The 72,089-nt window shown below is 32.0% G+C and overlaps 4 protein-coding genes across 8 annotated transcripts; all 4 read right to left on the reverse strand.

Moving 5' to 3' along the window:
- Positions 1-17,012: 17,012 nt before the first annotated feature.
- LOC124922568 (protein IQ-DOMAIN 11) lies at positions 17,013-19,241 on the reverse strand. Its single transcript, XM_047463291.1, has 5 exons — positions 19,011-19,241; positions 18,628-18,930; positions 18,186-18,383; positions 17,970-18,101; positions 17,013-17,730 (listed from the first exon to the last, which is right to left on the reverse strand). The coding sequence occupies exons 1-5, from the start codon at positions 19,062-19,064 to the stop codon at positions 17,206-17,208; spliced, it is 1,212 nt and encodes a 403-aa protein (XP_047319247.1). The 5' UTR covers positions 19,065-19,241; the 3' UTR covers positions 17,013-17,205.
- Positions 19,242-37,270: 18,029 nt separating this feature from the next.
- LOC124919420 lies at positions 37,271-42,573 on the reverse strand. 5 transcript variants are annotated; one of them, XM_047459654.1, is made up of 6 exons: positions 42,128-42,569; positions 40,587-40,741; positions 40,410-40,476; positions 37,582-37,633; positions 37,395-37,495; positions 37,271-37,289 (listed from the first exon to the last, which is right to left on the reverse strand). In XM_047459654.1, exons 1-5 carry the CDS (start codon positions 42,492-42,494, stop codon positions 37,423-37,425), a joined length of 714 nt encoding a protein of 237 aa, XP_047315610.1. In that variant the 5' UTR covers positions 42,495-42,569; the 3' UTR covers positions 37,271-37,289; positions 37,395-37,422. The 5 variants fall into 5 exon arrangements, 4 of the variants coding, with proteins under 4 accessions (XP_047315610.1, XP_047315609.1, XP_047315611.1 ...); XM_047459653.1 differs by lacking the exon at positions 37,271-37,289 and having other exon boundaries at positions 37,314-37,495; XM_047459655.1 differs by lacking the exons at positions 37,271-37,289; positions 37,395-37,495; positions 37,582-37,633 and adding exons at positions 37,947-38,238; positions 39,833-39,984 and having other exon boundaries at positions 42,128-42,573.
- A 3,387-nt stretch (positions 42,574-45,960) lies between these two features.
- LOC124919421 (50S ribosomal protein L5, chloroplastic) lies at positions 45,961-48,142 on the reverse strand. The gene is made up of 3 exons (XM_047459657.1): positions 47,834-48,142; positions 47,348-47,548; positions 45,961-46,454 (listed from the first exon to the last, which is right to left on the reverse strand). The coding sequence occupies exons 1-3, from the start codon at positions 48,077-48,079 to the stop codon at positions 46,107-46,109; spliced, it is 795 nt and encodes a 264-aa protein (XP_047315613.1). The 5' UTR covers positions 48,080-48,142; the 3' UTR covers positions 45,961-46,106.
- Positions 48,143-56,546: 8,404 nt separating this feature from the next.
- On the reverse strand, positions 56,547-60,390 carry LOC124919422 (protein REVEILLE 6-like). The gene is made up of 8 exons (XM_047459658.1): positions 60,082-60,390; positions 59,921-59,978; positions 58,584-58,707; positions 58,335-58,469; positions 58,126-58,242; positions 57,484-57,596; positions 57,338-57,397; positions 56,547-56,993 (listed from the first exon to the last, which is right to left on the reverse strand). Exons 1-8 carry the CDS (start codon positions 60,279-60,281, stop codon positions 56,886-56,888), a joined length of 915 nt encoding a protein of 304 aa, XP_047315614.1. The 5' UTR covers positions 60,282-60,390; the 3' UTR covers positions 56,547-56,885.
- Between the last annotated feature and the right edge of the window lie 11,699 nt (positions 60,391-72,089).

Here is a 72,089-nt window from a genome sequence, read left to right on the forward strand (position 1 = left end):
GAAGCAGTCCGAGTTGGTCCCATCAAGTCACTATAAACTCGATCCAAAGGACCCTTGCTTCTCGATACAGAGTTATCGAATGGAAGTCGATGAGAATTCCTATATTGACATCCTTCACACACACTTCCCTCCTCGATCCTTAAATCTTCAGGTAGACTGTTAGATAAAATTAGACCGGTTCACATAAACCTAACTTAAATAAATCTTCCATGCAGGAACAAGGAACCGGACCGGACAAACAAAAGAACCGGCTAAAGAAAACTAGCCGGTCAAGTCATTAAACCGACCAGGAACACTTGGAATATAACCGCACAAAGAAAGGATCGGCCAAAGCTTAAAACCGGAAACATCAGACAGCTGACCAGCCACAAGGCAAAGGAATAACCGGAAGAAGTCCGGTTACATCACTCGTACTGGAAGCCATCCGGTTAAGTCGAATGACCGACCAGTACAAGAAGACAATTCGGGTATCTGTTGAGAATGATACCAAAGGAACAGACTGAACACTTCCATATCCATACAAGTCTGAGGAAAGTCTGCAGGCTGCAGAAGACAGTCCTACAAAATCTTTCCACTTCGGGATAAATCAGAAAGGAGATCTTCCAAGTACAGACAACTGTCTAACAAACAATGTCTACATTGAGTAAAAGACAAACCTAGCAGGTTTGTCTTACACACCGGAAGAACAGACTGCTAGGTCTGAGGTTGACCGTCAGGTCTGAAAAGATGACTGCAGGCTCTGAATCACTGAATCTCTGCACCCCTGCTCAGCCAATCAGATTCAAGGTAGTGAAATATGACCGTTGGCATATTTCACCTATAAAAGGGGAAGTTGAAGAAGAGTAAATGAGACACAGTGGGACAAGTGAGAAATTCTAAGAGCATTTAATCTATAAGTGAAAACAATGCGTTCTATCTTTAGAGAAAGCCTGAGTGCTAGTGTGTGTAGTTTACAATTTCGGTATAAATTGTAAGAGTGTTATCGAGCAGGAAATAAGTCTCGATCGGATTGTATTTGTATTCCTTAGTGAATATCCTTCTCGCGGTTTCGAGAGGAAGGGGTGACGTAGGAGTTTTATCTCCGAACATCCATAAAACCTGTCTTGTCATTTACTTTCTGTCGGCTCCATTATCTAACATATCCGTACCGTTCCAACCCACTTAACTTTATCTAAGCCGAATCACCAGGTTACCGAAACCGACCCACCATTCTCTTTAACTTTCATCATTCGAAGCCGGTTCTACCTATCATACAAGTGTGCTGCTTCAACCTGAAAGCAAACCTCTTCCGCACTTGAACCTAGTTCAAGGGTTTGTGACAGGCTGTGTAGTATTGAAACCCCGGTGTTAATCTCTAACCGGATTAACCACCACCCTTCGAGTGAGAACCGCTAACCGGTCCAACCCCGGTCCTCCAGCGGCTACCTAGATCTTAACAATTGGTATCAGAGCCAGGTAGTTTCAATACTCAAGCAAGCATGTTTCAGGATAGGCCTCCAATGCTAGAAGGTGATGACTTTGCCAATTGGAAGGCACGCATGCACCTACACCTAATCACTTTGGATGATGAGATGGAGTCCATTCTGGCTGAAGGACCGATAATCATTGATAAGGACAGAAAGGAATGGACAGCTGAAGATAGAAGGAGAAACAACCTGGATAATCATGCTAGAAACCGGATCTCCAACAGTGTGGACAGAAACACATACTACAAGATCAGAGATTGCAAAACCGCAAAGGAGACATGGGACACGGTCATCCAGATCTTTGAGGGAAATGAAAGAACAAAGGAGAACAAGGTAATGGTGGCTACACAGAAGTTTGAAAGCATCAAAATGAAACTGGGAGAAACAATGAAGGAGTACGGTGACCGGTTCACTGGTGTGTTAGATGAGCTAGCAACACTTGGAAAGAGGTATGACAACAAGGAAGTCATCATGAAAGCACTAAGATCTCTTCCAAGTGCGTGGGACATAAAGACAATGGTAATGAGGGAATCAAACTGCCTAAACAAGATGAAGTTGCATGATGTATTCGAAGATCTTAAGGCATATGAGTTTGAAATGAGATCTAGAACTGAAGAAGAGGTTTCGGCCTCAACCTCAACCAGAGCATTGATCACACCCATAGAACCGGTTGCTCCTGCACCAGCACCGATCAGAACCGCCGAACAGTTCACCGAGGATGCCATGGCAATGCTTGCACAGAAGTTTGGGAGGTTCATGAAAAGGAGCCAACCGACAAACAACTATTATGGTGATAAATCCAATATAAGGTGCTATAACTGCAACTGTTTGGGACACTTCAAGTGGGAATGCAGGAAACCAAGGAGGGATACCCGGAAACCGGATAACCAAGATAACTGAAACAATTATCAACAAACCGGTGAAGGAAGTGAGGTACCGAAAGCACTGATAGCCGATGATGGAGGAAGCTTATGGGCTCACAGTGACAGTGATGATGAACTCACATGCCTCATGGCAAATGAGGAACAGGTATTTGACTCTCCTTATGATGAATTTACTAAAGATGAACTATACGATGCATTGAATGATATGGTAGAAGAATATAGGAACTTACTAGCCATGCTGCCTAAGCACCTCAACATTAGAACCGATCCTATAATACTCATTCCGACAGAACCAGAGGTACCCATTATAACCGAACCGGAGGTCGTAAAACCTGATGATACCCATATTTTAGAAACCGAGTTAGATCCTAAGACCGAACAATCCAGTGAACCGGCTAGAGAACTAACCGAGGAAGAAAATGCCCGACTCCAATATAAGATGGCTACATATAAGAGATCTAGTGATATAGTAAAGAAAATGTGTAGTCATTACAGACATCCCCGTTGCAAGTTCGGCCTAGGATACACAGAAGATAGCTCCAAAGACCAAAAACCCGTAGAGAAAGTAAGGTTTACAAGAAGTAACCTCCCCCTTATAAGATTCCTTAAAAGCTCCTAGACCGCTGAAGAAGAGTTGACCGCATACTATAGGGAAGAAAAGCTAAAATACGACTATGTTGGTCCAACCGACTCTGAAAAGTGGCTTGATCCCGTAAAAAGAAAAGCCGAAATTCTCAAATATATGAAAGCCTATCCTGAACCGCATAAGTCAAACCAAAGATCACCAAACCGAAGATCACCACCATTTAAGACCTATGTAGAAAAATCGAGATACACGAGACCGAGTGCCAAAAGGACGGTTAAAACCCTGGCAAAGAAGACTGTCCGGTTTGTCAAGGTTTGGATACCCAAGGGACTAATCGCATGTAGACCCAAGTAAATGTGGGTACCAAATAGTTGTAAATATGTACATTTTGCAGGATCCAAAGAAACGGCTAGGAAACTCTGAATGGTTCTTGGATAGCGGCTGCTCCAGGCACATGACCGGAAACAACAATCTGCTAACCGACATCAGAATAGAAACCGGTGCTTTAATCACCTTCGGTGATAACTCAAAAGGTAGAACTGTGGGCAAGGGTAAGATTGTCCATGGTAACCTAACTATTGATAATGTACTTTTAGTTGAAAACCTACGCTTTAACCTGCTCAGCATAAGTCAAATGTGTGATACTAGATATACTGTAGAATTTCTTAAACATGCATGCTTAGTTAAGAACTCTCAAGGCATTGTAGTGTTAACCGGAAATAGGATAGGTAATATTTACAAGGTAGACTGGAAAACTAAGGTGGAATACCCGGTATGCATTATAGCTAAGACTGATCAAACCTGGTTATGGCATAAAAGACTAAACCACCTAAACATGAAAACCTTAAACTACATTCGCGGTAAAAAGCTAGTAGAAGGTATTCCTGACATAGTATTTAACAAGGATAAGGTGTGTTCAGCATGTCAAATGAGTAAACAAACTAAGTCAACCTTTAAGAGTAAAGGAAATATTCAATCTAGCCGATGCTTAGATCTTCTACACATGGATTTATTTGGACCAATTCAGGTCGTTAGCCTAGGAGGTATGCTGTACACCATGGTAGTTATTGATGATTATTCTAGATTTACATGGGTAATATTTCTACCATCTAAACGTGAAACCGCATCAAACCTGATTACACTTCTTAAACGCTTGCAAAATGAAAAATCAACTCGCATTAATAGCATTCGAAGTGATCGAGGTACCGAATTTACCAATAGTACATTAATCGCATATCTTGATGAATCCGGCATTCGACACGAGTTGTCTAGTGCTAGGACTCCTCAACAAAATGGCCTGGCCGAGAGAAGAAACCGGACTCTCAAGGAAGCCGCACGGTCCATGATAGCCAATTCCGGCATTGCTCAGAAATTTTGGGCTGAGGCTATCAATACTGCATGTTATACACAAAACCGGTCTCTGATAAACAAGTTTCACAACAAAACACCGTATGAGGTTTATTTTAACAGAGTTCCCAAACTTAAGTACCTCAGGATTTTCGGTTGTAAATGCTACATTCATATAAATGGTAAAACATATCTTTTTGCTTTTGATGCAAAAATCGATACTGAAATCATACTAGGGTACTCGGCAGTGAGTAAAGCATATAGAGTGTATAACAATAGAACTTTAACCATGGAGGAAACACTTCACGTTGTTTTCGATGAATCGGTTGAAAGTAATATTGCATCATGCTTTGATCTACACAACAGATTAGAAAATAACAATATTCATTCTGATAGTGAAGATGAGACTCCGGTCTTCAGGCGGTTTGTCCATGACCAAATGGGTAACATTGAAACCCAGCCGGATCAAGCTGTCCCACAAGAGGAAGCTGACACTTCGGTCCAATCCGAGGAAGTCGGTCGGTCTGACAATCCTGTTCATCCTACCGATATGTCTAGCCTTGATCAAGTAAACGGTAATTTGGTAGACATCCCTGAACTAAACCTTAGAAGAAACATTAAACATCCTCCTGAACAAATTATAGGTGACCCTTCAAAACCTGTTCAAACTAGGCGTCAACTTCTGGAGGAATACTTCAATTTCGCGTTTATATCCCAGATTGAGCCGAAAAAAATCGATGAAGCATTGTCAGATCCGGATTGGATCTTGGGAATGCAAGAAGAGCTAAACCAGTTCGAGAGTAGTAAAGTCTGGTACCTAGTCCCTAGACCGAAAGTTCAATCGGTCGTAGGAATAAGATGGGTATTTAGAAACAAACTCAATGAGGACGGTTTGGTCACAAGGAACAAAGCCAGATTAGTGGCTCAAGGTTACAAACAGGAAGAAGGCATTGATTTTGAAGAATCATTTGCCCCTGTGGTTAGGATTGAAGTCATTAGAATTTTTCTAGCCTTTGTTGCTTTCAAAAACTTTAAGGTTTTTCAAATGGATGTTAAGAGTGCATTTTTAAATGGTGAATTACGTGAAGAGGTGTATGTTGAACAACCACCCGGTTTCAAAAGCGCTGCATTTCCAAACCATGTATACCGGTTAAATAAAGCTTTATACGGTCTAAAGCAAGCACCTAGAGCCTGGTATGATACACTAACCGCATTTCTGTTACAACATGATTTCACCATCGGTTCGGTGGATAAAACGTTGTTTAAATTTGAAAAGAAGGAACATATCCTACTTGTTCAAATATATGTAGATGATATTATTTTTGGTTCTACCGATCCTAAGCTATGTGATAAATTCTCAAAAATGATGACCGACAAGTTTGAGATGAGTATGATGGGAGAATTAAGTTTCTTCCTAGGTCTTCAGGTTAAACAACTCAAGGAAGAAACTTTCATAAGCCAACCTAAGTACACCAAGGAACTTCTAAAGAAGTTTGGAATGGACACATGCTCCTCAGCGGCTACTCCAATGAGCTCATCGATTAAATTGGACAGGGATGATGAGGGTCAATCGGTAGACCAGATCGCATACCGGGGCATCATCGGTTCTCTCCTATACTTGACAGCGAGTAGACCGGACATTCTGTTTGCAGTCGGTGTGTGTGGGAGATTCCAAGCAAATCCAAAACAATCCCACTACACAGCCGCAAAGAGGATATTGAAGTATCTAAAGGGCACACCTGATGTCGGTCTGTGGTATCCAAATGACTCGTCCTTTAATCTAACGAGTTACTCAGATGCAGACTATGCAGGTTGTAAGATTGACAGAAAAAGCACCAGCGGAACATGTCAGTTCCTAGGTGACCGGCTTGTTTCATGGCATAGCAAGAAACAGACATCGGTGGCCACATCCACTGCAGAAGCTGAATACCTGGCGGCAGGAAGCTGTTGTTCACAACTCCTTTGGATACAACAACAGCTGAAGGACTTCGGTGTCACAGCCGAAGAGTCCCCGATCTTCTGTGACAACACGAGTGCCATAGCAATAACTTATAATCCGGTTCTCCACTCTAGGACCAAGCATATTGACACACGGCACCACTTCATCCGGGAACATGTCACGCTGAAGCATATCCGGCTGGAATACGTACCGACTGATCAACAAGTAGCCGATATCTTCACGAAGCCTCTATAGGAAGCTAAGTTTTCTCAATTCAGACTTATTCTCGGTTTAACCGACATTAGTCAGATCCTTCCTAAGGATGCTTAAAGGGAAAACGGTCGGACAGATAAAACCGGTAGTTCCTCCTAAACTGTTGGACTTCAGATTTTCAAGATACCTATGGAAGAACCACCCAGTTCATCAGATAGAGTAAATCGACCGGCTACTTGGTGCATGCACCAAATAACCGCATCGGGATGAATAACTGATAACTGACCGGTTTGGAAGCAGGTTATCCTAGAATATTTGAATTTCAAACAGAAGTGGAATAACTATCAGTGTTTAAAGATATCTGCTCTGAAACATTGCCTTTTCAAAGTAAACTGGTCGCACCTAAAAAGACGTGAAGATCTGATGATATCTTTCACAGTCCAGGTCTATGACCAACACCCTATACTGCAAACATACCTATTTCATGCAATACCTCTTATCCTGCAGTTAATAGATATCATCTCATAAAATACCTGGACAATAGGATATTCCCCAAACTAGTATTTAAGTGAAGCAAACATTCACCAAAACACTCACAAGACAAAAGATCATTCTCTCACTAAGGCAAAAATGTCTCAGTTCTCTAACATCCTTCAGGTTGATTTTCAATCCTGTTCAAGCACAGAGCACTATGAGGTGTATAAGATGATCAAATCCCTGGAAGATACCGGTCTTCGGTACTTCCTGGACGACAAGCACACCATATATCCTGAATCAATACTAGAATTTTACTATCATGCAAGGGTATTCAGGGGGACCCCCCACTTTGAAACTCACATCCAATCTAAGGTGGGAGGCATCATCTTTGACTTCACGGAGAAAGACTTTGCACGGTGCTTTAGCCTGCCAAAGCAAGGGTTGACAGATCTCGATGTTCCGGCCAACATAAAGGTCGAGATCTCCCTCACCCTCGCACGGTCTGACGAACCGGTTGAGGATCACGGTACAAAATCACACTTGAGAGCTGAATATCAGCTTCTCAATGATGTGATCGGTAGGAGCATCTTCGGGAGAGATGTCACAAATACCTATTGTACCTCGACCTTCAACATGATGGCGGCTATAATCACCGGCACACCGGTGAACTGGTCCAGGGTGCTGTTTGACGTCCTCATCTGGATGGTTGGCATCCGATTAGTCGGCTTCATCCCCCAACTAAGCTGCCTTCTTGTGGAGCTTGGTGTTCCGACCTGTCCCGGAGAAGGTCTGAACCAATCCCAAGTGCTGACCAAAGAGATAATCGACTCCTTCTATGAGCGGTTTGAGAGGGCCTGGAGAAGGAGGAACCGCCGTAACAACCCTACCGGTGTCGTCAACTCCCACGCACACTAAATCACTCTATCCTGCACCCGGTCATTTTGCTGCACGTACCGGGTGTATCTTTATCCAACATCATTATGATTACTTCCATTTTTATCATGTTTCTCTTCGGTGTTATCTTTGTTCTCTTCGGTTCTATATGTGCCTTCTTCGGCCTTATCTATGTTGCTCTCGGTCTCCTTTGATTAATCTCTTTTGTGTTGGTGCATTAATTGAAAAGTAATATTTAATTAATGGAGTAACCTCCAACCACCTGAATAATTACTATCCAACTAACTTGGTTACTTCTCAACTAATACCTACCTCGGGCTCCGCAATCAGCCTCTTCCCAATAAACCTTGGAAACATAAAGATTCCCTTTTCTAATAAAACAAAACTGATAATCAATGCTCACATCTTCCCTCCAAGACCGACTCTATATAAAGAGCCATCTTGTACTGAACTCATCACACAAAACACTCTTGAAACTTCTTGAACTCTATCTCTCTCTGCAAAACTGTAATCATGCCGAGCCGAACTTTGGGAAACTTCTTGAGCGTTGATTTCAACTCATGTTTGGAAGAGTGGGACGGAAATCATGGAAAGGAGTTCATGTTTCACTCACTCACTACAACCGGTCTTCGACCCTTTCTCGAAGAAGCCGGTCCCATTCTCTTAGAGGATGTCAAGACCTTCTTTCGAAGTGCTTGCATCAGGGGAAATTACATCGTCTCTACTGTAAGAGACCACACCTTCTGGCTGGATGAAGCCGAATTTGCTTCCCTATTCAACTTGCCCACGGAAGGGTTTTCTGACTTTCTAACCATAGAGGGACTTGCGGAATTTGAACACGCACTATACCTCTCTGCCACCATTGATCCGGTGGAACACTATGGGTTAAAAACCCGACTCGCTAGTCACGGTCAACTTCTTCTTGAGATTGTGACTCGGTCTATCCTATGTCAGTCACCGAATCAACGGTACTCTAGAAATACTTACAACATAATGACTCACATTGTTGGCAAGACGGCCATCAACTGGTCAACGGTCATATTCCAAAACCTGAAGAACATGGTGCTGACCAAGAAAGGTCTCGGTTATGCACCACACATAAGTAAGTTGATTCTCAAGTACCGGCCAGAGTTTGGACCGGGTACACCGGCATCCCCTTTGAACATCCTTGATGTGGATGCGGTGGAAGAGAAGTTCTCCAAAATGGTTTTTACATAAGTTGTACTTCTCCATCTTATGAATGTTTGTTTTCGCACCGAACTATCTTTCGGTTTCCTTTCTGTATTGTTTCTTGAATACAAGTCCATTTTAGTTTAAATGACCGGGTCTTCTAAATACCTTGAATTTCTATCTAAGTAACCGATCAACATTATAACCGCGCCCTTATCCGGTCACAAAGAAAATCGCTTAAAATCAAAAGATTGCAAAACTCTGCTTACTCAAAATAACCAGTTAACTTTAGAAAATCGGTGCATCAATCGGTCTCAAAAAGAAGATTGTGTCATCAATGACAAAAGCAAAATTTTTGAGGGAAATCTCCCGCCTAAATCTCCCGCCCACGGATTGGCGCATATTCGTTTACCGCCGTTGGTTTCCCGCCCATAGTTTGCCGCCCTTTCAGCTTGGAGGGAAAACTCCCGCCCATTGTTGATGGGACGGTTGGGTTTCCAAACCGCATCTATAAAAAGGGGTCTCGGTCATTCCCTTTTATTCTCACGCGAAACAGCTTTCTCTCTCTAAGCTCTCAAATTCTCTCAAAGCGGTTATCTGCCCTCACACTTTTCAAACTCTCTCAACTCTCTAAGATGGGGCGCGACTCGGTCTTGTTTAAACACTTGACTCAAGTGGATTTCGAGGAAATCCGACAGAGAGGTACGTCTGCGGAAAAAGAGGTTATTGACCGGGTAGCCGAAGCCGGTCTGGAGTACTTTCTCGGCGGTCCTCATGTTCTATATAAAGATGCGGTTAAAGAATTTTTCAACACCGCAACTATCTCTGACGATAAGATCACCGCAACTGTATGCGGTACTGAATTGGAGCTAACTGAGGAATCGGTGGCAAAAAGTCTGCGCCTTCCAACAGCCGGCCAAGATGCAACGGCGGACATAGAGATCAAAACATTTGAGGCAGCTTGTCAGATACTCTCGGCGACTAAGGAGCCGATAAAAGTATCCGGTAGCAAATCGACGTTGAAACCGGAGTATATACCGATTTGTGATATCTTCGCAAAGGCGGTTCAAGAGAGAGGAGGAAACTACAGTAGCCTAACCAAAGACAAAATAAGGATGTTAGTCGGCCTGATAGAAGGGACAAAGGTTAACTGGGCAAAGGAAGTGTTCCACAATTTGATGGATATGGTGAAACCGGATTCGGTCCGGTCATGGGGATATGTTGTTCCTCTCGGTAAGATCTTCCTTCTCCATAACCTCAAAATCGGACCCGGCGTCACCATCCCATCTAGAAGCCTCATCAGAGCCAAACAATTCCTAGAAAGGAAGAAACCGGCCCCCGGTTCCACAGGTGGCCGAAAGAAGACATCCGACAAGAAATCGGCAGCGGCGAAAGAAAAGGCCGAGAGCAAAGGGAAAGAGAAAATAATCTTCTCGGAACCGCCACAGCCAACGGAGGAGGAAGAGTCGGCCTCCACATCTGAACGAACCGGATCTGAAAAGACCGATGATGAAGAGCAGTCGGGCCAAAGTCCCGACAACGCCAGTACGGGTGCAAATTTTGAGACCACCGAAGGCGATGAAGAAGGCGGTGCAGAAGGCGGTAAAGAAAGCAGTGACGAAGAGGAGGAGGAGGACGAACAGGCAGAGGCCGATAGGATAGCGCTCAAACTCCTAAAGGGCAACGAACAGCGAGCCGATAATATTGGCGAAATATACCGGGAATGGCACGAGCACCGGTTCGGCAAACGGTATAGGCACATCCTACCGGGCTACACCGACGAGGAATGCTTCCAAAGACTGAAGGAAGTGGAGGACGTGGTCATGGATCTCACAAAATCCGATACCATTGAAGAGGCCCTAAACCGAACCTACCTTTTAAGACCGCGAGCACAGCTACGGAAGCTAACCATACGGATCCGGAAGATTACGGCAAGGTTCGAAGAGGTAGCATCGGAGGACACCTTAACACCGTTGGTGTTGGAAAGGCTTGAAAAAGCAAAAGGAGAACTCATCCAAGAAATTGACCGGCTGGAGGCGATGTACGGACAAAGGGAAATACCGCACTATACAGCTCCCCGGATCGATACGAGTCCAGCTCACTGTCCGACACCTCCAAGGGCGAATCCGGTAATAGAGGAATCCGATGAAAGGACGGACCCTCCTCTCACCGGGCAATCTCCACTTAAACAACCGGAAGTCTCCGAACCGGGCGTCACAAAAGAATGGGTTGAGAGTCGTTTTCAAGAGTTTGAAGACTCCGAGGTTTACCCTTTGAAGGAGAAATTCAGGAGAACCGTTAGCTCGGCACTCCGGTTCGCCAACACCACAAGGCAACTTTTGGAAAGAACAGAAGACCGGTTCTCAAAAATTGACGATGATCAATAGAAAAAAGCGGTTCTGCACAGCAAACACCTTAGGCGAACCATGATTTTGGAAGATACGACTTCCGAGATAAAAGAGAACTTTGACCGGCTTGAAAGAGAGACCGATCAACGATTGACGGAGGTTGCTGGGGACCTGGTCGGCACAACACTCGGACGGGTCTTCGAACTTAAGAAGAAAAATGAGGGTCTCGAGGCCGAACTCAAGGCGCTTTCCGCACAAGTTGCCGAACTGCTCAATGCTAAGATAAATGCGGATGTCGCGGCTGTAGAGGCCAATGCTCGAGCGGCTCAGGAAGTCCAGGATGCGCTGGACAACGAGGCAAGAAAAGCGAAGGATCCGCCGCTACTCACCGAAGAGGAAGTAGCCGAACGCGAACGAAGAGCAATGACTAAGTTTCTGGGCCTTGCAGAAAAGGTAGCCGCCAAGCAACGGGAGGATAAAGAGCGGATAGAGAATGAAAGACGGAGGCTTGAAGGCTTTGCAGACGATAACAAAAAGAAAAAGGCGGCCTCTTCTGTTTCAGTTCCGACAAAGCGAAAGAGGGAACCTTCAAAGAAAGTTCAAATAGCCGACCTGCTGAATGAGGTCACTGACACGGTCATTGAGAGTATACCGCAGCAGGCTACTCAAGTCGAAGAAGAGGATGAAGTACATCTACACCGGCGGCCCACTAAACAACGAGTCACCGAATCGGCCAGTCGACCGCAACCGGTGAAGAAAAAGCGGAACAAGAAGTTGATGACCAACTATGACTTCTCGGACTCGGAATAGGGGCTCCCTTTTCTCTTACCTATGCTTGTCTTAGTATTTCTATTATCTAATTTCGGTTATCCATTGTATATATATATATATATAAAGTTATTTTTGAAACCGGCCATCTTTTGCATCTCTACTTGATTTTGATAATTTTAAATAAAATAATCAAAAAGGGAGAAATTGATAAGATAAAAAGATAAGACTTTTCCAAAAATTCCAAAATACTTCTCAAAATTTTTTCCAAATTTTTCGAAATATTCTCCCAAGTTAGTTTCAAAAATCCGGACAAACAAAACAACCGGCCTACGTTTGCAAACTTACATGATTTTGATAATTTTAAATAAAATAATCAAAAAGGGAGAAATTGTTAGATAAAATTAGACCGGTTCACATAAACCTAACTTAAATAAATCTTCCATGTAGGAACAAGGAACCGGACCGGACAAACAAAAGAACCGGCTAAAGAAAACTAGTCGGTCAAGTCATTAAACCGACCAGGAACACTTGGAATATAACCGCACAAAGAAAGGATCGGCCAAAGCTTAAAACCGAAAACATCAGACAGCCGACCAGCCACAAGGCAAAGGAATAACCGGAAGAAGTCCGGTTACATCACTCATACCGGAAGCCATCCGGTTAAGTCGAATGACCGACCAGTACAAGAAGACAATTCGGGTATCTGTTGAGAATGATACCAAAGGAACAGACTGAACACTTCCATATCCATACAAGTCTGAGGAAAGTCTGCAGGCTGCAGAAGACAGTCCTACAGAATCTTTCCACTTCGGGATAAGTCAGAAAGGAGATCTTCTAAGTACAGACAACTGTCTAACAGACAATGTCTACATTGAGTAAAAGACAAACCTAGCAGGTTTGTCTTACACACCGGAAGAACAGACTGTCAAGTCTGAGGTTGACCGTCAGGTCTGAAAAGATGACTGCAGGCTCTAAATCACTGAATCACTGAACCTCTACACCCCTGCTCAGCCAATCAGATTCAAGGTAGTGAAATATGACCGTTGGTATATTTCACCTATAAAAGGGGCAGTTGAAGAAGAGTAAATGAGACACAGTGGGATAAGTGAGAAATTCTAAGAGCATTTAATCTACAAGTGAAAACAGTGTGTTCTATCTTTAGAGAAAGCCTGAGTGCTAGTGTGTGTAGTTTACAATTCCGGTATAAATTGTAAGAGTGTTATCGAGCAGGAAATAAGTCTCGATCGGATTGTATTTGTATTCCTTAGTGAATATCCTTCTCGCGGTTTCGAGAGGAAGGGGTGACGTAGGAGTTTCATCTCCGAACATCCATAAAACCTGTCTTGTCATTTACTTTATGTCGGCTCCATTATCTAACCTATCTGTACCGTTCCAACCCACTTAACTTTATCTAAGCCGCATCACCAGGTTACCGAAACCGACCCACCATTCTCTTTAACTTTCATCATTCGAAGCCGGTTCTGCCTATCATACAAGTGTGCTTCTTCAACCTGAAAGCAAACATCTTCCGCACTTGAACCTAGTTCAAGGGTTTGTGACAGGCTGTGTAGTATTGAAACCCCGGTGTTAATCTCTAACCGGATTAACCACCACCCTTCGAGTGAGAACCGCTAACCGGTCCAACCCCGGTCCTCCAGCGGCTACCTAGATCCTAACATAGACCTTCGACAAGTTTCTTTCGAGACATAATATTAAGTTTAGTCATATTGAGTTGCTTAAGCTTTGTGTGCCATAGAAATGAGGTGCTTTTGTTGTTCACCTTTTCGATGTATGAATTTAATACTCAAAGAACAAAGAGATCATTTACCCGAGTTCTAGTGTGAACCACATCTGCCTTGATTTCTTTCACGTTTCTTAAAAACCTCACATCATGTGAACCGAACAACACAAAATTTCCAGTGTCTACATAATTAGCTATCGAGAAGAGGTTTTCCCTAATTCCTTGAACATGTAGACATTCTTCAGAGTAATAGTTTCTCTCATGTCGCTATTAATGACAACCGATCCTTCTTTTTAACTTTATGAACTGTGTTATCTATCGCGATAATGTCATCGCCCCCATTATGAATTTGACTTGCTGAGAACGCAGATACATCTCTAGTAACATGATGTTCGCACCCTGAATCAATGATCCACCTTTGATCGATCTCATGTTTACCATGAGACGCCTCTATTTGTTTTTTCTTCGAAATTAACATATCGACATGAAAAACCTTGTCCCGGTCCTCCTCAACACGCTGGTCAGAATTTTCTCTGAGATTTGAACTAACAAAAATTTTCATCCAAATTTACTCGACAATTTCTCTAGTGTCCAATCTTTCCGCACCTGAAACACTTAAGGGGCTTTTTAGGAATATTTGAATAATCATGACTTTTTCTTCATTCTTTTCCCTTTTCCAGCTTGATTTTTTCACGAACAACGTAGTGTTCGACACCTCATTTATACTCGTTCCAGTCATTTGTGCGGCCAACGACTTTTGAGATGACAAGAGATTTTCGAACTCCTCGAGTGAAGGTTGTTGAGCCCAACCTTGAATCGAGGTGGTGAATGGCTTATAGTCGAAGCCCTTGAATAATATGCCTCTTAGTTCAAGCCTCTGAAATTTTCTCATATGGGTTTAGTAAAGAAATTTTTGAGTATATGTTCTTTACCTTAAGAAAGAACTCCGAGACAATTCCGATTTTCTTTGCAGCTGCTAACTCATTTTCAAGCATCTGGAGACGAGCCTCATTCTTCTTGTTGAAAAGACGATCAAACATTTCCCAGATCTCACGAGTATATCCACAGTCGATGATGTGCTCGAACAGATTATGGAAGATTGACCTCTTCAACACAAATTCTGCCTTCGCATTGAGTTTCTTCCACTTCTTCGATGCTTTTGCATTTTTAGCGACATCCTTAGAAGCTACATCATCGTCGTCTATATTTTGACAAGTCTTCCTTGACTAGGTACGATTCCATACAGGTTTCTATATTCAGTAGTTTGATTGGTTTAACAACTCCAAACCGAGTCAAGCTACACGACCACCACTTTCCATATCGAATAACTACAATATCTTCTTCATGAATGTAACCAAAGCTCTGATACCATGTAACGGAGTCACAATCAGAACTTCGATGATCCAAACGTGAAGAAGCTTACGAAAAAAGTGATTATAGACTTTAAAGAGAAACAAACTTGAATGAAATTTTTTCTATTGAACTTCTTGAAATAAGAACTCAATTACAACTTATATAGTTAAACAAAACTTAGACATTAAAATAAGAGAGTTGAAGAATCTCTTTAATTAGAGCAACTGCAATCGGCATGCATTTTCTCCTTCAACCCACCTGCAAAAAAAAAATACCCATTATGCGAATTTGTCTTCTCTCTTCAGTCCAGACGCAAATATGTGTATGGACAGTTCATTATCAACATTTTGGCCATTTTTGAAAAATGTCTCTTACATTTTTTTTACTTTTAATTTTTTTATATGTAAATTAATCCTTTAACTTATATTTTTTTTTAAATAAAAATTTATAATATTTTTTAAATGTATAATTAAATTATTAAATTTATTATACTTAAATTTTATCTAATTTATTTTATATCTATGTGTATCAAGTGTTTTTTATGTATCAAGTGTTTTTTTTATGTATCAAGTGTTTTTTTATTAATAATGTTTGTTTTTATATAATATGTTTGTTTATTTAAATATATTATTAAATTATTTTATTTATTATAAATTATTGATATATAATTAATTTTATTAAATGAATAAGAAAATATTGGGGTTAAATATGTAAAGTTGATAAATATATAGATAATATTAATAAGGTTAAAAAGTTTGTGTAAGAAAGGAATATTCTAAGAATATTCTAAGAATATTCTTTTGGGTTTGGAAATGGATTTTTTGGTTGAAGATGATCTCCTGTTTGATGTGACGTTTACTGCATTTTGAGTTTGAGAATGAATTTGTGGGTTCGAGATGGTCTTAGAGATAATTTCAAGAAACTTGGATAATTCAAGAGACTATTGAATAACATTAAAAAAATATAAAAAAAAAAACAAATTTATTATTATTATTATACCTTTAATTAACTTTTATATTTTAAGTAACTCTTTATTTTAAAATTGTCTCTAATTATTGTATATATTACAATAATTCATCATGGGCTGGGACGTGGCTTATTATTGCTTGAACTCTGAATTGCATTCCTAGTGCAGGCTGGACTAGCTTTAACCTTATTTATTTTGTTGAAGAAAAATAAAAATAAAATATTTAATAATTATCTATTATTCATTTAATCACTCTTTTTATATATTAAAATTACTCTCAATAACTTAAAAAAAGAAGAGATAAAAATAGAAAAGGTGTGTTGGTATATTCTCGAAAAAACTGTTTTTTTTAATTATCAAACAAGATTATTTTTAGGAAAAAAAAAAGGAAAAACCTAAAAAAAAAAAAAAATACTTTCTCAATTGAGGTCGAGAAGATCTACAATGCACCCCACACCGGTTTCCATTCTTCACCTTAATTTTGAAATATTCACTACTTGTCAACCATAATGATCTTATTATTCCACAACATTACTAAAATTTTAAATGATTTCAATAGAAAAACATTATTAAATATTTAAGTTATATTTCAAAATATTATTTCATCCAAATAAATAATACTAATAAATTGTTCTAATCCAGATCCGACTTCTGATTTGTGCGTTTTATATCTTACTAAAATTTGTTTTCAAACATGATCTATTATATGAGAATGGAAAAAAGTGTTTCCACATAGAATATGCAAGACTCTCCTTACATTCTACATATTGTTATAGGCCAGCTCAAGACATATGTCTTTTTGAAAACAGAAAGAATGAAAGAAAAACATGCAAATTTATGTGAAAACCTTAAGATCAATAATAATAATAATAATAATGAATAAAAGAGGGTACAATTAGCCACTACTTCCAAGCCACTGTCTAAGCATATTGATTGATCTGATGACATAATAAAATATAATCTTACCATTTGAATAAGTTCACACTTATGGTATTAACCATCATCTAGTTGTTTTCCCCATAAATGATAAACACTTGAATCTTCTCTTCCTATTCCTTAAAATTCCTGCTCAATTTTGCTGAACCACCAGCAGCAGGAAGCCCTTTCAAGCCAGGAGATCTATCCTGATAAGTTCTAGAAGTGCAGATTGTGTTACTGCTTGTAGCAGCTTCACTATTGAAGGATGTTATAAGGAGTTTGTTCTTATAAGGTGAATATGTTTCAGAATAAGAATCTAAACTCCCTGGCCTTTGTCTTGGTGAGCTTAATGATCTTGTTTTTGCCTTAGCTGATTCAGTAGCAGCCATATAACTTGGTAAAACAGGGGAGATTGGAAAATTGCTGTCATCTCCAGCTGATATATGTTTCTTATGGTGAAATGAACTCCTTCCACTTGATTTTGCAGGTATTGTTCCATATGTGCTTGAAGAATTTCTTAATTTTATCCTTCTTTTTTCAAATTCTTTCTCCAAATTCCTTTTTTCTTCCTCTTTTGCTAATTTGTTATCCACCCATTGTTCTAACCAATGTTTCCATCTCTCATTGAACTTGTTCCTTTCTGAATCTGCTGATCTCTGCAAAATAATACACTTCTTGCTCAAAATTGGTTCTTACCAAGTTACTCTTTCTTATGTAATAGAAAAGATATAGATGAGCGAAATGTGGAGAATCGAATCCATGACCTTGAGCTATGAGATTTAAACTTTACAAGAAATCATATTCATTCAATACCTATTTCATTGGTTTTTTTCCTAGCTTTTTCAAAACTTTATAGAAATAATGAAAGATCCAACAGAAACGAACATATACATACTCTGTGGCTGAGATAAAATTCCTTTGTTCTGTCTCTTTTAATAAGAGATTCTCTCTTGCTATGAAATAAGGCCTTTGCCTCTTCCTTTGACATTATACAATCATCCAATCTTCTCTCACTGTTGGAATCAACCTGTAAACAAGTTGGATTTTTACATCAACTGTTATATATATACTTGTATAGAAATGAAAAACATGTATATCTATGTATAGATACCTTAATCTCCTTGACTTTGACATCATGTAAGTCGGTTCCTTCTAGCATTCGAGATCTTCTAGCAGTTACTTGTGACTGGATGTTTACAATAGACTGCAAACACTTGAGTGTAGTGATGGCTTGTCGTCTAACAGCTCTTCCTCGGATTATTGCTTGAAGCCTCACTAGTCCCTTCAATGCTCTCAATGCTTTTCTTGCCTGCAAAAATCCCCAACCTTTTCTGTCACAAAAAATCCAACTAAAACATATCCTAGGAACATATTTTCAACACAAATGCAATGTTTTTCTTGCCTGCAAAAAACTCCAACCCTTTCTGTCACAAAAATCCAACTAAAACATATCCTAGGAACAGATTTTCAACACAAATGCTAATGTTTGTTTTTATCACAACACCCACAAAAGAAAAATGATCAAATAGCTAGAATTATCATGAAGAACTCACTAGAAAACCCCGAAATGCAGTTTGAATTCTGATAGCAGCTAGAAATTGGATTTGAGCAAATACTGAAACTTGTCGATGTTCTTCATCTTTGCCAGAAATCTGGGAAATGTCTGCAACTGGAACTTCAACATGAGTTTTGGCTGGTGAAGAAACTGATGTATGAAATTCATCCTTTGGCTTTTTATCAGCTTCATCTATTGATTTTAATGGTGGTGCTTCAAGTGAAGCTAATCTTTTAGGTTTCAAAAATCCAAATACCCTTTTGGTTCTACTACTGCTGCTTCTGTTAGTGGTTCTCTTCCCCTACTAACAAATAGTTTCAATCACATAAGAAAAAAAATTACTTACATTTTTCTTTCCATTCACATAAAGAAGAGACTCACCTTGTCTGAAACAAACAATTTCTTTATTATGCTAAACCAACTCCTCTTTCCCATTGCTTGTTAATGTCAACTGCTACAAGTAAATTAAACAGAAGCTCTCATGGAATTGAAACATTTTGTTTTGAAAACCATCCAGGGAGCCATTTTGCATGACCATTAGAGAGATATGTTTTTCAACAGTTGAAAGTAAAAAAGAAAAGCTGCCAAATGAGGGAACCCACATTTCTCATTTTCAATGGTTCAATGGTTATGGAGGAAGGGGGGCCTCATTCTTCATTTTTTTTCTTCCCCTTTTCTCTGGCTAATAGTATCATCCAGCCAACTTCCAAAAAAAAAATTTTAAAAAAAATATCTTTTTTTTTGGTGGTCATTGTTCCACTATTGTCTGGCATTTTGATGACATTTTGTTATGGGATTACCAGTTTTAGGTAGAAACAAAAACTATAATTACATAAATACCTAAGAAGTTATTGGCTGTGGATTGTAGGGTTAAGATCCCTTGATTCACCTAACATGTGACTTTGCCCTTATTGTCAAAAAAAATAAATAATTGTTCATTTCACCCAAATAAATAATCCAAACCAATACTGAAAATTTGTACATTAGAATATTTGAACTCACAAGTATAAATACATAAAATACTATTAACTATTTTACTTATGTATTAGAACACCATAATAACTATTTATAAATATTATATTAATTATATTTTTCATAAAATGTTTTATGTTAAAGTGGAAGTATGTTAATTTCTTATATTAAAAAAATTATTTATAAATATGAGACAAATCATTGTACATTACATAATTTAAAATTCATCTCTCCCTTAAATATTTCTTTTTTATTTAACCATTTTAGTTGATTCTGGTTAAAAAAAAATTCTTGAAATATAAATTTTGACAACAGTTTAAAATTTAGGTACTGACCGTCCAAACCAAATTCTTTACACAAATTTATTTATGGAAAATAATAAGAATCTAATAATAGATATAAAAAATGAAACCAACAACCATTATAAATAGGTAAATAACAAGAGATGGTTAATTCAATTTTTTATTTCTTTAAAAGCGAGAATTATTTATTGGTTTTTGTTTGAAAACACTCTAATATAGAGTTGAATGCATTAAAACTAATAAAAGAATCATTCTCATTTAAATATGAGATAATATATTTTAGTTATATATATTAACCAATCAAACTCATGTAACTCTATTCTTGAAGCAAAAGAAAATCAATTATTTCTATTAGTTTTTGTAAATTGAAAAGTGGAGATAGAGAAAACATAAATGGAAGGAGTGTAGGGAAGTGTGAATGTGCGGTTGATGGAAGAATGTGAAGAAGATACAAAGCAACCTCAAGTTGTAAGGTTGTAAATACAGCTGTATAGGGACCCCCATACTTTTGTCAATAAGTGAAAACACCCATCATCTTTCTTTCCCATAATAATAATTTCAATAATTTATTTTATTTTTTAAGTATTATTTGATAAAATTATTTAATGGGTATTAATACTTAATAAAATAAAATATAGAATATTTTAGTTGATAAATAAATTGTTTTGATTATGGTTAAAACAACCTTATTTATTTAGGGGAGACTCATAAACATATCATATCATGATAATGAATTTGAGTATACAAACATGTATGTATACAACCTTATTATTTACATTGTTTGTAATGTATGTAGCTTTCATTTTGTTTTTTATTTTATTTTAATTTTATGAACTTTTGCTGTTTTTTTTTATTGCCATGTGACTTGTCTAATATTTGAAGTCTCAACTGAACTTGATGGGCCCGGAAATAATGAGAGGATTGAATCCCCATGTAATTTCCCTATAGAGAGATTGATCCAAGTCATAGTAATGCTTCTAGTTAGAAGTCTACATCTAAATTATAAGTCTGGATAATAAATAATTGAACTGACTCTAACAAGGACACACAATCAATAATACCTCCAATATTTGAATATGCTAGGTCATTTATAAACATTTTTCTTTAATAAATGTTATTTCAAGTATATCTCATCTTGATGTATAGATCAAAATAAGATTGTATTTGAAAACAAAACTTAGTTAGAGATAAATTTATATTTTTATATTTAGATTCAAATCTAGATCATGGTTAGAAGTGTTTCCAAGGGCTTGTTTGATGTTGATATTTTTAAGATTATTATGAAATTTAAAAAATATATGTATTGTTGTTTCATAAATATATCATTAGTTTATTAATGATATAATTATTAGATAATTAATTAAATAATATTTAATTATAATTAAAAATAAAATAAAATAATACTTGATTTAATAATAATAATAATAATGTAACAGTGATATGATAAAAAAAAAATCAAAATTAAATGACCTCCAAAATGATAAAATTGAATCAGTTTAGAGGAACAGTGATTTTGTTTGATTGTAGCGAGTAAAGAATAATTTATGTGAAAATATCTAATTACAATTGAATTATTTAAATAATTTTAAACTTAATCAAATATTATTCGCTCTTCCTTATATTATATTATTTATTAATTAAAATATCTCATATTTAAAAATAAATAAATTATTATATAATTATATATTAATATTATTTAAAATTTTTTATCAAAAAATAAAATATATATTTAATTTCCTCAAAAATCATAATCAATCTAACTTTTTAAATAACCCACATTTTTTATTATATGGATATGACCCAATCCAAAAAATATATCTCACCATTTTTCTTATTTATTACTTTACTTAATTTATTAAAATATTATCTATTTTAAATTATTTTTATTTTATTGTTAAATATTTATATTTTTTATTTTTTTATTTAAATAAAAAAACCACATCTTCCCATTCACCCTCACCAGGTGAAACTACGTTATTTTGTTCGTCTTTGATTATTAAGATAAAATCAAGTTTAAATTTCAAAACTCAATAATCATATCACTTATTTAATAAATTATTTTATTTAAATGTCAACATTTATTTTTTACTTTTTTTTAATATAAATTAATTATTAAATAAAAATATAGAAGGGAAGGGTAATTTGGTAAAAAAAAATTAAAAACCAATTTTTTCTTAATTTTAATCAAATATTGGGAAATATTCCAAACAAAACTCCAATATCCACTTATTCAAACGAGGCCTAACACAAGCATACACCATTAAGGGAGACATATAACAATATAGACTACAATCCCCTCCTCACAATTTTTTTAATATTTATATAAAATATGAAAATAATTTATTGGTGTTATATTTATTTACTTTTTTTGAAAAAAAAAATCTTTATTCAGCAAACCTTTCAAACCTTTCACTTGAGGCCATTCTCCCTCTAGAACCCTGTAAAATATGACAGCACAAATAATGCAATATAAATTATAATAATTTGGAAGGCCCATAAGTTGCTGCACAAATAATGCATGTTTCCACTAGTACTAAAAAACCATCATGATTTTTCTTTGATCAGTTACATTGGATAAAAATGTCGTTTTGGGATTTTTTTTTCTTGGATATCTTATTTATTTACAATCCTTCTTATCTGGTTCAATATAAAATTCTATTTCAATTGAAAATTCATCTTTTTCAGAAACAAATAGCTTTAATTTATTTTTTGGATTTCAAATAATTTTCTAAGATGTTTAATTTATTTTATTGTAGATATATTTTTCTTTTTTATTTAAGTTTGTTTTTGTTAGTTCAAAATAATGTTTTTAATTGAATATATAGTGTTCTTTTTACTTTCTATCAATTGTATAATTTTATTATCTTCTTCACAAGTAGGGTTGAATAACAAAATTGTTGTACTTTTTATTATTTATTTATTTTATGATAATTAATTAATTTTTATTAATTTAAATAAAGAATTATATATAATAAATTATTTACAATTAAGATAAATAATATTTATAAAATTAAAAAACTAAATAAAAATTTATATGCTAAATAATATGATAATTTATAAAAATTAAATTTTAATAAAAAAATATTCCAAAATTTTATAATTTCTAATTTTCTAGCAAACTAGTGGTTAGTTTGATTCCGCTTATTGACGCTAATTATCTCAATTTTTAATCGCTAAGTTTGTGTATGTTTGATTAAGATATATATATATATATATATATATATATATATATATATATATATATATATATATATATATATATATATATATATATATATATATATTTATTAATTTAGTTTTAAATATTAATAAATTATTTAAATTAAAAAATAATATATTTAAAAACAAATTATATTAATATGTTAATTTTTATAAAATTTTGTTAATATATAATTTTAAATATTAATAAATGACTTATATTAAAAATAATATATTTTAAAATAAATGATATGAATATATTAATTTTTATAAATATATAATTTTAAATATATTTAATATAAATATGATATAAAAAAATATATATTAAAATATTTTAAAATTTTCATCTTCTCCCTCTTACTTAATTTTTCAATTGTCAATTAATTTTCGACTCCCTCACCCTCCTCTTATTATCATTCATTTCGGTCATGTTTAATTAATCTCAATTATAATTGATATTTTTAGATAACTAATTAAGACTAGTTTAGTTTCTAAAATTATAATTATAAAAAAAAAATTATATTTATATTTCATATTTTTTTTAATTATTATATGTATTATAAATAATAAATAAAAATATATTTTAATGTATGTTTTTGTTATTATAATAATTTTATATAAATATATAAAAATATTAGAAATAATTGGAATAGATAAGATAGTGAATAAAATTATTATAAAATGATTAGAAATGAATAAATAGATAAGAGAAAATAAATAAAAAAATGTATTTAAAAGTGATGAGAGAGCATTGAAATTATAAATTATAAATTTAAACGGTAAAGAGAAAAGTAAGGAGAAAATTGAGTTTAAACACAAAATATGTTTAATTTTTTTTTAGTGAGTTTATTACACAAAGTCTAAACGAGAATTCAAGACTAATTAAGTACTCAGTATCATAAAATGTTAAAAGGTTAAGTAATAAGAAAATAATAAGAAATTTATACAAGAATTTTAGATGAAAGATTAATTTGAACTACTCTTTATTATACAAATAAAAAACAATTTTAAATTGACAACTTCGTCTCTACATTATTGTTAAGAATTGGACGTACACTTAATAAAAGATCTTAATATCATTAAAGGTTGAGCTCAGCTCAGCAGAATCGCCACCGCGGCACCGCCTAATACTTTATAAATACTTATCTTTGAAAAATAATTTGTAATTCGATCAGACTAAGTAAATCTTTTATAAAATATAATATTTATATAGTTGGAGATGTTAAATTTAATTATAAATAAAAATATTATGTTTATGCATACGAATTTGACTAGACATATGATTTTTATTAGATGAACCAAATAAATAATTAGCGTTAAAATTCACATGATAAATAGAACACTTTTATTATTATTTTTTATTTAAAAATATGACATATTTTTATCAAATTTACATTAATAAATAATTTGATATTTCACCAAATTGATAATTAAATATATTAATTTTTTACTTTCTTTATATAAATTCTTAATTACACTTTTTAAATATATATATATATATATATATATATATATATATATATATATATATATATATATAATATTTAACGTGAAAGCAGTTAACACAAATAAAGTATACAATGTTTCATAAAAAAATTTAAATAACTCATTATATTTACATATATTTTAAATTTTAAATTATTTATTCATTAAATATTAATATGTTTTATTCAATAACATAATTAAATAATTCAAATCTGAAAAAGACATAATCTCATTGCAATCAATATATATATATATATATATATATATATATATATATATATATATATATATATATATATATATATATATATATATATATATATATATATATATATATATATATAAAATAATGAGTTAGAATTTTTGAACTCAAATAATTTAAAATTAATAATAATATATTTATTTCGATTTCTGATGTCTGTTGGTGTATGGAGGGTTATGCCTTGTCATTTTTTATTACCTTATTCATGCTCTACCTTTCACCTTTGTTTCCCTTATTATTATTATTTTTTTCTTTAAGCAAAAATAGAACTTACCATTCTCATACCCAAATCTTCAATAAATTTATTTAAAATCACATTTTTTTTACTTTTATATTCAAACTTGGAAACATAACTTAGTTAAAAAAATATAGATAACTTGGATGGGGGAAATAAATCAAACTGAAAACTTTCAAAGCCTTTTGCAACTCAATGCTTATTGAAAATTTAAAATAGCATCAACATAATTACTTCTTTATTGTTTGTTGTGTGGTTATTTAAGTTATTTAAAAGTTATGAAATCAAAATCTTATTTACTGAAAAATTATTTTTTAAATTAATTAATAATATATTCTTTATTAATTTAAAATTTGGTGTTGATATAAATAGTTATTTATTGTATCTAACAACATAAATTAAATTAAATATATTATATAAATATTAAAAATAAAAAATTATATAAATAAAAATAAAAGAATTTCATAATTTCTCACTTTTATTTAACATTACTTTACCTAACAAAAATTAAATAATTTAATTAAATAATAATAAATAAAATATCTCTTAATAAATATTATATATTTTCAAATAATTATTGATTGAAAATTTATTTAAAATTTTAAAATTTTCATTTTAAACTAACTTTATATACTAACTAATAATTTAAAATAATATCTACATATTAAACTAACTTCACTAATTTAGTTGGATTAATAAATTAATATACATATATTTTGTCACACGATAATCAACTTTAGTAAACATAACATGACACACAAGTGTGAACACGAGTTAGCACGACACGGATAAACATGTTGACATGAGTTATCACGACACAAATTGGTCTGTGAATCATGATATTTTGAGCGGGTTATGCACGATACGATTGATAGGATCGGCGGCACCAATAGAGACAGGGGTCTGGCTATTGTTGACGACTTCAGATAAATAGTTTGAAAAAATCATGTTAGGGATTAATATCTCTTTCCATTCTTCACAAACCTTTGCAAACTCTTGAACGATTCAAGTGCGGAAACGTTTGCTTAGGTTTGAAGCTAAAACCAAAGAAGGAGAAGATGACAGAATGTAAATAACACAGCAGATTGTTTATGGATGTTCGGAGTAAACTCTCCTACGTCACCCCTTCTTCCAACCACCGGAAGAATTCACTATATTTTTCAATCAAATACAGTTTGCTGACTAGCTAATACTCTGTTGAACAGAACAGCCCCTGTTCAACTTACAACACACTGTTAATGACTATTAAATAGTCCAGTAACTTATCTCCCAACTTCACGTAGTGATTTACAAAATACACTTGAGAATAAAATATCTAGAGAGAGAGTAAGTTTATTCAAGAAATCAAGCTTCTGGAAATCTTTTGATTCAATGAGAGAGAAAGCTCCAACTTCTGTCTTGTTTTCTGCTTTTTTTCATCTTCATCCTTAGGCAGCAATATATTCTTGAAAAACTTCAACGGTCGAATATTCCTTTTGGATACGTGGCAAGCATCCATTGGAAGGCCGCCCATAGTACACAAGTACAGCAGTCATTGTGCATATGGAATGTGGTCGTACCAATCTGGTAGTGGCCAAATATTCTTCTGAAATTGTCCTGCACAGAACAAGTAGTGGGAAGAATATTTACTTACGTGGCATTCATCAATTGGTTACAGCTGGCTGTCATACTAATCTTCACTAAAAAGTGGAGCAGGAGTAGGGTACAACTATATCACGTGGTTAGGTGAAATGCTAGCTTCAAGCATATTGCTTAAGCTGAGCATTAGATGTATTTCAGTTAGACGGATTGTAAAATCAGTCTAATGAAATCAAACATCTCCTTCTAATAAAAACGTCTATTAGACCGCCTGGTCTAATAGAATTAGACTTACGTCTAATTACAATAACCATTAGACTGCACGTCTAACTCCACTGAGTTAGACTGCACGTCTAATTTTGGTTCTACCTTAGACTTGTCTGAAGGAGTTAGACTCACGAGTCACGTCTAACTTTCACTAATTAGACTGCCCGTCTAATTATCCAAATATATTAGATTTACGTCTAATTCCGCAAGTATATTAGACTTACGTCTAATTCCTTGCATCTATTAGACTCCACGTCTAATTCCTCTGGTTAGAGTTAGACGTTTTTCATAAAATCAGTCTAACTCCGCGTTGACTTTCAGCTGTGTCTGCAAATTAACAAAACTCTAATTATTAATTCTGCACCTGGTGAGATTCAAAACCAGGTCACCTGTATGACAAACGGGCATGCTTACCACTACATCACTTAAGATGTTGATATGTAAATATATATTTATATATTTCATATGACTAACAATTATTGAACTTAGTTTTATCCAAAAACTATTTCATCAATCATCAAATCAAAATTGTTAAGTTATTTTTAAATCAATTAAAAATTTCAACCCAACAATTTCTCCCTTTTTAATTATTTAAATTAAATTATCAAAACCTGTTGAGTTCATTAAAAAATTCAACCCAACAACACAAATAAGAATGAGTTTCGACACGACACGATTGAAAGTCTAACATGAATTCTCCAAGTCGAATATGACTATATATGCACGATGTCCAAATTTAATCATGTCCGACCCCACTCTCTCCATGACAACACCTCTTGTCGCCACTAATATTTCTTCTCAAGCCACCATCCCCGAAACCGAATTTTATACGATGATGCGGTTTGTAAAAGGACCCAACTCAAGTTGGGTTGATTCCATGAGAACCTCCACCCATTACCGAAAATTTGTTAACAATGTTTCATCAGAATCCGACGATAAATGGAAAGTAAGTAATCTCAACTACAATTTAATTTCCCACTAATAAGTTTTTAATTTTTCGATCAAATTAATCAACAACACCAACACAATTATGCTCTAAACATGTTGGAGTAAATAATAATGACATCCAATGGGAAAGTGATCCTTATGTTTCTCAATTATGATGGCACATTGTCGCCCATTGTCGAAGATCCAGATCGAGCATTCATGATGAACGAGGTAAAAAAAAATCGACAGCTCATGATAGCTGAGATATCTTTATGTATTTGAGAATTTAAAGTGGTAAGAATACTTATAAATTAATGTTTATTGTAAAATTTTAAGAATTATAAAATTTCATATTTAACTAACTTATTATATTAATTAATAATTTAAAACAATACTTAACCTATTAAACTAACTTAACACATTTAGTGTATTAATAAATTCAGGGAAGAATACTAAATATATCCTTGAGGTTGTGTCAATTTCTTAAATTTATTCATGATCTAAAAATATGTTGTGTATATCCTTAAAGTTGGTAAAAATTCTCGAATTTAATAAATCAAACGGTGATGACATGACATCGTTAATAATTTCACATGTATCAGACCAATTTGTGTCGTGATAACTCATGTCAACATGTTTATCCGTGTCGTGCTAACTCGTGTTCACAATTGTGTGTCATGTTATGTTTACTAAAGTTGATTAACGTGTCAGCACAATTCGTGTATATTAATTTATTGGGAAGAATACTAAAAATATCCTTGAGGTTGTGTCAATTTCTTAAATATGTTCATGATCTAAAAATATGTTGTGTATATCTTTAAAGTTGATAAAAATTCTCAAATTTAATAAATCAAACGGTGATGAGATGACACCGTTAATAATTTCACATGTATCAGACCAATTTGTGTCGTGATAACTCTTGTCAACATATTTATCCGGGTCGTGCTAACTCGTGTTCACACTCGTGTGTCGTGATATGTTTACTAAAGTTGATTAACGTGTCAGCACAATTCGTGTATATTAATTTATTGGGAAGAATACTAAATATATTCTTGATGTTGTGTCAATTTCTTAAATATATTCATGATCTAAAAAACTGTTGTGTATATCCTTAAAGTTGGTAAAAATTCTCAAATTTAATAAATCAAACGGTGAGGAGATGACACCGTTAATAATTTCACATGTATCCGCCACGTGATTTTTTTTGAGTGATTGTCAGATTTAGGTTATAAACATGGCTTGACGTCGGAGCTGCGGCTGCTGCGACAGATTGAAAGCTGGAGTTGAGAGTGAAATGGGCAATGGAGAGAATTTCCGTCTCTGTTAGAACAGGTCACAATTGCATGACCTGAAGAATCCGATGGAAACCCTTGATCTACAATGCTGAATCTGACGCTTGTCCGTTGCCTGTTTGGAGAAGCTTGTTTAACCCTAGATAAGGGTCCTCCATATCTCCCATGATCCAACAAAGAATAGACCGTTCTTGGCTTAAGACGTCGTCGCCGATTCCGACATAACTCTCTCCTAATCTTTCATCCCTAGCCCACATTTCTCTTCCGCCGTGACGGGTCTTATTATTCCTCCGCAGATAGGGATATGTTGAAGGTCGGAACTACCACACCCTGACTCATCTCCAATGTTGGAACTGCTCGTCTCCGGACATTTCTGAGACTACTTACCTGAAATCGTCGTCACACCGACAAAATCTGTAGAACCTACACCGCCGCCTCCGAGTAATGATGAAACAGGATTGAAGTAGAAGTATGAGGACTTGTGGACTTCCTATAGTCATCCAAACAGAAATAAAAAATAAATAAATTTAAAAAAATTAAAAAAAATAAAGTCACGTGGCTAATACATGTGAAATTATTAACGGTGTCATTTCATCACCGTTTGATTTATTAAATTTGAGAATTTTTACCAACTTTAAGGATATACACAAAAGATTTTTAGATCATGAATATATTTAAGAAATTGACACAACCTCAAGGATATATTTAGTATTCTTTTTAATAAATTAATATACACGAATTGTGCCGACACGATAATCAACTTTAGTAAACATAACACGACATACGAGTGTGAACACGAGTTAGCACGACATAGATAAACATGTTGACATGAGTTATCACGACACAAATTGGTCTGTGAATCATGATATTTTGAGCGGATCAAGGCACGATACGACACAAATAAGAATGAGTTTCGACACGACACGATTGAAAGTCTAACATGAATTCCCCGAGTCGAATACGACTATTTATGCACGATGTCCAAATTTAATCATGTCCAACCCCACTCTCTCCATGACAACACCTCTTGTCGCCACTAATATTTCTTCTCAAGCCATCGTCCCCGAAACTGAATTTTATACGATGATGCGGTTTGTAAAAGGACCCAACTCAAGTTAGGTTGATTCCATGAGAACCTCTTCCCATAACTGTAAATTTGTTAACGATGTTTCATCACAATCCGACGATAAATGAAAAGTAAGTAATCTCAACTACAATTTAATTTCTCACTAATAGGTTTTTAATTTCTCGATCAAATTAATCAACAATACCAACACAATTATGCTCTAAACATGTTGGAGCAAATCACAATGACATTCAATGGGAAAGTGATCCTTATGTTTCTCGATTATGATGGCACATGCCCATTGTCGAAGATTCAGATCGAGCATTCATGATGAACGAGGTAAAAATAAAAAACATTGACAGCTCATGATAGCCAATGTATCAAACATAAATTAATTTTTCATTTTATTGAGAATTTAAAGTGGTAAGAATACTTATAAATTAATGTTTATGTAAAATTTTAAAAATTATTAAATTTCATATTTAACTAACTTATTATATTAATTAATAATTTAAAACAATACTTAATCTATTAAACTAACTTAACTCATTTAGTTGAATTAATAAACTAATATGCACGAATTGTGCCGATACGATAATCAACTATAATAAACATAACACGACACACGAATGAAAACAAGAATTAGCACAACACAGATAAACATGTCGACAAGAGTTATCACAACACAAATTAGCATGTAGATCGTGATATTTTGATCGAATGAAGGCACGATACAATACAAATGAGAATAAGTTTTGACACGACATGATTGAAAGTCTAACATGAATTGCCCGAGTCGAATACGGCTATTTAGGCACGATGTCCAACTTTAGTCATGTCCGACCCCACTCTCTCCATGGAAACACCTCTTGTTGCCACTAATATATCTTCTCAAGCCACCGTCCCCGAAACCGAATTTTACACGATGATGCGGTTTGTAAAAGGACCCAACTCAAGTTGGGTTGATTAAATGAGAGCCTCCCCCATACCCAAAAATTTGTTAACCATGTTTCATCAGAATCCAACTATAAATGGAAAGTAAGTAATCTCATCTACATTTTAATTTCTCACTAATCAATTTTTAATTTCTAAATCAAATTAATCAACAACTCCAACACCCTTATGCTCTAAACATGTTGGCCTAAATCACAATGACATCCAATGGGAAAGTGATCCTTATGTTTTTCGATTATGATGGCACATTGTCGCCTATTATCGAAGATCCAGATCGAGCATTCATGATGATTCATGATGAACGAGGTAGAAAAAATTAAAGCTCATGATAGTTGATGTATCAAACATTACTTAATTTTTATTTTATTTGAGAATTTAAAGTGGTAAGAATACTTATAAATTAATATTTATGTAAAATTTTAAAAATTATAATATTTCATATTTAACTAACTTATTATATTAATTAATCATTTAAAATAATAATTAACCTATTAAAGTAACTTAACTCATTTAGTTGTATTAATAAATTAATATACAAGAATAGTGTCAACGTGATTTACAACTCTAAGTAAAGATAACATGACACTCAAATGTGAACACGAGTTAGCACGACACGAATACACATGATTAATGAGTTACCATGACACAAATCGGCTCGTGGATCATGATATTTAAGTGGGTCAAGACATGATACAACTGTTAAAAATAATTAATAATTTTGGAAAACATTAAATGTGATGATGAAACTCAAGAGTTGAAGATGAAGCGTGAGAGGAAGATGAAGCTCAAGAGATGCATTGTTTAATGTCAAGAATTGTATTTCCTTTGAGTTCTAGATCCTTCTATCTTATCCTTTAAATTGAGGATCACTCATTAGTTTTTCAGTATCAAATTAAGTGAGTCGTAACTACTTAAGATTTCTAACAATAAAATCATATTTTCTTATTTATAATATTTTTCCGCACCAATAAATTTGGTATCAGAGCAAGGTTACGTTTCAATCTTGAAATGGCATCCACTCTATTCTCATACTTTCCAAGTCAAGTTCCTATCTTTGAAGACGAATACTATTAATTCTGGAGCAGCCAAATGGAAACATTTTTCATATCACTAGGTCTTTGGGATATGATAGATGAAGAAGAACTCGATGTGCCCGATGAAGACGACAAAGGATACGAGAAATTTGTAAAGGATCTCAAAAAACGAGATGCACTAACTTTGCGATATATTCAACAAGGAGTTGGGAAAACCATATTCCCCCGTATTTTTGGAGTAAAAAAGGCCCAAGATGCTTGGGTGATATTAAAACATGAATTTCAAAGTACGGAGAAAACTATCGCATTAAAACTCCAAGCCTTATGGAAAGATTTTGACAATCTAAAGATGGAGGATCGAGAAAATGTACAAAAATTTTCTTCTCGTGTTTCCACTATTGTCAATCAAATAAAAAATAGCGGAGATGAAATCAAAGATAAAAAAGTTGTTGAAAAGGTTCTTCGAATCCTTCCACAAAAGTTCAATCATGTTGCTGCTGCGATTGAAGAATCAAAAGATTTGTCCAAGATGACAATATATGAGTTGACTGGATCTCTTCTAGCACATGAGTAAATAATTAATCGCTCTTGTACTCCATTAACTGATCAAGCCTTCAAATCCAAGCAAGTACTAGAAGCGTTTTCAAAAAGTCATCACAACAAATTTGATAAGAAAAATGAGAAGACATTCGGTTGGAAAGGCAAAGCACCACAACAATCTGGTGATTCTTATTCCTGTATTATTTGCAAAAAATTAAATCATGAGTTAAAAGATTGTTATTTCAAATGTAAAAGATGCAAAATCCCTAATCATTCTCAAAGGGATTGTCAATTTCAACATCAGGAGAAGAAAGAAGATGATGAAAAATTTGTGAAAGAAGATTATGATGTTATGTTTTTCTCTAAATGGTGAAGAGAAGTCAAAAAGTCAATGGTATCTTGATATAGGTGCTAGCAATCATATGAAAAGCAATAAAGATATGTTTGTGGAGCTCAACTCGGACATTACTTCAATCGTTGTTCTTGGAGATGGTTCTTATCAAGATGCGAAAGGAAAATGAACCATTGTTGTTCCAACTTCGGGAGGTAAAAAAAGCTTATCACGGATGTTCTATATGTCCTTAATATTTCATATAATCTTCTTAGTATTGGACAACTTATTAAGAAGGACTTCTCGATATATTTTGATGATGGAAGATGCAAAATATTTGACAAAAAGAAGAATGTGGTTGTGGAAATTGTCGAAAGATTGTGCATTAAAAGTGATTATGCATTAAAAGTGGAAAATAAAGATTTGTCTAAACTTTTGCATCTTCGATATGGTCATCTAAATCAACGGGGACTTCAGTTGCTAAAAGAGAAAAATATAGTGGTTGGACTTCCTTCTACTCAAGTGATGAATGATATAGGTGAAGGCTGTATTTTTGGAAAGATGCACAAGCTCCCATTTCCCAAAACTACATGGCGAGCAAAAGCACCACTTGAACTTGTCCATTTTGATATATGTGGTCCGATGCAAACTCATACACATGAAGATAAGAGGTATTTCATTCTCTTTGTTGATGACTACTATACAAGAATGATGTTGATTTATTTCCTTAATCAAAAGTCCGAAGCATTTTCTATTTTTTTGCGATTCAAGTCTCTAGTTGAAAAAAAAAGGCCATATAATGAAGTGCTTGAGAACTGATCGTGGAGGAGAATATCTCTCAAATTCCTTTGTGGAATATTGCAAAAATAATGGTATCAAAAGACAATTAACCGTTAGTAGATCTCTACAACAAAACGGCGTAGCTGAACGGAAAAACATTACGATTGTAGAGATGGCGAGAAGCATGCTAAAAGGAAAAGGAGTTCCAAATCTATATTGGACGAAGTTGTTCACACAGCTATATATATTCTCAATCGATCACTAACCAAAGCGGTCAAAAATAAGACTTCATTTGAAGCTTGGTATGATAAAAAGTCCGTCATTTATCATTTTAAAATATTTGAGAGTATTGTTTATGCTCTAATCTCGTCTCAAAGTCGGGAGAAGTTTGAAGAGAAAGGCCAAAAACTTGTGTTCATTGGATACACTAATGAATCCAAGGGATATCGATTGATGAATCCATTGACCAGCAAAAGCCATGAGCCAAGAGTCAAGAGCCAAGAGCCAAGCGTCAGGAGCCAGGAGCCAGGAGCCAGGAGCCAGGAGCCAGGAGCCAGGAGTCAAGAGTCAAGAGTCAAGAGTCAAGAGTCAAGAGTCACTCCTCTAACTAAGTGAATAATGAATTTGAATCAGTCAAATTGAAAAAATGTCATCAACATTTCCATCTCCTCGACAACATCCTCTCCACTCTCATAGCTTCCCAATGCCTTTCCTATTAGGTGGCTAACATTCTATTCAAAACTCTTCCAAGTCGATTTGAGAAAGTATGTGGCAAGTTAGGAAATCTCAACATCTATTACCCAACTTGAGGGGAGTGTAGAAATATCTTCAAATATGGAAAGTCAGTAACAAATCAATCAATTAGACTAATTGATTTTCTAATTGACCGAGAATGAAATGTTATCAGTAGCAAATCAATTAGACTAATTGATTGAAGATTTGATGTGAAATCAATTATATGATTTTATTGTTTAAATCATTTCATTTTTTGCAAATGTAATGTTCACTATTTAAGCACTGGAGTACTTATGTAAGAAACACAAGCAATAAACTAGCAATAAAATTTCTCTCTTTTTTCTTAAATTTTCTACAGTATTGTATCTAGAGATGCTGTTTTTGATGAAGAAGCTACTTGGAATTGGAAGGGGAAAGAAGTTAAAGACTTGGAATCACAACCATTACTGATCCAATTGCATCTCAAGCTAATACATCTCAAGCTAGCTCATCTCAACCTTCTGCACAAGACTCAGAACCTGATTCAGATAGTCCTCCAAGAAAGACCTGAATGGTTCAAGACATTTATGATGAAATTGAGTTTGGATTATTTTCTTGTTAGCCACAATCATTCCAAGAAGCTTCTCAAAAAGAATATTGGCAAAAAGCAATGAAAGACGAGTTATCTACAATTGAGAAAAATTCAACATGGAAACTCGTGGACTTGCCAGATGGAAAGAAAACTATTGGTTTAAAATGAGTCTACAAAGTATAGTATAGTGAGGATGGTTTGATTCAAAAACATAAATTTCGACTTGTCGCAAAGGGTTATTCTCAACAACCGAGAGTTTACTTCTCAGAAATTTATGCTCCTATTGCAAGAATGGAGACAATTCGTACTTGTGTAGCCATTGCAGCTCAGTTAGAGGTAAATATATTTCAACTTGATGTAAAATCAGCTTTTCTAAATGGAGAAATTCAAGAAGAGGTGTATGTTGAGCAGCCCGAAAGTTTTGAGATCAAAGAAAAAGAGAAGAAAGTTTATCGACTAAAAAAGGCATTGTATGGGTTAAAGCAGGCACCTTGATCGTGGAACAGCAAAATCAATAGTTATTTCATCAAGAAAGGCTTTAATCGAAGTACAAGTGAATCATCTCTCTATGTGAAGACTATTGACAAATATTTCTTGATTGTATGTTTATATGTAAATGATCTCATCTATTTTGGAACAAACAAAGCTATGATGGCAGAATTCAAGAATCAAATGATGAAAGAATTTGAGATGACAGGCTTGGGATTCATGAAATATTTTCTTCGTATACAAGTTAAGCAAAGTCTTGAAAAAATCTTTCTATCTCAAAAAAAATATATTGAAGATCTGCTCAAGAAATTCAATATGAGTCAATGCAAACCCCTCTCCACTCCTATGGCGTTGAATGAAAATTTTCAAGTCAACGACGATGGTGAGAAAGTTGACTCAACTAGTTATAGAAAAGTTGATTGGTTCCTTAATCTATCTCCACACAAGACCGAATATCACACATTCGGTAAGCTTGCTTTCTAGATTTTTGAATGAGCCAAGTCAAATTCATTTTGCAACTGCAAAAAGAATCCTTAGATATCTTAAAGGCACAAAAATTCAAGGCATTGAATTTAAAAAGGAAAGTGAATGTAAGCTGGTTGGGTATACAAATAGTGATTGGGTAGACTCGATTGATGATCGAAAAAGTACCTCTAGTTATATCTTTTGTCTTGGATCAAATGTAATATCATGGAGCTCAAGAAAACAGAAATATGTGGCATTGTCATCAGCCGAAACAGAGTATATAGCATGTAATGATGCAGCTTGTGAAGTTGTTTGGCTTCAAAGAATTTTAAAGTACATGAAGTTTGAGCAATGTGAGCCGATAATTATTCATTGTGACAATATGTCAGTTATTGCAATGACAAAGAATCCCGTTTTTCATTCTCGGTCCAAACATATTGAACTACGACATCATTTTATTCAAGATTTGGTTACTCAAGAAGTAATTTCCATGAAGTTTATCAAGACGGAGGATCAACCAGCAGATATCATGACCAAAGCCGTCTCGATTGACAAGTTCGACAAATTCAATAAGAAACTCAAGATTACTAATTAAGAGGGGATGTTAAAAATAATAAATAACTAATAATCTTGGAAAACATTAAATGTGATGATAAATCTCAAAAGTTGAAGATGAAGCTCAAGAGATGCATTGTTTAATATCAAGAATTGTATTTACTTTGAGTTCTAGATCCTTCTATCTTATCCTTTAATTGATGATCACTCATTAATTTTTCAATATCAAATTAAGTGAGCCATAGCTACTTAAGATTTCTATCAATAAAATATTAGTTTCTTATTTATAATATTTTTCCGCACCAAAAACAACATGGATGAGAAGGAGTTTCAACACGATACGATTGAATGTTTGACACTTACCTGAGTCGAATACAACTGTTTAGGCACGATGTCCAACTTTAGTCATGTCCGACCCCACTCTCTCCATGGCAACACCTCTTGTCACAACTAATATTGCTTCTCAAGCCTCTGTCCCCGACCAAATTTTACACAATGATGCGGTTTGTAAAAGGACCCAACTCAAGTTGGGTTGATTCCATTTCATAATGGTTTGTGGCATCATTTGAATAAGTTCTTTGAATTTTGTGATCTCATGCATTTCTTTGTGGAAGATCTATAACTAACACAGGAATTATGCTTAGGTTTGTAATATGTAGTTTTTTTTATTTCAATCTTTTATATTTATATAGACAAAACTAGAAATGCTATTAATAAATAAGTACACCTTAATTTGTTCTAGGTTTGTGTTATCTTCATCTAGACCTGCTAGGCCTTAAAATTTGCTTAAATAAGGCCATTTTTGGAACATTCCAGTGCTCTACGTGCCTGAAAGTGACATGAGCAAAAGCTTATTAAAATGAAGAACTAACAATAAATCATCAAAATTATATTTAGCTGTCAAAGGATGATACCTGGAAACCTTCCCAGATCGGGTATCAAAGAAATACTCTGTAAATCCAGTTGCTATCAATGAACAGAGCAGTCAATGTGTTAAATTCCTAAAAAAAAAAGAAGTATAAACTGAAAATGAAAATATATTATTTAAATTTTTATTTCAAACAAAATTACACTATCTCTTTTATATATGAGTTTAATAAAAATAACTAAGTATTTAAACTAATTAACCGTCTATTAAGAATTTATTAAATTATTTTAGTTATTTTTACACAATATCACTATACATCAAACATGCAAAAGACATGGTTTGGAAACTCCTATTTTCTAGGATGCAACTCAAAATGCAACACCTTAATAATGTCAAAAAGACCTTATTTTAATAAGGTGTTATTTTAATAAGATCTAAAAAGATGTCACTTAATTTAAACGGTAAACTAAAACTGATGTTTAACCCTAATCCAACATAGCTCATCTCCTTTCAATTAACTCATTTCCTTCCAATCAGCTTCATCCCCGCGCCTCATAATTTTTCGATGCAACCAAGCTCCTCGTCGCTGATTGAGAAACATGAAGATGAAGCTACCTGTTGCGCATTCAGCGACGTTAGCTGACAGTTGACGGTGGCAGGTAATCTTCTTTATCTTCCTCTTAATGATTGAGATCGCTAGTTTCTTGGCCCAAGAAAAAAATTAGAAAAATTAGAAGTAAAATGTTGTTGTCAATTATTGCTAATATTTCATAATCTGTATTTCCAATTTCCTTGATGATTGATGTTAACGTAATCTTTGAGAGAGATAAGATTAGGTTAATTAGGATTACACGTTAACAATTAGGGCCTAACCTAGATAGAGAGATATTGATTTGATGACATTCAAACAACTTGAAAAATCTAATTGATTGATGAGTCATGTGTATAATCTTTGATTGATTATATTGGAATAATTCGTTTAAACAATAGTTAGAAGTGATAGATTAGAAGACAAACTAACTTAGTCATTTTTTTTTCTAAACCAACGACAACTTGTAAATTCACCTTTCATGATTTACGACTTTGATTAAGAATTCTGAAAGTAATACGAGAATCTTAATTAATTGTTAAACTAGAATTTTGATTCTAATTTCTTCAATTAAGCATTCACTCATTGTCATATAGGAATCACTATAAACTATTCAAATTATGTCCTCAAAGTAGGCCTATGATTCACTTTTTTTTTCTACAAGGAAACAGTTTCTGTATTATTTCTTTTTAAAAGGTAAATGTTAATACAAATTAACTTTGGCCATATTATTATTTTTTATTTTTTACAAAGTGATTGTGCCAGTTTCTTTATTTATCTATAATAAACTATTTATTAAGCCAATTATTATAGTTTTATATGAATATCTTGTGTAATGTAAATTCATGCTAGTAATTAAAAATAGACATTTATCCAGTAAATTTATCATATACAGATATACTAACATATGACTTTAACTATTCAAAAGATTAACATTGTTATTGGAATTTAATGACTTTCCATTATATATTTATTTCCTTGAAAAATTATCAATGCATTATAATTAATAAAAAATAATTGTTTAATATAGCGATAAAACATAATATAAGGAAAAATATATGTATTCACATTTAAGATAAATAAAACTCATTGAGAAATTATACATTGTTTCTCTCAATTCTAGTACACTAATTGATAAACAATTTATCAATTTTGTTGATATCCATTACAAAATAAACTACACTTGTGACATATTTGAGTTATAGTTAATCCAATTTATAAAAAATATACTATTTTGAATTCTAGTTAATTCAATTTATAAAAAAGGAACTAATCTAGTTTGACTTCTAATCTAATCACTTCTAAAGATTATTTATACAAACTATTACAACCATACTACATCAATTTTTCTAAAATAAAGAATACAATTGGTCAAAAGATTATACACATCTCTCATAAAATCGATTAGACTTTTCCAATTGTATTTATGTATGTCATCAAATCAATCTCTCTATCTATGTTAGGCCATAATTGCTAACTTGTAATCCTAATTAACTTAATCCTAATCTTACATGTGAAAAGGATAGAAAATCGCATAGTCTTTTTTAAAGACTACCTTAACATCTATCATCAAGCAAATTAGAAAAACAAATTAAAAAATATTAACAAATAATTGACAATAACATCTTACTTATATTTTTTCTTTTCTTTTTCTTGGCCAAGAAGTTAGCAGATCTCAGCCATCATAAGAGAAAGATAAAGAAGTTACCTGTCACTGCTAGTTGACTTGCCGGATGAGCAACAGGTAACTTCATCTTCAGGCTTTCTCAATTGGCAACGAAGAGCTTTGCTGCAGCGATGAATTACGAGACGCGGGAATGAAGCTAATGGAAAAGGAGGGAGCTTGACATCGTTTTATACCTTATTAAAATGAGCTTGGTACATTTTAGCTACGAAATAGAAGATCCCAACCCAAAAGACAGTTTACTTAAGACTAAACATATCACATTGCTCAAATAAGAGCTTGTTTGATATATCATACATGGTTTTATTTCTTTTGCAAATAAACTAGTGCTTCTTTTTTATATGGTTTAAAGCTAGTTATTTCAAATAACTCATATTCAATCAACAATCTATTTATCAAACACATCATTAATTAAAATATCAAAATATAATTTCTTCCTCTTTTTTTAAAATAATTCAAACAAGCTCCTAGTTTCTTTTTCTTTGGGAATTGATCTAAACTTAATATATAATATTTAAAAATGTTATAAAGAAGTTTAAATAAAAGTATTTTTGCATTTTAATCAAGGATTTAAACAATTTGATGGAAAAAAAAAAATTACCCGAGAGAATGGGCTTCCATGGGAAGGACAATACACAGCTGAAACGCCAATGTCCAATTCCCTTGTCCTGTTAGCCAATACTTATTGTCAAATTAATTATAACTATTATCTATTGTTCTATCTTGATGAAAAAATAGATACAAGAATAATTGTTTAAAGCTATTCTATATCAAATACCTCAAAATCTTCCCATTTCATAAGTTTCATATTTGACTTCTCAATGAGAGAGCCAAAATTAGTACAGTTCCTCTTGAAACGTCTGAGCCCACGGAATGATCCTGCTGGATCAGCAAATTCACACTCCTCTTCATATGCATCCAGAGTCAAGTTCCCTATTGAAATTACACATCTAAACATGAACAATAATTGCAATAGAAAGGAGATTTGTTCTGCTTTAGATGATATCATCATTTGGATAAACACTTGTTCACTTAGAGCTTGTCTGATCTCGGATTTTTAGAATTTTTATGGGTTGTTTTGAAAAAACCTCCTTTGATTCAAGAAATTGGGTTTCTGCATTGTTCCATCTAGAATGATTCTATTGATTAGATAAATCATGAACAATGAGAAGTCAAAAACTAGTTCCTAGTACGGTTCGATTATTTTATGTTTAAAAATTAAGAATTCTGATTAATCGTAATTGAGGATAATCAAATAGATGATAATGATTTACCTTAATGAAGGGAAAACAACTCTAAACTTGTATAAATAGGTATAAAGTATTATGAGAATAATACATCAAAATATCTATTTTTAAAATTCAACACGTGAATCTTCAACAATAGAAATGGTATCCATGGAAACATGAGCAGCAATGAATGCAATTAAAAGCTCACAAAGTTAGTATATTTGTTAGTGAGCTTAACCTAAGCCCATTAGTCATTAGTTTGTTAAGGTTTATTATATTTGTTAGTATAAACTATAAAGAGTTAATATTTACCATCTAAAGGACTTAGGCCATTCTCCCCCTCACCATTATTCTTCTGAATTTCATCTATCTTCTACCCTAAAATATCTACTCATTTACATCCCCCCTTCTTGCAAATTACTTTGTAAGTTGTTCCATTCATGAAAAGTCTCATGCTTATAGGAATCCAAAATGTTCAAAACTAGTTCTCACAGTTCCGAGATTTCTAGTATGAGAATTTCTTTCATATTTTTCCAATCCAAGATGCTAGCAAACAGAATCAAAGAGTTAATGTTAAATTTATGCTCATATACTCACAAATATAAATAGACAGATTCTGACTCATGATAACATTCAAACTGATGATCTCCAAGAACTAGTACTACAAAATTGCCACGATCAACTGTATTACATAGTAACCTAGAATTCAAAAACAGAGTATGGAAAAGAATATCCATAACTCGCGAGATTTGGACATTCATAAGCTTACACATCAGATAAGTTCAACAAGTTTGGATTGTCAAGTATAAAGCATTATTAAGTGGACAATTGATGTAAGAGCATATCTCAAGCTATCATTAATTTAACATGTATATACACAGATATGAATAATGAAAACACACAGTACGATACATAAATTAGGGAATGAAACGATAATGGAACTGCTACCAGGTTATTTTAGCAATTAAGTTGTCAGGATTGCACTTATCAACAAAGAGGCCGAATCAGAAGGAAACCTAGGTAAAAGTTGTACAGATAATGAATCAAATGAATTGAGAATTTATTTGAAGTTAGGTTTTGAGATGTATACCAGTAACGAAATATGATCTTTGAAAGTCCTCCTTGATTGTCTCCACTACAGCAACACGAGATATAGCACCTTCTTCATCGGGTATAAACTTGGGAGATGGATTTGAAACATTTACAGACGGCGGCGATCGGAGGATAGAAGCGGCTATACCGAGAAGTTCGGAACTATACCAGGCCGCCTTAAGAAGAACATTTTTCGGCTCCGTTTCGCGCTTGGAAGGTGTGATGATAGTTTCCTTTGTCGAATTATCTCCGCCAGATCGGATATTGCAAGTTCTTCGGTGTTGATTATGTGAAGTTGATACTGCGTAACGATGGAGATGATAGAGATTCGAGGTCTGAGTAGATGCTAAGAGAGACGTGACCATCTCTATACTTGGCGCGGGAGATCGGCAAGAGAAGAGAAAGAGAGTAGTGTTGATAGTTAGTGTGATTCCCGCGTCCCAGCCTTTCTTAGAAATATCTTTGGTATTAGGAGCGAGAATAGCCTCATATAGGGTATAATATTATTTTATTTATTATATAGATAAATTTAAGATAGAACTATATAGGGAGTAAATTTTCTCTCATTCATTTCGAATCAGCACGGGAATACGTGATTAAACTTACAAAAATTGAAGTTTTAAACTTAAAAAATTGAAGTTTTTCACTTTGTTAAGTATATTTGTGGGCGATGTGTTTAACCTATAAGAATTAGTCTATTAATAGTTAAATGTGTTCGCGGGTTATGAATTTAACACGTGAAGATTAATCGGTTAAATGGTTAAGTAAGTTTGCGAGTTATGTGTTTAACCCGTCATGATTAATTGGGTGGAGAACGAGAATGAATGACTTTGCATCAATTAATTGAAAAAAGAAAAAATGTAAAAAAAAGAGATAAATTATTTTATGAAAAATGATAAATTCAACGAAAGATTCAACGAAAGCATGTCCACGAATCCGACGTGACCTGTCAAGTTGTCCCACGTTCCGAAAGCGCTCATTTCGAATCCCAAAACCACTCATTTCGGGTCACAAAATGGTTATTTCGAGACCCAAAAAGACCGTTTTGAGACCCGAAATGACCGTTTTGGGACCCAAAATGACCGTTTCGGGACCTGAAATAAGCATTTCGAGACATTTTGAAAATTTTCTCTCTTCTACCTACGTGTAATGCCACATTGATTCGTGGACTTATTTTCATTGAATCTTTTGTTGAGTTTATCATTTTTCTTATTTTTTATTTTCTTATTTTTGTAGTTCATTTTATTTTCTTCTCATTTTAAATTCTTTAAAGTTTACTCTTTTTTTTAGAATCAGAATAATTTATCACAAACATTATAAACATTATATAGACAACAAGTTTTATTAATCCTGAAATTTATAAATAGTTGAAATACACTCTATATAAATTTTCAAATAATTATTTTGAATTTGTTATGAATTTTTAATTTTCAAAACTATTTTCAATTAAAATTAGAAATTTCCTCTCTTTTTTTTTTTATCAAACTTTGAAATAAAATTGTATGCTACTTTACCGCCATTAAACTTGTGTTAGATTATTACAATAAAATTAGTAATAAAATTAGTCCTTCTATTGAATATGGGCAATATTAAAAATAAGTATTACAAGATAAAGTGCACAATACTATATAAATAATATATATCTAATACAATTTTAATTCTAACTATTAATAAAAAAAATAAAAAAATTGTTTTAATAAGCTATTAAATTAAATCATTTATCTTTTGATCTATTAATTTGTATTTTTATTGTTTAAATAATTTAATTTATCTTTTTTTTAAAATAGTGGAATAAATGAAATGACAATTAAAATCTCAATCTTTTACTCCTTTTAAATTAATTAAGCTTTTATTATTTTAAATTTATAATCTTCAAATCTTAGAAGTTTATAAATTATTCAATTCTATTATTTGAGAGAAACAAAATAAATTTGTATTTACATATAAAATTATTACTCAATCAAATAAATGAATTCATATAATTAATTTATAAATATAACTTCTTGTAGTATCATTTATTTATTATTATTATGTTAATTGATTTTAGATTTAATTATATAAATAATAATAATATATAACTAATATTAATTTAAAAACAAATTTTACTCTAGCGACAACAAAATCTAACGACAACAAGAGGTAAATATCGCAGCATGCTGGATTCGAGCATGTCAGACGACAAATTTTGCGCTGATTAAGTGTGTTGGTGGACTATGTGCTTAACACTCTTTGGCTACCTTTTTTAAATTAAACGATATAAGTAAAAAAATTAAGTTTGAAGATCTTGAAACTATTTATAAGAATATATGATTTTATAAACATATAATATTAAATATGGAAAAGGAAAATTGTAAACTGTATTATTATTTTTACATTCTCATAGACTAGATAAAGTTTTATTTTGACAAAAACAAGTTGATGACATTAAGCCTTCAGCAAACCTAATTTAATAAACTTCCTTTGTTTTTCAGTTACCCAACATAGACATTTAAGCCAGCCCAATTTAAGAAACTCTATTTTTTCCCAACTATTCGATATAGATAACTCAATATTCGTTAGTTCAATTCACAACAATCATCGTGAATGATCTTTTCTTCATTAGTTATCGAATTTCAACTTTTACGGCTTTAGTTTTTTTCCTTTCAAAAAAGTTATTTTAACATTTTTTTTTATTGACGAATCACTTTTTTTTGTCGACAAACCACTTTTTCTTTTACGATTACAAAATAACAAACCACTTTTTCTTTTACGATTACAAAATAATCTTACTCTACACCTTGAAGACTATAAAAATCACCAAGCCATCCTCTGATCTAATAAACATTTTCCAAGTAAACTAGTGCAAACACCTCTCCCTTCCAATTTCACCAGAGCTGAGATTATAGCTTCCTCTATCTAAACTTGTTCCATTTTAATATCTTTTCCTTTTCCAATTTTATCTATACTCTCCCAGCATCATTTCCTGGAAAGCTTCACGAGCAAATCCACTCCTTCTTTTGTGCAGAATCAAGTTTATTACCATTCTTCTGAATTCTTCTTGTTATCCAATTCTTGATGTCTTGGATCAACCTTCTCTGCTTCAGGTTGATTCTCAACATCTAAGTAATTTGGCTGCTGGGTTAAACCTTTTTGTTCATCCATTTCTTTCAATCCCCTATCAGATTTATCTTCAGATCATCATGATCAATTCTTTGAACTTCATTCTCTTTCTTTTTGTTACCCATGTCCACTCATTTCATCAATGGATTTCTCAACACTAAATTATTCTAATATTTCATCAAGATTGTTAATTTGTCTGAAACCTCCTCCTCAGCCTCTGTTCAAGTCCAGTTACTTGCAGGACAGAAACTAAACCAGCAATCATAAGCATTGTTTTAGCCGTTGCATTGAATGATTTCTTAGCTTCACAATCTGAAGGATTCTTCTCCTCCTCTGATTGAACTGTAGATATATATGATGATTCCATTTCGACCAAACTATCATGGACTGAAAAGTGAGATTCTGATAGGGTGGATGACTCCTTCATCTTCTTTGCCGACGCCATTTGCTTCAGCGCCCTTTGAACGAATCCCATCACTGTATTCATTCTCTTTCTCTGCACCTTGCTGTAATTTGTTCACCGTCTGCTGAGTCGATGCTTTGTGAATGCAGTTGGTGATCTTGGTCCTGAGTTCCGAAGGTCGATATATGGCCAATTGAATGCCATCTTCATCATTCTCCCTCTCTTTCTGTAACTCTCACTCAGTTTCTTGGTGGAATCATCGCCATCAACATGGGTTTATGAACTTCAACACTGATCTCCTTACCCATATTTTAAATGAACAGAACATTTAAATAACAACAATTCATTAAACTATGATGAAATTCATACACTTAAAAAAGTAAACAATTTTCTGCTTAAGAAAAAGAGAAGAAGAACAAATAGAAAATACAACAATGGAAATGAACCTTTCCGACTTACAATAAACTAAATCAGTTTATCTCCGGGATTTGGTTTTGGATTTGGAATCAAAGTGGTGAGATTTGAGCTTCTTCTTCTTCAACTGAGGTCCACTGCTTCCTCCTCCTCCCTCTCGGAAAGGCATTCCCATTAGAGCAAGAAGTTTAAAGGCTTCTTTATCTGTATTAGCAGTTGTTGTAATGCAAACATCCATTCCTCTAGGCTTTCCAAGAATATCAAATCTGAGTTCTGGAAAAACTGTTTGTTCTTTGAACCCAATGCTATAGTTACCATGCCCGTCAAAGCTGTTAGGGTTTACACCTTGGAAATCTCTTGTCCTAGGCAACCCCAGATTGATAAGTCGATCCAAAAATGAATACATTACCTATAACAAGTTCATGAAATGCTTTACAACATTGCAATGGAAAACCTTTTCATGTTGGGGTTATGAAAATGTGGGTTATTTGGGTAAAAATGAAAACTATATATATTTTTTAAAACAAAATTGAGGGTAATTTCGTATTCGTTGATAATTTGAATGATATGATTGTTAACATGATGGACGAAGAGATGGTGGGTTAGTTGAGGATTATTCAAATAACCCAATATGAACAAGGAAGGTTATCTATCCTCTATTGGTGCCATATTCAGATTAGGAATTGGCCCCAACACCTTAACCTAGAATAATCAAGTTACTTTCAGTAAGAATAGAACTTCGTATCTCAACTTTTTAGTTCAAAACTCTAACCAGTTAATTGCTTTACAATTAATGAATGGGGATTAGATAATTCTAAGATTCTAATCAATCCACATTGATGAAGATGTTCAATTGCTTTCTTTATACAAGTCTGTCCTTTGACTTGTATAAGCTTTGAGGGTTCCTTTTCATTTCAAAAATCCAAAAGAAAAAACATTAAGGCGGATGAAGATAAACTATTGCAGAAAGCCCAAATTCATGTGAAAGTGGTGCAAGAATCATAATATGGGTTTTTTTTTTCTATTCATTCACTTTGGCTTCACAACTATCTTGAGCATGTTAATGAAGGCACATCTCATAGAAATGGAGTGACACATTACTACAGCTCTAAAGGAAGTTACAAACCTACTAGATCCCAATTTCTTAAAATAGTCAGCTTTCTTCCTATCACAGTTAACACAAGGAAGATGTTCATCTCAGGCAAAACCTTGTCAAAGAACCAAATTTATTCAGCATTTTAACAGATAAAGACCTAATCTATTCAAACTAAAGCCCTTACAGATGAAATAAAAAAGACTCACATTTCCTCTGAGAGTGACTGCCATTCCAATTGGTTGGCCTTCTCTAAGCTTAAAGGTAGCAATGGCTTTCTTGGCTCGTGTTTTCACAGGCCTCTGACCTGTTATAATAGCTAAGTCATTCACTGCTGCATCCAAACCTTTTGAGTTCTGTGCTGCATCTCCAACACCACAGTTTACAACTATCTTCTCAATCTTTGGAACCTACAAGAAAAAAACAATTTTACAAATAGAATAAGTTACACATTTAAAATCATTCTTCAAACAACTTCACAAAATAAGTTTATTTCTTCTAATTAAAAGTAGAATCAACATCTATCAAACAAGAAGAGACTAAATAGAATGTTATGATTACATATAGCAGAAAGACTCGATTTTCATATCCTTCACTCGTCCAATTGTAATTCTAGAGAATGCATTGCGTGTTTTGTATATTTTCATCATAATCATAGGAAACAGCAGTTATAATATAAGAAATGATGAATGAACCTGATGAATGTTGGTGTAAGAGAACTCTTCTTTGAGAACAGGAACAATTTTCTCGAGATATGTGGTCTTAAGACGTTGGACAGTCACCGCTTCCGACTTATCCACCAGAACTATTTCAGTTTCCGACCTAACAGAGAGGGATCCGGTCCTCTGTTTAGGAGTTACGCAAGGGAACCGGGCGGTATGGAGTAGAAGTTGGCCGTGTAAAGAAGAGGCTGTAGACTGTAAGAGCATGGAAGATGCCATTGGAGAAGAAGAAGAGAATGGATAGACCTCCAAAAAGCCTCAATAATCTAACGGGAGCAAGATAAGCCTGTCAATCACTAAATATAAAAAAGAACCTATTTTTTCAGTCATATTTACAAACTTACCTCTTATTTTTTTTTTTAAATTTTTTTTTTCAGTTTCATTTTATTATTGTTAAAGGAACTAGTAAAATATCCTACGTTTGTACGGAAAAAAATATAAATGAAATTTTTATATGATATTTAATTCAATATGTTTATATATAATGAAAGAAAATATTTATATAAAATTAATAATAAAATAATATATATATTTATATTAAAAGAAAATATATATACATATATGAACTTACAATATTTTAATTTTTTTTATAAACGTACTTATATGAACTAAATATTCTTATATAAATATAAACATGAACTTACATTATTTTAATTTCTTTATTAATTTTATAAGTTTTGTTCTTTTAATGTTAAACAATAAAAATTTTTAATGTAAATTTAGTGGTGTTCTAAAAAATGTGTTCATAACAATCATTAAGAGATATTAAATCGTTGGAATAAACACATCTTCAACAAAAACGGTGTCACCCTCTTTTACACCAAGTTTAGACAAAGACTTCTATACCCACCTGCTTCTAAGATGTGCTAAAATCTTCTTTTTAAATCTATGTAATTTTAATGAAAAGTGATTAGTTATGTTTACATGTTGTGTAAATGAAAGTTAAGATTTTAATTCCATTTAGGTCATCTGGTCCATTAGAGTCATTCTATGTCATCTCCATCTGCAAAATGTGTTTTCATAACTCAATCATTAAAAAGATATAAAATCGTTGGAAGAAGAAAAACCTAAATTTAACATCTCCAACAAAAACGGTGTCACCTCTTTCACACCAAAATTTAGACAGAGACTTATATACTCCACATACTTCCAATACGTGCTGAAATCTGATACAACTAAAATCATTTTATTACACACTCTTCACAATTAACTACATTATAACTGTCATTTTATTATCGTCACTATATTTAACCCTAATACATTTCTCTCTTGTATCAAAATCTTTTTTCTGAATCTATGCAACTTTAATGAAAAGTGGTCAATTATACAATTATCAATTCAAGTTTAATTTTGAAAAGAGAATTCAACATAAAAAAAATAAAGGGTTTATGTTTTGTATCATCATCACAACCAAAAATATGTTTATAGGTTCATTCATAAACACTTTTGCATTATACTTTTGAAAAAACGTTAATAAATTTATGAATATAAAAAGATGTATTTGACTGAGATATGAAAATAGAAACCTCCCACTCTGAAAGAGAGTAACATTTGAAAACAAATTTATATTTAAACATTAATATGCTACTTCAAATATTCTAGAGACATTAAGATTTCTTTAAAAAAAAGGTAAGACATTGATTTATATTGTTTCTCTTTGAGCCAATATGAGTTTATAAGCTGCATATATCACTTCTAAGGTACCATTTCCCGTGACAACACTCATACAAAAACATTTAATATCACATCATTCAAAATTTCCTTGAATGATACCCATTTTTCATGTGTTTCTGGATGATATATTTTGTTATAAACTACCAAACATGTTTTTGAATCTATGTAACTGAAATGAAAAGTTGTCAGTTATATAATTATCAATTCATATTTAGTAATGAAAAGAGAATCTAACATAAAAAATAAAGAGTTTATGCTTTGTATCATCATCACAAATAAAAATATGTTTATAGGTTCGTTCATTCATAAACACGTGTGCAATATACTTCTGAAAAACTGCTAATAAATTTATAAATACAGAAAGATGTTCATAGTTGAGATACAATGAAAATTGAGACATTCCACTCTAAAAGAGAGCAATATTTGGAAACAATTTTGTATTTAAACATTAATATAAGATTTTAAATATTCTAGAGATATTAAGATTTCTTTTAAATAAAGGGTAAGAAATTTATTTATACTGTCTTCTTTTTGAGCTAGTATGAGTTCATAAGCTGCAGGTATCACTTTGTGGGTACCATTTTCAATGACAGCACTAATACAAAAAACATATAATGTCACGTCCTTTAATATTTTCCTTGAATAATGCCCATTTCTCATATGCTTTTGGAAGATCAATTTATTTATAATCTACCCAACATATTTTTTCAGAAAACTCTGGAATAAACAATTATATTTCAAGCCGAACTGAATCATATTCGTATTCTGACAGTTCAGATGAACTATCAATAACTTGTACCTGGTTTTCATAATGGTTATAAATAAGCAGTAGTACAGTATGATGACATTAATGAATATATAGTTTCATTTTACCAAAACAAAACATCTTTCTGTGTGACTAAGAAATTCATGGATTAAACCAAACCTTGGTGATCTCCCTCGAGTAAACCAGGCAAATTTGTGACAACCATTGTTATGTCATAATCGAATTAAACAATGCTTATAGTTGGAAATAAAGTGGTGAATTTTTATATAATCTCATAATTAACCCTATATTCAATTATAAAAAAAGTTTAGAATTGGCTCAAACTTTAAACAATTATGATGAATAAATTTATTTAGACAACTTTTAGAAATCAAAAGTTGAGAAAATGGTGGAAGGTGCACTCTCCTCTGAAAATTATATAAAAGTTTTATTTATTAAAGGAGATGAGAAAGTAAGAACCTCTCTTTGTCATTTCGTCGAACACTTGGTATCCTACAACTATCACATCACTCCTCCGATTCTTCTCATCTCTCCTCTTCCTCGTCGTCTTCATCGCCATCGTCGTTTCATCGGGAGAAGAAGACAATGCACTCACCATCCACGATGTCCTGCAACAGAACAATTTTCTCAAAAAGTGTAACAGAATACAAGATCAATCGAAACTCAGAAAAATCAATGTGTACCTTAAGGATACCTGTAGTTACAACGTGGAATGTTAGTAGAAGACGACGCGATGAACGCCACATCCTCCTGTGCATCAATCTCATCTTCTCGCACAACTGCCTTCTGCATTACTTCTTTATCTAAAAAATTTTGGATTGAGTTAAACATTAAAAATAATTGGACAACTGCCTTCTGCATTACTTCTTTATCTAAAAAATTCTGGATTGAGTTAAACATTAAAAATAATTGGATCCCCTGAAATCTATCAAATAATATAAAGAGAAAATAAAATATAAATTAATTATTAAAGTTATAAAAGAAATAAAAAAATATTAATTAAGAAGAAAAAATTAATATATATAAAAACTGAAAGAAAGAGAAATTAGTAATTGTAAAATTAGAGTTAAATTAATAATTATTATAAGAGAAAATTTGAGAATTATTATTATTATTAGGTATATTATATATATATATATATATATATATATATATATATATATATATATATATATATATATATATATATATATATATATATATATATAAAAAAAAAAGATAAGAGAGAAAAAAAATTAGGAAAGTAAATTAATATATATAAATTTTAGGTGAGAGAAATGTTATTTGTTTTTAAAATATTTAATTTTTAAATAAATTAAAATATATATAATTTTTTCTTTTATTAAAAAAAAATATATAATTTATTTGTGTGAAAATATTTTAAAAAATTATATTTATATAAAATTATTGATAAATGAGAATTATTATTATTATTATTATGTATATTATAAATATTTTTACATAAAAATAAATAGATATTTAATATTAAATATAAAATTATTAATAAGATAATATATATTTTATGTAATTTGTGTGAAAAATAATATATTTATATGAGAGAGAAAATAAAATAAAAATAAAATAAGAAAGATAAATTAATAATTATGGTATGAGAAATAAATTAGTATATATATATATGAGAGAGAAAAAAAAATATATTAATTAGGAAGAAAAGTAAATATATATATTAACAGAAATAAAGATAAATTAGTAATTATGAAATAAAAATTAAATTAGTAATTATTATAAGAGATAATTTGAGAATTATTATTAATAGGAAAAATATAAATAATTTTTTTATAAAATATTTAATTTAATAAAAGAGAATATATTTATATGAAGAGAAAATATATAATATAAATATATAATTAATAATTGTTTCATAATATAAGTAAATTTTATGAAAATAAATAAATTTGTAAACGATCAAATTCCTGAAAAAAAATATAATAATTATTAATTTATCTCTCATTTTGTAATTACTAATTTCTTTTTCTATTATTTTTTTTTTCATAAGACAATATGAAAAATATATATATAAATGAGAAGAGAGAAAGTAAAAAATAAAATTAATTATTAGAGATACAAACTTAATATTAGGTGTGTCTCTCCTAAATTTATATATATTATTTTTTAAAATATATATATATATATATATATATATATATATATATATATATATATATATAAAAGTATATATATAAAAAGTAACGACATAGAATAATTATTGATGAAACATTGTTAAGAAATGATATATATATATAAAAATCATTTTGAAGAGAGCTTGATGTACATATAATTAAAATATTATTTATTAAAATATAATTTTATTATAAAATATCTTATTAGACTGTGTTCTGAAATAATAAAAATAAATAATTAAATAAAAAATAATAATTTTTAATTTTTTTTTCTAAATTCACATAGACAAAGAATCTTAGGTTTTCTCTTGATTTCAAATCCTTGTCTTCCATTTTTCTTGCAGGCATTTGAAATCCTCTTTACAGATTTTCCTATACATAGCCATCACGTTATATAATTAATATATATGATAACTGAAACTCTTATTATTCTTGCAGTTTTTTATATTAATATATATAATATTTTAGATGAGAATTATTAGGTTTACTATTAAAATAATTAATAAGAAAATATTAATATATATATATATAAGTATATATATAAAAAAGTTACCGACATAAAATAATTAAGGATGAAATTTTGTTAAGAATTAATGTATATATATATATATATATATATATATATATATATATATTTATTAAAATATATATATATGATGAAGATTATTTTGGAGAGAGCTTGATGTACATCTCCAACATTTATATACATATAATTAAAATATTAATATTATTTATTAAAATATAATTTTACTTATAATTTATTATAAAATATCTTATTAGACTGTGTTATAAAATAATATAAATAAATAATTAAATAAAAAAAATAATTTTTTTTTCTAAATTTACGGAAACAAAATTTTTTGGCTTTCTCTTGATTTCAAATCCTTGTCTTCTTTCGCTTCCCATTTTTCTTGCGGGCATTTGAAATCCCTTTACAGATTTTCCTATACATAGTCATCACGTTATCATCTTAAAACAGTAGGTATCTAGCGATAAAAACAAATAGGATAACACCGCATGACCAAATAATAAATGATGATAGAATTAACAACCTGCTATGATTAAATTCAGACTAAATCACATTATTATTATTATTATAATATGAATATATTAAATAGGATAATCAAGACAAATATTATACAATAATGAGAATAATAAATAAATTAATTAAACAAATATTATAAAATAATGTGAATAATAAATAAATTAATTAAATGTGATAATAAATAATAATATTTCAAAAAAAATTGGAAAATAGTAAAAAATATTGGGCTAAGAATATAGAGATCATATGCATTTAATTTTTTATTTTATTTTATTAATTAGTCATAAAATTTAATCATTACTCATACTTTGACCGTATCGAATTCAAAAGAAGATCGATAAAATGTGTAGGATGTTATTGCAACTGCCTCCAACGATCGGATTCAAAAGAAGATCGATGAAATGTGTATGACGTTGTTACAAGTGCCTGAAACGATCAAATTCCTAATAAAAATTTCAAAATAGTGAACAACAGATTGTTGAAACATAACCCAATACAAATTCAATTATTGAAAATATTATATTTATAAAGAAATTGAGAAGATTCGAGTCGATACAGAAAGGGCCGGTCCTGAGATTTTGGGGCCCTATGCAAATTTAAATTTTGGGCCCCTAAAATAGTAATTTTTTTTTTTTAAATTTTAATTAATAAAATAAAATATAAATAATTAATATATTATAATGCGAGACTAAAAAGGAGATATAAAAATTATTTTTATAATATATATTTATTATTAAAAGAGAAAAAAGAGAAAAAAATAATATTAATAATATAATATTATTAAATATAAAAAAATGGGGCCCTATAAAAGTGGGGGGCCCTATGCAAGTGCATTGGTTGCCTTACCCCAGGGCCGGCCTGGATACAGAGATAACACGCTTGAAGACCGATGATGTTGTTGTAGCTGCCTGAAATGATCAAATTCTTGGAAAAAAATGCAAAACAGTGAACAACGAATTGTTGAAACATAACATAATGCAAATTCAATTATTGAAAACATGATATTGATAGAGAAATTGAGAATATTCTGAGTCGATATGACTATTCTCTATTGAACATTGTTGATCTGAGATTATTTATAGGAGAAAATATTTGGGTGGAGAAGAATATGAAAAGTCGGGTTGATTTAACATATTGATTTAATTGTAATTATATAAGTTGATATAATCATTATTTAATGTTAAATTAAATTAATAGATAATTATAATATGATAACGGAAAGTTTTTTTATTCTTGTATATTTTTATATTTAATATTTAATGTTAAATTGAATTAATATAAATATTTTTTTTATAATTAATATAATATATTAACTAAATTCTTATTTTTCTTGCAATTTTTTTTTAATAAAAATTCAATTAATATATATATATATATAATATTTTAGAGGAGAATTATTAGATTACTTTTAAAATAATTAATAAAAAAATATTAATATATATATATATATATAAGTATGTATATAAAGGTGTAACCGACCTAAAATAATTAATTATGAAATTTAATTAATAGAATTCATGAAAATATATATATACGGTGAGGAAAGAAAAACAATTCATAAATGAAGAGAGAAATATGAAAAAATACATTGTGATATGAGAATCATTTTGGAGAGAGTGTGATATACACCCTCAACATTTCAAATTAAGCGTTATTAGATATATATAGATAATAAAAAAATTCTTCATTATTTATCGCATTTGTATAAATAAAAAAATATATTTTTTTAATTTTTTAATATATTACACATTTTTTTAAAGACATCCAAAAGATATTTCGACAAATTTGAACGCGTATATATAAAAAAATACTAAATTTAAAATATAAATAATATAAATAAATTTAAATTGGTATATATTATACAATTTTATGTCATTATAAAGTTATTTAAAAAATAAATATAAAATATATTTATATTCAAAAGTTTTCAAATTTTTCAATAAATTACACAATTTTATAATTACTTAAACTAACTTTAACAAATTAGAAATTTAGAATATATAAAATTTAAAAAAAAAATAATACTTAATCTTAAAAAATATGTCTAGAAAGTCACTAAATATCATCTCATTTAAAAATATGACAAATGATAAGTTAAAATAAAATAACACGTCTGACTAATTATTAAAATTTTGATAATTCGAATATCATTAAAAATTTGAGCCCATTTAATTAAAGTTATCCAAATCTAATAACAATTGAGCTCAAATAATTATTATTATAAGTTTTAATTTAGTAGAGCTCAAACTAATATATGTTATGTTCAAACTTTTAAACTTATCATATTTTTTTTAGTTCATTCTCATAACTAACTTACTTTATGGTTTAAACTTTAGTCTATTTTTTTTTTTATTTAAACAGTTAAAACTCATTATTAAATATATATTTAAATTTTTATTTTTATCAAAATATTTAAGTTATTATTTTTATAAATTTAATTATATATATTTAAAATATAAATAATTAATTTTAATCCACTCTTCTAGTCTAGCGGTAACTAGAGGTCTTCTAACCTAAAGCGGTAACAAGAGATTAATATTAACCCTAAGTTCGAACATGTCTAACGCCTGGTTAAGTGTATCTGCGGGCTACCGTTGTCACGTTATTTTTTGTAAAAATTTAAACACAATAATTTAATAATTCATACCATCAATGCATTTTTTTTTACAAAATGTACAGTATGTCCATAGAAAATTTCAGAGTTATAAAAAATAAGGAATCTAGTTACATTCATTTAATTTTCCATAAATATATTACTTTCCCAGCCAAAAACATAAATTAACTTATGAATTATTTAAAACTTTCAGATTCCATTTTGATTCAATTTAAGCTTTAAACATGCCTTTTATTTTAAACAAAGTATATTATTTAATAAACATTTGATGACAATTTTACCAATTCAGCCTAACTTAATTATTGAATTGTGTTCAGGTAACATTTTATCCCAAAAAATATATCCAAAGAACAAATGGTCAGCCAAAACCACCACATCCAAACAGAGTAGGTAAAAACCTAAAACAACAGTTAAAAGGCCAAACAAAAAGGCAGTAAAGTAAACAATTCAAACATAACATGGATTCATATTACAATTAACAACAAAATGAACTTATTTCAAGGCCTTCCTAAATTCAACATTATAGTTTATTACAAATAAAATAAAAAAATCTCTAGTGAACTGATCAGACATTTATCACCAACTTCTATAGTTGTTGTATGGTGTCTTTTCAATACAAAACACACAAAAGGTTCGACAGTGACTCGATGATTCTAGGCCTCCAAATCCAAATCCATATTATACATATCTACATACCCGTGTATGAACAAATCATTGCATCCAAGGGCACATCCATAAATGTATCGTAAATCTGACATAAGTATTAGTTGTGGAGAGCTTACATACTACATCGAAGGGATAGCATTCTCTGGTCTTGCGAGTCGTTCTTTGTTATAAAGGGTACCACATTTTACTTTCTCAGATTCGATATCAATCGAAGAAAGCAGTTTCTTCTGCATCAATTCAACCGGCAAAATGAGAACTTCTGAATTAGTTAAAGGGGATCAACAATAAATAGATTATGTGCATTAAACAAATGATTTCATCCCAGTAAACAGACAATACAACCAGATAACTAAACATTTTTATTTTATGGCGTAAGCAGTTTATTTCAGATACAATTCTGAAAGATCTGTTTCCTTAAAATAAGAACAAAAAGGATAACAGAGCAAAAACACAAGTGGGAAGTGGATAAATGAGTTAAGAGCAACTGATGGTTAAAGCCTCAAAGGTAATCTAATCTTTTGCGTTTTATCAATGAAATCATCATAAAGGAGATGCCAATTAATTGACTTACATGATCCTCAAAGTCGGGGTTTGACAAATTGGAAGAGAGGTTCTTCATCAGCAGTAAGACCTGTTGGATAACATCACATTTATTGCATACTCATATACATATATGCTTTAGAATTAAGCTCTTAAAGGAGTTAAAAAGTGGCATACCGTCTCAAGATTTATTGGGTCCATCGTCTTCAATTGTTGAAGATGATCATCAGAAGCATTTGGATCAAAGACACTGCCAATAAAGCTGTATACTTGGGCAAAATCTGGCATAGCTGCATTTACATGCAAATAAATATAGCTTTAATTTTAAATTGGAAAAAGATGAAAATTGAATATGAAATCTTACAAAAACCAATAGTAATAGTCATGTGAAAAGGGGTTTATTTAGATAAAAATAACTTAAATATCCCTAATATTTAATATTTTAAAATTTTATAAGAAATGAAATAAGGATATTTAGTTGATGTTTTGAATGATTCAATGAAAGAAGTGACAAATGATGAGATAATGTCCAACAAAGCCCTAAGGCTTCTATTCTCCTAATTTTTAGGGCTTCTTTGATGTGGTTTATTTGGATATATCTCCTCATCAAATCACCAAAACACCGTTACTTTATTCTTTATAACATTTTAAAATATTAGATACTACGAATATTTTGATCAAACTGACCCAAATAAACCACTTTTTTCATAAAAACAAAAACAGATCAAACAGGCATTTGGTGTTCTCAAATTTCCAGAACCATGATATATATAGACATCTTAAAGAAAATCTAGAATCTTAACAACAAATTCTATATACCTCTCACAGGCCAGGCGAACTTTCCTACAGTTCCATCTATGTCAAAGGCGTTTTCTCGAGAATTGCTACTTCCATGATCATTATTCACCATAGTCAGCTCACTTAGACATCCTTCCACTGCACAATTTAGGCACAGAATTGTCATAATTCACCATAAGCTACTTGAGAAATAAAAGTGAATACACTGAAAAAGGAAACAAGTAAAAAACCTTTTGGCAAAGGAACATTAGACCAAGATGACAAAGTTTCAGTACAATCACTAGGGTCTAGAGGTACTGCCAATGATGCTATATTATTATATCCAATATCTGGAAGAGGCACTGAACCTTGAGACATAGTTGGGGCTGCAATAAGTAAACACAAATATGAGTAAGAAAGATCTTCAGTCAGTTATTTCCAACCAACCAAAATCCCCCAAAGAGGACATAACTAAAAATTTAAAAGTTGAAGCAACTAACCATTTCTTGATGCCTTCTGTGGATATGGATGATTAGCTTTCCTCTTTGGCCGAGGTGGTGGTACATGTTCGTTTGTTCCACTCTTCTGAACCTTCAGAAAGTACTTTTGAGCATGGCTTCGAATCTGCAAAGGATTGGCTTTTAGTAACAACAACACATAACCTAACAAATCCATCTAGTTTGATGAAAAAGTAGGTTATTTGTGTTAAATTATTAAAATATACTTTTGTATTTAATATTTATAAAAACTAAAGTAGGGGCAATCTGATATTTTTATTGATGATTTGATTAAAGAATTATTTATACAAAAAAACAAATAAACCAAGATCAAACAAGCTCTAAGAGGTGAGGTGTCCCTTTCCATTCCCACTATTGAAGTGGGAAGTCATGACGATGTGCTAGACTCCACACACAAAAAAAGGTTCATAACCCAATTACAGATCATCATCACTACTTCTAGGGCCAAATTGCGTTCTTATAGATTAGTATCCTCACTTTTATTTTTTGGAAAACGACTTTTACGTCATTTCATTAAAAAAAAAAAAACCAAGGAAAAAACTACACGAGTTTAGTATTAAGGCAAAACAAACCTTTGTCTTAACAAAAGGAATTGACAAAATGGAAATCACACACACGGAATAAAAGAACATGAGTACAACAATCAAAAAAACCAAACAAACAAACAACCATGGGTTTTCATCTAGCCTTGAAATTGCAAAGATGGGTGACTTCATCATAATCATGCTCCAATTGGACATAAACTCCACAAAATTAGTATCCTCGCTTAGGACTTACTTAAGAAGAAAGGGTTCACTCTGGTTAGTAGATGTTGCTGCCTATGCCTAAAGGATTTGTGGAATTTGCTCAATTTCAATTGGGTGATGCCAATGTCAATTGTTGGGTTTTAGGAACAATGGGTGGACTGGGGAATGGGGTTATTATTATCAATTGACCTTATTTCTTTTTTCTACGACCCGGGTTTACTCCGAGATGGCTAGCACAACCGCAAAGCTATGACCCCCTCTAAATCAGAGGGTTCTTAGTAGGAATCGAACCTCAAATATAGGTAAGAACTTGGTCACTTGAGCTAGCTGGTGGATTTAATTGACCTTATTTGAAATAATATAGATTGGTACAAAAATTGGAACAAATTAGCACTCATAAGACATTGTTCGCTGAATAATCACAGTTTTGGGCTTTTAATGGAGGATGAATGAAATCAAAGTGCAAGAGAACTGACATCTACAGGTAAATCATATCTCAAGGGAGAATTATCAGGTAATCAAAACAAAATGTTAAATACAAAGTTGAATTGAGCAAGCTTGATCAGAAGTTACCTGAATTACAGTCTTTGACCCAACAAAAGCTTCGATCTTTTTCCAATCACGATCAAATCTGACCCAAGAAATTGAAATGAAAAACAGATTGAATCAGAAAATAAAGAAGATGGTCTCAACCAACCAATGCAAATAAATGAACAGTTTATAATTTAACTCACAGCTGTAAGGCTTCGAGAAACTTGTCATGCTCTTGCTCAGTCCAGCTTTCTCTGGACTTGGTGATAGTATAAGGTTTACGGATCTTCTTACTTGGATCATCTGACATCCATCCAACATTAGATGAATTAGAATTCAGATTGGGTGTTTCAAATATTGCTGAATCATCTGATTGCTGAATATTGAGGCCTTGAAGTTCCATTTTTTTAGGAGATCGATGAAGAAATCTTTGTTATGGCGGAAACCATAAGCTTCTGTATGATTCTGAGGGATTCTAAGAAAGAAGAAAATAGAGAGATTTGGATTTTACTTCATTCTAGTCACCATTCACCACTAATTTATATGTGGAGGGAGAGAGAGAAGCTGGCAAAGGAGAAGGAATACCGACCACACACGTGGCAGAGGAGGCCTGGTTATTATTTTATTATTTTAACTTTTATTGCACCTATTATTTATTTGAATTGAAGAAGAAGATTTGAATAAATAAAAAATTATTAAATCTGATAATATATATATAAATAATTAAGGTATATTTAATATTATCTGGTTTAAATTAAATGACATGTTTAATTACTTATTTGTGTTATTTAAATATATTACTTGTTTATTTAATTATTTGAATTCAATTAAAAAATATATAATTATGATCATAGTCAAATTTACTAGATAATTGAAGTGAACTTTTACAAAATTTAGAAAGATTATGAATATTGTTATAATGTTTGAAATAATTTTTGGAATATTATTTTTTTTGGAAAACAGCTTAGTGCCATTTCATTAAAAAAACTCAAAAGAAGGAAAAAAATATAAAAGTTTAAGATCAGATCTAGACAATTTCTAGATTTGACAATGAAACGGTAATTGAATTACAGACAATAACAATAATCAATTAGAGCCTACAGCGTTTTTACTTTTATTCTACTTATGACTTTCTCAAATGAAATATTCTATATCTAGCAGAACTTTCTATTCTCTTCATTCCTTTCGATTCTTCTCCAGGATTGAATGAGTGCATTTCTATCTGAAGTTATATCTCTCCAAATATCTTCAGCGGTTCTACTTCTTCCACTGTAAATTTTTGAATTTCTTTCTTTCCAGATATTGTAGATTACTGCTCCAAAATAGCATTTCAACATACTTATATAAAAGGATCTTCCTTTTACTTTTAATTTTTGGAATATTTATTTAGTTTGAAATGATTTTTTATTTTATTTTAATTAAGTATTTATTTATTATTTAAACACATATTAAAAAGTTGATAAAAAAATTGACAACATAATTTAATTTAAATCATAAGCTATTAGTTGTTGTAAAATTTGAAAAGTAGTCGAGATTTTATTAAATTCAATAAATAAAATAAGTTTATTTATATTTATTGTAATTCTAATAAGTTCATAAGCTATTAGATAAAAAAAAATGTTTGAAAAGTAAATTTTGATATTGTGAGATTTTTTTATTTCATGGTTATTTTTTTTTGTCTTAGGTTAGATTTTTATTAATAACAACTTAAATGAAAATAAAATTAGGACTTTTGTTAATGTTTTATAATTTATAAAAAAATTTAATAATAATAAGATATTCCTAAGATATTTGTAAGATTTTTTAGAAACATGTTGGGTGATGGATCAGATCGTGTTGGCCAGATTTATTTAGTTATACCTAATCTTTATTGTTTTAATAGATTGAATTAAAATTATAAAAATAAATATTAATTACAATTGAATTCTTACACAAATGTTCTCATTTTCAATAAATTTATTTGTTTTTATTTTATTTTAGTGTTAGATAAAACTCATTAAGATAATTTAAATATTTTTTTTATTATCAAATTCAATTCTAACTAATAATTAAAATTATAAGGTTTAACATATATATCCAATCATTTTTTTTAGTATCTTAAGTTTTTAGAAAAAGTAGTTTTAATGTGTAGGAACATATAAAATGGATAAAAACTTTACATTTATTTATTTATAATGCACTTAACATATGAAATTGTTATCTCCTTCTCTCAAGAATATTCTGGAAAATTAAACAAATATGTGCACTTATTAATGAATTTATGTCGGTTTGTTCATTTTCTATCCCCAATCTCCCTCCCCACAATATATATTAAATTTAAATTTTTTATTTTTTTAGGTGGAAAGTTAACCTAACCCCACAAGATAACAATTTTTTTTTTTTTTTTTTTTTATATATTTCCATCGTTATTACAATCTAAACTATTTTTCTCTCTAATTAATTATTAGTTTATCAAGGTAATTTTTTTATATTTAAACTTAATTAAAATTTATTTATATACAAATATTTATTTTAAATAATGTTTTCTATTAAAATTTTCATAAATTTTATTAATGAAATTCAATAAATCATGTTAATCATTTGGTTATATAATATTTTATATAAATTAATAATAATGTAACTAAATTAATTTATATCATAATAAAATAATTAGTATAATTTAATTAGTTTGATGTGTTATTAGAAATGAACATAACTAGAATAAAATAACTTTTTGTTGAAATAAAATTTGGTATGCTATTGAAGGAAACCTAATATAAGGAAAAAGATGATTGAATGATTTTTTAAAATCATACTGTACACTCGATTTTCGGTTGTGGAGACATTCTTTAGGTCATTTAGAATCTACCTAGATCAATCTAAGCACGTCATTCAATATAAACACCCCACTGTTTTTTGTTTACCTTTTATTTTTTAAAAACTTTCTTATTTACTAAAAACCTATCAAGCTGTAATTACAGATGCTGGATTTGATTGTAATAGTTTTTAAATTGGTTTCTAAACATTCATGGATCATCGCCCTCAAATTGGAGCCCGAGGACGATAATCCACATTTTTTGGTTTGTTTGAAAATGGGTAAATCTAATTTAAAGAGAATTAAGTGAATCTAATCTGTGTTAGATAACTTTAAATTCACATTACAATTGAATTATGCAATTGGAGTGAAAGAAAAAGCAAGAACAACACTTACACAAACAAGCTCAATTATTTGAAAGCAAATATGAACTAAGAACTTGTAAATAAAAGGTGAATCGCGACTTACAAACACTTTAAGAAGTCTCCTAAACGACTGGGACGACTACTAAAATTACATAGAAGCCTTCTTTGAGAATTCCAAGATTTCATAAGCTTGAAGCTCCGACTTTAATGACGAATTTCTGTTCGGACAATAAAGGTTCTAATTCTTGGTCTAGAAGATCCTTAGGAAGTTCCTAACCTTTTTAATGATCCTCGCGGTCTAATTTATAGCCGGGGGTCTTGAATTTTTTAAATTTCAATATGGTGACCCTTTTGTGTTTTTATGAGCGACGCACCTACCTCGCTCGTCGATGCTTCTAGAGGATTAGGCTGAGATCCTCTACTTCCCAGCTTTCTAATGGAATCGGCCTCACCTTAAATGGTTGTGTTTGGACAAAATTGAGATTTTGAAATGGGTCGTTCTGGTTGGGATACCAGGAAATGAAGTATCCCTTAATGCAAGAACAACAATAACAACATCGAATAATTACATAAACGAAAGAAAATAACTAAAGAACGCAAACACAATCTTTATAGTGGTTCGGCCAAAACAGACCTACATTCACTTTTGAAGCACAAAAGGCTCTCAACTTATTATCAATATTATTATAGGAGTATTACAATGTTTCTCTCATAATGAAATCTCACACACAACTCACAAGGAAGCGATGCTCTCAAGGCAAAAACTTGGCTTTCTAAAGTGCCTAACTACACCTTTAAATAAGTCCCAATATGGTCAATATCAATATCTTGTCCAAATCTCTCGAAGATCTTCCAAAATATTCTTACCACATTTCCTAATTTTATTTCCATAACAAAAGATCTATTTTCCTTTTGTGTTAATCTTATTTCCAAATATTAAGATTATACACAAAAAGATATAATTTCCTTTTGTTGAATATACTCTTTAATTGTACCAAGATTGTGTACCATGAATATACTATATTTGTAAATCCATTCTCAACACTCCACCTTGATTTACAAGTTATCTTTGTCTTGTCTTCCATTATTTTTCTTTGTCAACAAACAAAGTTCCATAACTCCCAAATCCCAAATCTAGGATCCGCCATCATATCAACAACATTGTCACCTTCTTGGTAACAATTTCTCTATGCTCAATTATGCTCCTCTCGATGTACAACCCCACATCGAACTTTAGCGTAGAAAACCCTTCGGCAAGAATAAAGCCACGAGACCCTTAAGCCGCCTAAATCATCCACTATATCACATATAATGTGTTACACAATGTTTTTTCAAAATAAATTTATAATCTAACAAATTATATAAACCTTCAAAAACATCATCATAATCAAAGATGGTACATACATATAAAATGTATCTTTACCAATGGTGGAAATACCTAAACTTAGGTATCTATGGAGTGAAGAGAAATTAGTTGAAGAAAAATGTTTTTTCTTCCTAACACCCGCCTTCATCTTGATTCGTCTCCCTCTCTTTGTCTTGTTCTTGTCTCTAAAATTTACAATTTGATAGATTACCTAAATCCTCAAGAACAACATCATCATGAAAGATAGTACATACATATGGAATGTATGTTCACAAATTTTAGAAATACCTAATCATAGGTATTTAAGGAGTATAAAGTAGTTGAAGAAACATATATTTTTCTTCTTAACACATGGCTTCGTCTTGATTTGCCTCCTTCTCTATTGTCTTCTTTCTTTTCAAAATGAGATATATGTAAAAAACTGAGGACACCCAGAACGAACTTACATTGCCTACTCCTCAAAATAAGATACCAATCAAAAACCAAGAAGACCCAAGACAAACATCCATTGTCTACTTTTTCAAAATTAGATATCTACCGAAACCGAGGATATCCAAGACGAACATCCATCGTTTACTTTCTCAAAATAAGATATTGATCTAAGTCGAGAATACCCAAGACAATCTTCCATCGTCTACATTTTCAAAATCAAATATCTGTCGAAAACCGAGGACACCCTAGACAAACATCCATCGTCTACTTCCTCAAAGTAAGATATTGATCAAAAGTTGAGAAGACCTAAGACGAACTTCCATTGTCTACATTTTCAAAATTAGATATCTGTCGAAAATTGAGGGCACCCCAGACGAACATCCATCGTCTACATCCTCAAAGTTAGATACTGATTGAAAGTTGACAAGACCAAGACAAACTTACATCGTCTAAATAATTAGGTATCCAACGGCATCTCTTTACTCAAGCTCAAGATTTAGACAAACATTTGTCACCCATCTTGCCTTGAACTTTGCACACTCAACCAACTTGAACCGCATACTTCTCTAATTATCTTTAATTGTTTTCACCATGCTTCATAGTTTCTTTGAAAGAAATCACGATCCATTTGAATTGATCGAGCCTCTCATCTAACCCATTTTTCATGACTATGAATTACATTCAAGGTCTCATTCATCTTCTCGCATCAAATGCCAATTAAATGAACTCATTCGTCTTCGAATTGATCGAGTCTCTCATCTAGCCCCTTTTTCATGACTAAGAATCTCATTCAAGGTCTCAATCCTCTTCTCAATAAAATGACAAATCAATCATCTCATTAATATTAACTATGATCCACAATGCATGAACAACTAAGATAGAACAAAATAAGTACCCAAATCATCAAATTTGAATTAACCGAGCCTCCCATCTAGCCCCTTTATTCATGACTAGGAATCTCACTCAAGGTCTTATTCATCTTCTCACATTGAAAGATAATGCAATACTTTCTTCTTGGTTCGTTTGAGAGTTGATTCATGATGTCTCCATCTAAATTTATAAGTGTCTTCTATTGGTCTTCCTATTCTTGGTCTTTCGTTCATATTGTGTGTTAACTAGCAATATGCCAATCCTTAATCACCCGCCAACTAAATACAATCTAGCAATTTTGGCACGAAGGATTGCCTTGTCAACACGTCGACAATGTTGTCATTAGTAAATGCCTTTTTGATAAGATTTGTTGTGTTAATTTTTTTATTGGTCCCATGACAATTCTCCATTGACAATGTACATTTTTTATGACATATGTGATTCCCCTTGAATCATTACTTGCGTCTTCATTGTGTGTGATCCAACTTTGTCAAACTTTACATCTTGACCTAGCATAACTTATCTCACCTTCTTTTAGTCAAAATTTATACCCTTTGAAATTTTCTGAAATCCAATAAAGAAAATATATTTTCCGTTGGATTCAGCTTCCCTTGCATTATCATGAGTTAAAGGTTTTGCACCAAAAAACTCCTTTCTAATCCAATTCTTGCAATCCTTTGAGGCCAAGCCTCAAATGTCAAAACTTTGATATATATATATATATATATATATATATATATATATATATATATATATATATATATATATATATATATATATATATATATATATATATATATATATTGAGTGACATTGGAGATAGTAACTTGCTCACTACCAATGGTCCATCTCTTACCTTCAAAACATAACCTTATGCTTCTTTAGTTTTAGATAGTCTTTTCTGAAATGTCTTTCATCTTAACACCGAAAGCATTTCACCCTTTCTTTAGTCTTCAACATAGACTTAGATCTCTTACTACTCTACCTTCTTTCTCATGATGTTGTTTACCTCTTACAAATATGTCTTCTCCATTGTCTTCTTGTGTACAATCTGCCCTCTTGGTTTGTTCCTTGGACATCAAGTAACTCGTACTTCTTCCACATCAAACTTTACAGTCATTCATATCAACACGAACTACGACTTAGACATCTTTTGGAATCCTCCATAGAACTTTTTAAGAACCCTCGAACAACCTCGCTCTGATCATCCAAGCTTTGCAGCTTCCTCTCCTCTCGAACGACCTTGCTCTAATACAACTTGTTGGGAGCAGCTCTAATACCACTTGTTGGGATACCAAAAGATGAAGTTGTTGAGGTGTTCCTTGCCATTGCGGGCGAGTATTAAATTTCGGATAAATGGGTCAGAGTTTTCTGTTATGAAAACGGGTTAGAGTATAAATATTTTTTTTTGGTATTTTTCTCATAACACAGTAAGGTTGAGAGAGAGTGAACAGATTTAGGGTTTTTTCTACTTCTTGTTCTTTGGCTGATCTAGAGTGAGAGGTTGGGGGAGCTTTTGATTGTGGAGGATTCCAATCATTCCTAGTGTAATCACTTCTTTCATTTGAGAGCAGGGCATGTAAATTTCTACTATTGACATTTGTTTGATTTAGTGAAACTTATCCCTCCCGTGGACGTAGGTCGATTTTGATTGAACCACGTATATTGTGTTGTCGTTTATTACTTTGTGCTATTTCAGTTCTTGGTAAATCTGTTGCTCGTCATAGACGATTTGGAAACTGATTTGTTACATGTTTGATTTCTAAGAAGATCCGTAGTTTTTCTATTGCAAAACCCAACAAAAGTATCCCTTAATGCAAGAACAATAACAACATCGAACAATTGTGGAAACGAAAGAAAGCAACTAAAGAACACAAACACAATCTTTATAGTGGTTCGGTCAAAATAGGTCTACATCCACTTTTTAAGCACAAGAGACTCTCAAATTTATTATCAAAATTATTATAGGAGTTTTACAATGTTTCTCTCATAATGAAATCTCACACACAACTCACAAGGAAGCGATGCTCTCAAGGAAAATACTTGACTTTCTAAAGTGTCTGACTGCACCTTTAAATAAACCCCAATTATGTTAATATCAATATCTTGTCCAAATATCTCAAAGATCTTCCAAAATATTCTTACCATATTTCTTAATTTTATTTCCATAACAAAAGATCTACTTTCTTTTGTGTTAATCTTATTTCCAAATATCAAGATTATACACAAAAATATATAATTTTCTTTTGTTGAATAAACTCCTTCCTTGTATCAAGATTATGTACCATGAATATACTATATTTGTTAATCCATTCTTAATAGTTCTTGGTTGTTGTGCGGTGTATACAATGAATCTGGGGAAGACGGTCGCGGTCGCTAAGGTCGCGGGATAGCCGTTGGGCCGCGTTCCATCAACACTTTGCCAACAAATAGCGGTCTGTCAACGTTCTACTTCCAGGGTGTTAGTCTTCTCTGTTAGTGTTGTTGGCACATTCTCAGTCTTTGAATCAGTCGAGAGGGTGCAATGACTATCATATGAGCTGACTTCTGGGACCTCTAATCTTCTAGTCCTTAGATGGGTGGTTGAAGCTCTTGCCCTCTCTCGATACTGGATCTTAGTCTATTTTTAACTTTAAAGACTTATTTTTTCTTGTTTCTTTTCCCTTTTGGCTCCTTTTATTTAATTTTCTTTTACAAGAATACAAACACGAAATTTGTAGACACTCATTTTTCACTCACTAATTATACCGTCTCTTTTTATATAAATTTCAAGCCTATTGCTATTTAAAATTCATATATGCGCCCATTGTATGGATTATTAAATGAACAATTAATTTTGAAACAATTGAGGTGTTAATTAGTTTTAAAGATTGATTGATTTGAGATTTTTAATAAGTTAAGCTGAAAATAGTCTATATTGAAATAGTCTATATTGAAATAGTCTATATTGAAATAGTCTGAGTTATTATTATACTTAGGATATTTAAGATTTTTTTAAGTCGGCTTATTTAAAAATTATCATAAGTATTAAATAAATTTCAAAAATTAAAAACAAATGTTTTTAATAAAATTTTTGTTTTAATTAATTTTAATAAATTAATTTTTAATGACTTAATGTTGACTTGTTTTATTTCTTAAGATTAATAGTTTATTTTAGTAGTAAATTGTTAGTCAATTTAGATTCTTAGGAAAATTATAATTGGGTATAAGACTAAGTCTTTTCTCTTTGTTTAATTATTAATTTAGTTAGTTAGTTTAGAAATTAATTAGTTAGTTTAAAGTGAGTTGTTTTAGAAAGTTAATTATAACAAATTAATTTTATAAGACTAATAAGTCTTTTGTTAGGTAGTTAGATGTTAGTTACAATTGATTATAATTGATTAATTATTAACACTTTTCTCAATTTTGTAGGTCTGGAAAAGATAAGGACTGAACTTGAAAGAAAGAAATCGAACCTGACCGAGAGTCCGATCGGACCGAGAGTCCGATCGGGTCCGACCAAGAGTCTGACCGGTCTGACCGATTCGATCAAGAGTCCGATCGGGTCCGACCGGTCCGACCAAGAGTCTGACCGGTTCGACCGATTCCAACCGACTCCAATCGTAAATTCAAAAAGAGCTTCCAAATCAACTCCCAAATTCGGTCAACTTGAAGTCAAAAGCAAGACGTGTGCTATTTGGAGCCAAGAAGAAATTTGAATTTGAAAAAAAATCAAACATATTAAGTTTTCAACCAACAACTTAGATCATGTCAACCAAGGTCTAAGTTGTGAGGTGTCAATCAAGAGAATTCAAATCCTAGTGGCTAGCTCTACAACCTAAAGTGCCCCCCGAACCGCGCGAATTCAAATTCAAATTGGGAGTTGCCAACGTTTTACTTAGAGAAAATCCTCCAACAAACTGTCTAAGAATTGGTTAAGTTTATTTTTATGGGCTTTTCATTAGTTTCCCCTCATGTCAATTAAGAAAATAAAACTCTTTGGAACCTCTGGTTGTTTTTGGCACAATTAAAATTCCACATCGGAAGATAATGAGAGTGAAAGAAGTTTCTTAGTATATAAAAGAAATTATATTCACAATTAGCATAAATCCCACATCGAAAGATGATGGGAGTTGGAGAAGTTTCTTAGTGTATAAAAGAAACTCTCCCCTCTTTGGTTTATTGCACCCAATATTTGTATCTCTTCTTCATTATTAATTGGTAGCCTTAGTGCTCGGAGACATAGGCAACATTTTGGCCGAACTCCGTTATCAAATTCTGTTAGTGTTCTTTCTTTTGTTTTCTTCTTTTGTGTTTCTGTCAGGGTTTTCCCCATCAAGTGGTATCAGAGCCGAAGGTTCGTCCTAGGCATGGTGGAGTCTTCAATAGGGGCGTCAACTCCTTCGTCATCCTGGACGAGGACACCGATGTCGAATTTGAAGTTTGCGGTGGAGATCTTTGATGGAACTGGGCATTTCGGCATGTGGCAATGTGAAGTTCTAGATTGTCTTTTTCAGTAGGGTCTAGATGTTGCTATTGAGGTTAGAAAGCCATATGGTATAGAAGAAAAAGAGTGGAGTATCATGAATCGGTTGGTGTGCGGAACAATTCGGTCGTGCCTGTCCAGAGAGCAGAAGTATGCTGTGAAGAATGAAACTTCTGCACAGAAACTGTGGCAAGCATTGAAGGATAAATTTCTGAAGAAAAGTGGTCAGAATAAGCTCCTTATGAAGAAGCGGTTGTTCCGGTTTGATTACCAATCAGGTACTACTATGAATGAACATATTACAAAGTTTAATGAATTAGTAGCATATATGTTAAACCTTGACGTTAAGTTTGAGGATGAAGATCTTGCGTTGATGTTGTCATCGTCCCTTCCTGATGAATTTGAACACTTAAAAACAATGTTACTTCATGGGAAGGGAAATGTTTCTCTTGATGCTGTAAGTTCTGCTTTATATAGTCATGAATTGAGAAAGAAGGATAAAAGGAAAAGCAAAGTAGGTACAACAAATGAAGCATTGATGGTTAGGGGCCCTCAGCAGAGCAAATCAAAGGGAAAGGAAGAAGATCTGAAAGTAGAGTTGCCAAAGATGAATGTGTTTTCTGTCGTGAGAAAGGACATTGGAAGATTAACTGCCCAAAGTTGAAGAAGAAAGAGAAAGATTCTGAAGATGCGAATGTTGCAGAAAACAAAGGTGATGCAGATTCAGAATACTCTTTATCGATGTCACACACAACATCACATCCTGATGTGTGGATATTGGACTCAGCCTGCACTTATCATATGACACCAGTTCGAAAGTGGTTCTTTGACTTTAAGGAGTTAGATGGTGGAGTTGTTTACATGGGAGATGCTAATACATGTAAAATAAAGGGATATGTTCAATCAAGCTGAGGAATGATGACGAATCCACCAGAATTATTAGAGATGTTCGGTACATACCGAATATGAAAAAGAATCTCATTTCTTTGGGGGCCTTGGAGTCGAAAGACCTACATGTGAAATTGGAAAATGGAGTTCTTAGGGTAATATCTGTAGCGCTAGTGATGTTGAAAGCTATCAGGAAGAGTAATAATTTGTATTACTATCAAGGTAGTACAGTTAATGGGACATCATGTGTATCAACTTCCGGGAGCAGTAAGGATTTAGAGGCAACAAAACTATGGCATATGCGATTGAGGCACGCTGGTGAGAAATCTATGCAAACTCTTGTCAAACAAGGATTATTGAAAGATAGAAAAGTTTGTAAGTTAGATTTTTGTGAACATTGTATTCTGTGAAAACAAAAGCGAGTAAAATTTGACACTGCTATTCATAACACCAAGGGTATTTTGGATTATGTGCACTCAGATGTCTAAGAACCTTCAAGACTCCTTCTCTTAGAGGTAGACATTATTTTGTTACTTTTATTGATGATTTTTCCAGAAGAGTATGAGTGTTACTATAAAGAATAAAGGTGAAGTGTTTGAGATTTTTCTTAAATGGAATACTCAAGTTGAAGACGAGACAGGAAGAAAAATCAAAATTCTCCGGACTGATAACAGTGGAGAATACAAGAATGATCCATTCCAGAAGTTATACCAAGAGTGTGGCATAGTTTGACACTTCATAGTCAGAAAAACACCACATCAGAATGGAGTATCGGAACGTATGAACATGACATTAATGGAGAAAGTTCGATGTATGTTGTATAATACTGGGTTAGACAGAAAATTTTGGCAGAAGCTGTGTCATACACTCAACATTTGGTAAATCGCCTACCATCATCTGCACTTGGTGGCAAGACTCCATTAGAGGTATGGTCTGGAAAACCTGCAACTGATTATGATTTTTTGCATATTTTTGGTTCTACAATATATTATGGAGTTGAATCAAATTTGGATCCACGAGGAAAGAAGGCT

Source organism: Impatiens glandulifera, chromosome 1, assembly GCF_907164915.1.
Source record: "Impatiens glandulifera chromosome 1, dImpGla2.1, whole genome shotgun sequence".
In the NCBI taxonomy this organism is placed as follows: Eukaryota; Viridiplantae; Streptophyta; class Magnoliopsida; order Ericales; family Balsaminaceae; genus Impatiens; species Impatiens glandulifera.

What these genes read in the sequence shown, in the direction of transcription:
- LOC124922568 (XM_047463291.1), bottom strand. Translation starts at nt 19,064, where the DNA reads ATGGGAAAGAGGAGTTGGTTTAGCATAATAAAGAAATTGTTTGTTTCA. An exon ending in AATTGTTTGTTTCAGACAAG is followed by an intron (nt 18,931 to 19,010) that starts GTGAGTCTCTTC and finishes ATTTGTTAGTAG; the next exon opens with GGGAAGAGAACCACTAACAG. An exon ending in CTGCATTTCGGGGTTTTCTA is followed by an intron (nt 18,384 to 18,627) that starts GTGAGTTCTTCA and finishes GGATTTTTGCAG; the next exon opens with GCAAGAAAAGCATTGAGAGC.
- LOC124919420 (XM_047459654.1), bottom strand. Translation starts at nt 42,494, where the DNA reads ATGGTCACGTCTCTCTTAGCATCTACTCAGACCTCGAATCTCTATCAT. An exon ending in ATGGAAGCCCATTCTCTCGG is followed by an intron (nt 37,634 to 40,409) that starts GTAATTTTTTTT and finishes GTTCATTGATAG; the next exon opens with CAACTGGATTTACAGAGTAT. An exon ending in CGATCTGGGAAGGTTTCCAG is followed by an intron (nt 37,496 to 37,581) that starts GTATCATCCTTT and finishes TGTCACTTTCAG; the next exon opens with GCACGTAGAGCACTGGAATG.
- LOC124919421 (XM_047459657.1), bottom strand. Translation starts at nt 48,079, where the DNA reads ATGGCATCTTCCATGCTCTTACAGTCTACAGCCTCTTCTTTACACGGC. An exon ending in CTTACACCAACATTCATCAG is followed by an intron (nt 47,549 to 47,833) that starts GTTCATTCATCA and finishes TTTTTCTTGTAG; the next exon opens with GTTCCAAAGATTGAGAAGAT. An exon ending in CAGTCACTCTCAGAGGAAAT is followed by an intron (nt 46,455 to 47,347) that starts GTGAGTCTTTTT and finishes AACTTGTTATAG; the next exon opens with GTAATGTATTCATTTTTGGA.
- LOC124919422 (XM_047459658.1), bottom strand. Translation starts at nt 60,281, where the DNA reads ATGGAACTTCAAGGCCTCAATATTCAGCAATCAGATGATTCAGCAATA. An exon ending in GTTCGCCTGGCCTGTGAGAG is followed by an intron (nt 57,597 to 58,125) that starts GTATATAGAATT and finishes ATGTAAATGCAG; the next exon opens with CTATGCCAGATTTTGCCCAA. An exon ending in ACCCAATAAATCTTGAGACG is followed by an intron (nt 57,398 to 57,483) that starts GTATGCCACTTT and finishes GTTATCCAACAG; the next exon opens with GTCTTACTGCTGATGAAGAA.